Source organism: Rattus norvegicus, chromosome 15 (assembly GCF_036323735.1).
Source record: "Rattus norvegicus strain BN/NHsdMcwi chromosome 15, GRCr8, whole genome shotgun sequence".
In the NCBI taxonomy this organism is placed as follows: Eukaryota; Metazoa; Chordata; class Mammalia; order Rodentia; family Muridae; genus Rattus; species Rattus norvegicus.
In genome coordinates this window covers 66,913,339-66,985,427 of record NC_086033.1, presented here as the reverse complement: position 1 = coordinate 66,985,427, position 72,089 = coordinate 66,913,339, and positions in this window count along the sequence as shown.

The following is a 72,089-nucleotide window of genomic DNA, read 5'->3' as shown; positions in this document are numbered from 1 at the left end:
AACCAATTCCAAACCTTGTGCTCATCTTGTACATGCAAATATAGTTGGTAAAACTGCTTGCTTAGAAAAACTTTTCGCTCCTTGCAGCTGCAAAGCTATAAACCAGAATGTGGTTATGTGGTTTGTTTGGTGTGCGTGTGTGTGTGTGTGTGTGTGTGTGTGTGTGTGTGTGTGTGTGTGTGTGTGACTTTAAAGGCTTCTTGCGCTAAATACACAGGGATACACTCAGGTTAGTATACTCTTCTCAGTTTACCATGTAGTCCCTACTACCCTGCCTTAATCTCCTGGCCTGGCAGACTGTGCTACCGTCTTTGTCCAGGTTCCCTCAGATCCACAGATGAAACACACACACACACACACACACACACACACACACACACACACACACACACTCTAACTTATTTTTGATAAGCTTTTGCTCAATGAATGGGCTTTATAAAAAATTTTTATTTAATCTTATTTTTTAAACTTAAGACAATTTTATCATAGGTTAGTTAGTCTCATATACTTATGAATGTCAGCATGTCAGATAAAAATGTTTAAATACATATTTCTCATGACAAATAAAAAGGGAATCATAATTAAACAAAATAACTATACAGGCCGGCTCTTCAAAACCTTCCTTGGCTATTGTGTCTTTCTTTTTACTCCTAGATCAGCATCCTAAATCTGACTACAGCTGAGTTTGTCTCTAATATGCCACCTGCTACCCCAGGCCCAGTAAGGAAAGCAACCAATGGCCACTTCACATGGCTGGTGGTTCTTTATCCTTCAAAAACATAGGAAAACTTTTCCTCCTCCCCCGTGTCTGATAGACTGCCTGCAGGGAACACTGGAAGTCCCACCTCTTCCACTCAACCATTGGCAGCTAGCGTCTTTATTGACCTGTCAAGAACCAATTGGGGAACAGGACCTTTAGGATTCCAACATGTTGGAAATGCCAGAATAATTGAATACCTGTTCAATCTCCTATAACAGGAGAACTGTTAACAGTGTGTGAAAACAGCCCAAGAGAGATAAATGTACTGCAGTCAACAAAGGCGAAAAGAACTGGAGATGTAAAGAGCACTTTGACATCAGTAATTGGAATGCAGTAGTTAGAGTGGCCCAGCTGGAGTTTGGTCTTGCTTTGGTTTAGTACTTACTTACTGTGCTCCATTTTTTCCCTTTTACTACATAATTTGTGCCACTGTATATTGCAAAATATCTGATTTGTGTTTTGATTTTGATTTTAAGGGGTTTTATTTAAGAAACTGTCATGAGACTTAAAAGAGATTTTGAACTTCAGACTTACAGTGTTGAGACAATGATAGACCATAAGGTCTTTGAAGTTAGACTATATGTGTTTTGTATTATGATATAGCCACAAGCCTATTTGGCGGGGGGTGGGGGGAGCTAGTGAAATGTAGTGGTTTGAATAAAATTGGCCCAATAGGCTCATAAAATTGAGTGCTTGGTCATTGAGAAGTGAAGCTACTGGATATGGATTAGGAGGTATGGCTTTTTGGAGTAGGCATAGCTGTGTTGGTACATCTATGTCACTGAGGGTAGATATTGAGATTTCAAGAACCAAGCCAGGTACAGTGTCTCTCTCTTCCTACTGCTTTTGGACCAGGATATAGAACACAAAACTTCTCTATGGATTTATGCCTATATGCAGGTGAAGGCAGACACAAGATAAGGCAAGACCTGTGACTAGGCAGTTGAAAAGAAAATCAGGAGCAGAGTTTTGTAAGGCAGAAGATATAAAAAAGGAGAGGAATCAAGATGGAGAAAGAGAAGGGTGAACTAAATCTGTGTTGCTTTAAATTGCCATGGGTAGCTATGAGTATTTCATAAGGATGGACTTTTATAGGACAATTTGTCTTATCTAGGTGGGCAGTCTATATCAATATCAATTGGCATGAGTTTATTATGTGAACATTTTGTGGAGTGCGAATTTACTGATATAAATCTGATTGATAAATTACAAGATTCTAGAGTTTTGATTTTACCAGAATCTTGGGAATGTGAGCAGAGTTTACAGCTGAGAGTCATGAGATAGATAGCCACCGATAGGGCTAGCCATTGAGGTGGAGAGATTACCAGGAATAGAGAGTAACAGGAGGAAGTATGGTGTGGTGCCTTGTGCCCCACTTCATTTTCTAATATTTACTGCAACACTTCCCCATCATCATATCACCTATATGCCAAAATGTCCCCTGCTATGGTAATAATCACGTAAACCTCTAATAGTGTGAGCAAGCATCAACTAAATATAAAAAAATTCATAAATTATATATAAATGCATAAAAGTTGGCATGGTCATGTTATCTTTTCATATCAACAAAACACTGAGAAGATAGACATTTTTACTTATCTATGTACATTTCAAATATTTGTGAGCTTCTACTGGCTGTTAACTGCCCAAATAAGATAAAATTCTAAAGAAACAACTGCCTTCTAAAACCCTTGCAAATACGTTCTATAACAAAATTTGCCAGTATGAATATCAAACTAGAAAATAATCTAATTCTTCATAAAAAGAAATATTGAAGTCATGTATTCCTTCCATTTAAAACATATATTTCCATTTGCTGTGCATGAGTGTTTTTTTGTATGCTGTGGAGGCTAGAGGAGGTCATTGGATCCTTTTTTTTTGGGGGGGGGGAAATCAACTTTTATAAGAGAATCAGGCAACTTGTTCACTGAGAACAAGTATATGGTCAACAATGTGTAGACACGTCATTGCAATCCTGAAGACATAATTACATTATATACAAATATAGTTACTAATAACACTTCCTCCTAATCCAAGGGCAGGTTGGTTATGAACACAGACATACTGAAAGAAAGTGTGTGACTCTATGACTCTAGTGGTCACTGTCCCTCTGAGTATAGTACCTTACATGATTGGGCAGAAAACTTTGCCAGACTACAGTTTGGAATTGAAATTAAGTCCTCTGACAGCGCAGAGTTCTAGTACACTTTCTGTTGCTGGGAAGGATGCTGTAAGCAAAATGAGTTTGGGAGAGAAAGACTTTATTTCACTTCAATGACATGGTCAATCACAGAGAGAAGTCTGGCAGTAGAACCTGAAGGACAAACTGTGGACGCTGACTGCTAGCCTGTTCCCCCATACTCAGACTCCTTCAACTTCTTATATTTATCATATGTTCCCCCAAATCACCTCTTAATCTCTAAGTTTATTTTTATCTAACTAATGCATGTTTACTAGTAAAATCCATTGTGCTTACGTGCAAATGAGAAACTAGACTCACTATTTCTCTCCTGTAGGCCTTCCATAGTTTTCAATTATCCATGATAGCCAGGTTTTGTGGCTCTATTTCACTAATTTCTCTCATTACCATTAATATTAACGTCAGTTCCTTGCTAATATTACTGTAGACTCCTAACTACTTTGTTAGACTTAATTTCCCAGTTTTAAAAATCATATATTCAGTGTTTTGCTGAATTTGTTTCACTAAAATGAAAATTAAACAAGACATCAATGGACACGTGGGCTAGCTTTCATGGTTAGTGAGCTGTTGCTTAAGTAATATATCCTTACCCAATTTTCCAGACCTTAAAATAGAATACCTTTAGATCTTACCTATGATTATTACTTTACATTACATCTTTCTTGGTAGGATTAATTATTCCCCCAACAAATAGTTTGTCTCTTTCCTTTTATGGACTAACTATGGAATGCACCATAAAAAGACATGGTTTCCTTTCCCCTATAAAATGAAGTCAGATTTGTCCTTCTAAACCTAGCTCAAATATTCTGCCCTCTCTGCTTTTGTTTTCCTGTTATCCACTGCATCTATTCAATACAACATTTATGTGGTTTTAGAAGCCACCTTTTCCTTTGATATCTTATTGCATTCTGCTTTATCTAACTTGTAGTCTTCAATTTCCTTTAAATCTCCAACATATTCTATTGAGCTTTATATTTGTAGATGTAAGTAAGATACTGTTGCACATGTGGTAAAAACTCAATAAAAGGAAATTATTGAATCACTCAGTGAAGGAAAACATGAAAGAAGAAGGGAAAGATTCATGAGCCAATGGGTATGTCAATATTGGGAGACTATTGATGATTAGTAAGTAGCCAGATATCTGGGAATTCAATTAAATCAAACAACAAGGAAAGAAATCAAGCCAACCAGAAATCAAGCCAAATATTATATGTATATAATAGTGTTATTTATTGCCGAAAAATAAGGTAGTTAACTTTTCATTTCTGTGGTAAGTTACTTGAGTTGGGCACACTTAAAGGAGGAAATATATATTGTTGTCTCATTGTGTTTGAATTTAATAATAGTGTTTTAAAATTATGCTATATTCAAGAAAAGCATACGGTATAATTCAAAACACCAATTTATCCAAGAATGGCAGAATTTACTTCAATCACAGCATGCTGGAGGCAGAAGCAGAGGAATCTATTAACTCAGGGCTATACTGGGTGACACAGTAAGTTTCAGAACGGTCAGGTCCACATAGTGAGATGGTACCTCAACATAAATAAATAATAAGTTTATTAACATACTGTCAAAGTAGAACTTTTATTGTTGCACCTTGTTTAATAATATCAAAGCCGTTTTACAGAATATCTTAGGATTCTGTCTTTATTATTGCATAAAGTTTGTATGAAGGAGTTCTTTCTTTCTCACTGGGCAAGTGAGACAATAAGATAAGGTGGAAATAGAAGGAGATAGGAGATAAGAATAAAAGCAAGTATCTCCTTGGGAAATGCCGTGCACTGTGAATCGCACCTCTGTTTCATTGCAGAGCTGCCAGCTTTCCCTACTCTTTAGTCACGTTGCATAAGACTTCTGGGAAGCTCACTTGTTTAGCTTGTAGACTAGAAAGCATATTACATATTATTTGATTTTGTTTGCTTTTTTTTCTTCCTCACAGTAAACAAAACCCTAGAGTCCACATCAATCTAAAAGAATTCTGAAATGAAACTAAATGTCAGGATCCAAAATGGGGGGTTGGGTACTGGAAGACAGGCTATCATCCTGAGCGATGAATATTCATTAAGAAACTCAGAGCCTCCTGAAATTTCTTATGTATACGACCACATCCTATGACTGAAAGCTAGTATTGTATGCACCATTTAGTCACCTACTTCAGGAGCTCAAAGAGGGTGGTGGTTTAAGCAACACTTATGTCAAAGAGAAAAGTTAAGAGAAAACGTAATGTTAAATGTTCCTCAAGAATAAGCTTAACCTTAAATATTAATGTCTGTGCAAGTGAAAACCATGTTAAGAATGAAAAATATAATATGCAAAATGACCAAATTTAGTGGTCAGCTTATAGGTGGACAAAGGTGTGTGGATATTTCTTCATAAGCCTTGAACTGCTTTGAAATGCACTTGAGTTTTTCTTTTGTCAAGGAACTCAGCAGGAAGTAAAAGTACTCTGTATGCAAAGAGTGAAGGAGTCTCCCTCATCTCCATATTGCAAAAACATTGATTTTCTTTTTCTCTGTTGACTTTAGTTGATCTTAGTCTTTCCATGTACCATGTGTCTATCTGTTTGTCTGTCTCTCTTCCTCCCTCCCTCCCTCCCTTCTTCCTCCTCCTCATCCTTCCTCTTTTTCTACCCACCCTCCCTCTCTTTCATCTCTCTCAGCTTCTTTAAGATGGAGAAAGTCATAGTTTTGTTTTGGGGATTAAATGCCCATTATGAGTCTTTGAACTGTTACTATTTTAACTCTGCCAGTCACAGCATAATCAGCTAGATATCTTAGATTAATAGAATGGCATAGCTGTGTGAGGAGAGGAGAGGAGAGGAGAGGAGAGGAGAGGAGAGGAGAGGAGAGGAGAGGAGAGGAGAGGAGAGGAGAGGAGAGGAGAGGAGAGGTGGGGAATCAACCTGAGGACACAGATGGCTATCAGCAAAATAGGATAACAGTATCTTTCTTTAATGTCTTTCTAAATTATAAAATTAATTTTAATAAGACCAGTGTTTTTATTACTATTTGTAACCACATAGTATTTTGTCTTCAAAATACATATCCAGTTGCTTTTCATTTATTTCACACTTTATATATTTTATAACATAAATTGCAGCATATAACCTATACTAGTTGCTAGGAGTTTAATTCATTTATATTTTAATGTGGACATTTTAAGTCATGATATACTTTTTGAGTTCCAATCTATTAGGAAAGTCGTTTGGGACACTATAATAAACACTTAAAACACCACAAAAGGCATAATAATTTTATTCTAAAGTGATTTATTTCACTGAAAATATAATAACTAGGCAGAAAAACCACTGATACCACACATTCTTGACTGAGATGAAAGTTTCCTCCTTATCTCCGCACCTTTATGTAACATAAGTCTAAAGTAACTAAGGATATATTTTTGTTCTCTGTAATCTAGAACAACAGATGAGGAATGAAGAGGCAGTTAAATGAAATTAAGTATTAAAGAAATATTTATTTTCTTTAAAATAGAAATATTTGTCGTTGGTAAGCCCAAGTACAATTTTATTAACATTGAAGCAAACAATTGAAAGGTATTTTTTTTGTTTGTTTGTTTGTTTGTTTGTTTTTTCTTTTTTTCGGAGCTGGGGACCGAACCCAGGGCCTTGCACTTGCTAGGCAAGCGCTCTACCACTGAGCTAAATCCCCAACCCCTGAAAGGTAGAAGTTTTAAGGCTGCCCCCTAGACAAAAGTTTAGAGCAGAGGAAGGAAACTGGTCGGGCCCTGGAACTGAGATTTCACCAGCTGGTTTGACAACTCTCTCCCAGGAACTAGCTGACCATTAAGTTAGATTAAAATCTTAGAGAACAATCTTGAGAAGCAGGACACTTCTCCCAGGAACTGGCAGACCAGAAAGTTAAAAAATCTTGAGAAACAGGAAGCTTCTCCTTGTGATTTTTCACTGGTTTTCTCGACATTTTCCAATGACGCCATCCCTACCCCCTTAGGTGATAGTTTTTGTGGTTTCTTCCTTTAAATACCTCTTCTCCCAGCTACTCGTGGTTGAACTCCTCTGCCCCTGCATGGGATACACGTCTTGACCCCAGTGCACTGGTTCATATCAGTAAACCTTGTGTAAATTATAGCAAGGACGGTCTTACTTGAGTGAGTTCTTGGGGGGTTTGCGTCATCCTAAGACTTGAATGAGGGTCTCCCTGCTCCGGGGGTCTTTCACAATAAATCTCAATCAGAAAAGCTGTAAGGCATAGCAGATGCCCAGTGAAGGAGACTGAGAAGAAAAAAAGAACGGGCTGTGCCTGTTGAGTTGCACCCTGTTGGAGGTCAGCCATGGTGGGAGGGAAATCAACAGTAAAATGCCTGACATTCCCCAGAAGACCTAAGTCAGCTCTGGTCAGCAACTGAAAGAAGATAGAAGTGAGAGGACATTATTTTTTTTTGCTAAATAAGAACCAAGAAAAGTGGGTAGACCCTGCTGAAGCTCAAAGCAACTTGGAAGGATGGCACTCAGGAGGAGGAATTATGGGAAGGAAATGTATAGTTGTTCATAACGATAGGGCAGTAATCAAATCTAACAAAGCACTCTCATTTCTGTCTATCTGGTCTTTCCTTTTCCCTTTCTCTACTTCTACATCAGATGTTTAGGGACAAAGAACCGAACCAATTTGAAATGCAGAAAGGAAAAGTAAACTGGCAAAACTTATTCAAATAGCTAAATGTCAAAACTGGTATTTGAACTAAGATGGTTACTGTTAGTTCATCTCTTTAATGAATATGAAACATGGTGTACATTACAGCATCCTATTAAAGTGGTCAATAATTCTTCCACTTTTAAGTATTATTAAATACCTAGCTAAATATTTAAATATTTAATTACTTAAATATGTGCTCAAAGAAGAATTAAATTTATTTTAATTTTCTGATGTCCACATTAACTCACTTTATAATACTGTTTTACCTACATGTTCTTCCTCCTATGAATTTTTATCATAGTCACTATTTTGGTAGTTTTAAATTAATAAACATTTATTTTATAAATATAACTATGTGCCACGCCCAACCTCGACCAGCAAGGAAGACATGACCACAGGAGATCTTCAAGCAGTTTTCCTCAGGAACCTTGATACAATCTTCTGATCTCTATCTCTTCTGACTCTCTCCTCCTTCTGGCTATCTCTCCTCTGACTCTCTCTTTTCTGACTCTTTCTCTCTCTCTCTCTCTCTCTCTCTCTCTCTCTCTCTCTCTCTCTCTCTCTCTCTCTTTCTTCTCCCGGGGAACACCCTGCACCACACTTAAATAGCTAGCACTGGCCAGTCCTAGCAAGCCACGTGGGTCATGTAGATAGGCTGTCACTATGCGGAAGCTAGGGGGCCAGGCAGACATAGCCAAATAAGGACTTGTTTACTGCAAGGAGTACTCACCTTTGGGAGGGTGGAAGGCAGAAACCAGCGCCATCTTTGAGGCGCGGCACGTCATAGCTCTCTACAACTATGAATTGTCTTCAAAATAATACTAAAATTCTAAAACTTCTCTACACTTTATATAACCATCTAAGAATTTGTTCTGAGTTACCTACAATTTTCTTTCTTAGCATAGCATTTTATAACAAGTTGAAATATGTCTATTTCGACATTATGAGAATAATCTTATCATTTTGATTCATATTTGTTTCCCTCCGAATATAACACAGCAGCTCAATGAAATAGCACTGAATGAAGTTTTTTTAACAAACTTCATTTATTTCTTCTTTCAAAATATTCCATTCATTTTTATGATTTTTTTACTACTATGAAATCTATTATCTTTCATTTCTTATTTTGGTTGGATTTTACTAAGTAAATCAATATATTTGTAACAAATCTTATTATATATATATACATATATACATATGTATATATATATATATATATCTTTTAATGAGAGTTTTTATTTCTAACCCATTTTATAGTGTTGTTTCCATGTCATGAATAAGACTCTTCTCATAACAACTTATCATGTTTCTTTTTTCTGCCTTCCATGGTCTATTCCTTACTATATTCCTGTAAATATTTATATCTATAGATGAGTGATATTGCTTTATATTTTCTTTTTTCCCACATAGTACCTATATTTCCTAATTTCTCTCCTGAAATAAAGACACATAAACATTTTAGTTAATATCTAGTAAATTATCATTTAAGTATCCCATAAGATATTAAATACACATACACATGCTCTATTATAACAGGGGAGCTTTCTTACAGATGTGTTCAGATTTGACCCCCACATCCTGTTTTGTCATAATACTATTATATTTTGAGAAGGTAGACTTTGAATAGCCATAGAAACTTAAAGGTATAGTTTGATACATCTTCATACTAATTATGAAATGTATCATTCATGTAAATTTCTTTTTCTAGATCTAGTAAACACTATGCATTTCTCTATAACGACATAAGAAAATAAAAGCACATGGTGCAGCACTGTAGTCGAATACGTGACAATTTCATTAGAGGCTCTGAGTTTAGTCCCCATAAGGGAAAGAACAGAAAAGAGAAATGGAAGAAAAGTAGGGAAGTAGAATATGGTGAGATCGATGGAAATAAGAGAATGAAGAACGTGTAGCAGATTTCTAGCGTACACCTACTTTAAGACAAGCCTTTGGGAGCTGACGAGGCTTGTAACCCCCATAAGAACAACAATGCCAACCAACCAGAGCTTCCAGGGACTAAACCACTACCCAAAAACTGTACATCGACTGACCCTGGGCTCCAACTGCATATGTAGCAGAGGATGGCCTTGCTGGGCACAAATAGAAGAAGAAGCCCTTGGTTTTGCCAAGGTCAGTCCCCCAGTGTAGGGGAACATGGGGGGAGGGGAGGAAGGGGTGAATCGGGAGGGAAATACCCTTATAGAAGAAGGGGAGGGGGAAGTGATAGGGGGCTTAAGGACAGGAAACCAAGGAAGGGAATAATATTTGAAATGTAAATAAAGAAATATCCAATTTAAAAAAAACAAGCCTTTGGGCTTTAATGTATATCCCAAACTTTATCTTATATGTTCAGAATATATGTACCAAGATAAGCATAATTTCATATTAAGTTATCAACATTTGCTGAAAATTTTTTTCATCTAGTAATGGAATCATGTTGGAAAGTACTTTCTCTCTCTCTCTCTCTCTCTCTCTCTCTCTCTCTCTCTCTCCCCCTCCCTCTCTCTCTCCCTCCCTCCCTCTCTCTCTTTCTCTGTGCCTGTGTCTCACTGTGACAACTAATGAATTAAGAATGTTGCAGCTAAGTGAGCACAGGAACTCCAATGGAGGAGTTAGAGAAAACACTGAAGGAGCTGAAGGGGCTTACAACCCCATAAGAACAACAATGCCAACCAACCAGAGCTTCCAGGGACTAAACCATTACACAAAGACTGACTCATGACTCCAACTGCATATGTAGCAGAGGATGGCCTTGCTGGGCACCAGTGGAAGGAGAAACCCTTGGTCCTGCCAATCAGACCCCACCAGAGCTCCCAGGAACTAAACCACCAACCAATGAATACATGGAGGGACCCATGGCTCCAACTGCATTTGTAGCAGAGGATGGCATTGTCCAGCATCAATAGGATGAGAATCCTTTGGTCCTGTGAAGGCTCATTTTCCAAATGTAGAGTAATGCTAGGGCCTTGAGGTTAGAGTAGGAGTTGGGAGTGGGAACATCCTCATAGAAGCAGGGTGAGTGGGTATGGGAGAAGGTGGAAAGGGGAAAAACATTTGAAATGCAAATACATATAATATTCAGGAAAAATAAATTAAAAAAATGTTGCTTTGGCATTTCCAGCTAATTTTTTTTTTTACAGACAATGAATCACTGTTTGGGCATATGACTTGAGGGTTAATGGTTTAACGTGGGAATGGATTTCTATCTTTGTTTCACAATATCTATTTCCACTGTATCTGGGATAGATATCCTGAGGCTCCTGTGATTCATCCCTGGACAGGTTCTCAGCCAAGAGTGTATCTGTGTCCCCAAGAGTTCACATTCTCACACCAACCTTATCTTCAGTTAGCTTTTATCAACACTGTACACCATGATACCAAAGTAGAAAAACATTTGAGTCAAATAATGCTATTCATTTAGGTGAACAAAAAAAAATAGGTGGCTGGAGAAAACTAAACTCAGGACAGGAAGACTGCACTCTTCCATATTGTAGATGAGAAGCAATTAAAGAATTGTTAACCTTTTGTCTGTTTTTCCAAAACCGAGGTTTTATGTACAAGACAAAAGCAAGCTGCACTAGCTAGCTTACTTGCAAAATAATATGATGTAAATTCAGAGTTACTAAGCTCAAGGGATTTCATTCAAGTGTAGGTAATCAACAGCAGAACCTGGCATGGTCGCTGATCCAGATCCACTCCCATTGATGGGAATAAAACCCATACATCTGGCTCACAATGCAGCTGGTAAGGAAATGATCGGCAGCTGAGCTTCCAATACTGATGTAGACTTATGGAAGCTGTGGTTTTTACTTTTTTTTTTTTAATCTGTGATGATACACCCTCACACTTGTAAAGGTTATTAACATATACTGGTTATCATAATGGTAACATTATCTGTTATCCATTCAAGTAAATATTAAATTTACTTTTACATGGTCTGGGTAGAAACAGTACGAATAAAGCTGGCTTCACTAAAACGAGTGAATTATTCTCGTAGAATAAAGCCAGAGAACTTATATGTAAGATCAGTGTATTCAAAAAGGTAAATGTAGACTTAGAGCTGGTTATTTTTCTAGACCAATTTATAGACTACATTAAAAAATACATTATGGATCAGGGAGGTTGTTCCATGGTAAAAAGATTTTCTGTCAAGCCAGGAAACCTAAATTCAACTCCTTGCTGGAACTTACACTCTGGAGAAAAAAAAACAGAAAGCATTCTTCTGACCTTGATAAGTCCACTAGTAGAAACACATCCGCACAGACAGACAGACAGACAGACAGACAGACAGACACACACACACACACACACACACAGGCACACACACACACAGGTGGGGGTTGTGGGTAATGATTATACAATTACCATTTCTAAGAGATGACTAGGCTATTGTCCATATTAAGTTGATGCTTTTTTTTTTATTTAAACTACCCCCCCTTCATTTGTCTCTCTCAGTGTGTGCATTTGCATGACCATGTTATATTGTATTTATGTGTGCTTGGAAAGGGGAGTGAATATGCATCCATGTTACATCTTATAACTTCACATCAGAGGACAACCTTCTGCTATGCTTTGGAGACAGGACTTTTCGTTGTTAGCCATTGCTTGAGCCAAGTGTACCTGGCTGGAGAGCACAGAAGTCTTCTCTTGTCCACTCCCCGATGTGTAGGTATGCTAGCATTACAGATATCCTTCCATGCCTGGATTTACAGGGCTTCTAAAGACATGAGCTTAGTGCCAGTGATTCATCTTCCCATATACCAAGGAAATGGCTTCTTAAATCAGCATAAGTCCTGGCCACCAAAGGCATTTTTATGAACTTATTATGACATTTTTTATTTTAATAAGCAATTTGACTGAGATGCTGGCCATACTAAACTAAATTCCCATAATTGAGTGCGTATGAAAGAAACCAATAATCAGTTAAACATAAAATTGTTTTAAAAAATCACTTTGAAATTCTAAGCTCTAATTTATAACCACTTTAAAAGTATTTACAGTGTTTTAAATTTTATATTGTCTCGGGGCCTCATAAATGCTCCTCTAGAGAGTTAATATTGTTGTCCCAACTTCCTGATAAGTAAGCTGAGACCAGAAAGTGTAAACTGCAGAGCCTTGTAGCTGACAAATGACAGAACTGGGCTCAGATGCCAACCTGTATATCATCCATTGTTTTGACTTGCTGTCTACATTATGCTGAGAAATGATGAGACAATTGTCTCTGTCTTCTAAATGGAGGAAAAGTTCACAAAATCGATGCAGATCTAGAGAGGATCTAAACCTCTCTGTACATAATCACAGAAGAACAAGAAGAAGGACTGAAAAGCTTTCCTTTGCACAATCCAGAGAGTCACCTCCTGGCTTCCTGCTCCATCTCCATCACAGCCCATTTCACAATCAATCTCTGCTTCACCTCATCAGGGAAAATGACTCAGACTCTTAGGTCAGACACATTTACTTTTGGAGGAGCAATTTTCCAGTTATCACAGGCTCTGACAACCGGCAGGGTGTCTTCTCTTCATTTTCTTTCTTCTCTTTTCTTTTCTTTCTCCCTTTTTTTAACCAAACTTTCAACATTTCTAAGATATCACAAATTAAAAAAAGTAGGCAAGAGATTTTGCTTACATGTCTCAAACACTGATTTTCTTTTTTCTTTTTTCTTATCTGAGGTTCTGATTTTTAACATTTTGGAAAGTGTCAGACATGAACACTATGTATTTCATTTTTCCATTCCACATTTCCCACTTCTCCAACTCGTCCTATCTTTCCCCTACTACTTCACAAAGTTATGACTTCTGTGATCATTGTTATTCATACACACAGACACACACATGTACATGCATAAACACAAACACAGAATGAGTCCATTTAGTGCTGCCCATATGTGTTTTGGACTGACCATTTGTGATTGGACAGCCTATTTATGACAGGATTTTTCCATGAAGATTGATTCTGGTGACTTAACAGTCTGTATAAGCATATAGCTCTCAAGCTAGGAGTAGGCCCTGTGAAATGTTCCCCATTCACACTGGAAGCCTCACTGGTACAACTGTTTACGTCCTGCTTAGGTGACCATATTGTTAATATTTCATGGGTACAATTCCCTATCGTATACAAAACTTACAATAGAAACTTCTTAATCCATACCTCTTCTGAGATGTTCCCTGAGACTTAGAAGTAGAGATTATGTCGTGTTTATATCAATTAGGCATGAGCTCCTCATATTCAGTTCTTCTCTGTGCTTTCATTATTTCTCTGATGGTCTTGGTCTATTGAAAGAGAATGCTTCTTTAATGAGGGGTAAGAGATACACATAAATATAATCCACCCAGCACATATAATGTTATTTGTATGTATGGTTTTTGGCTGGCCACTTGGCATTAAACAACTGATTGATGTGCACTTTCCTGGGGAAGACTACTTCTCCAACTTCCCGCCTTTCTCAATTATACACACACACACACACACACACACACACACACACACACACATTACATTAGCTTACAAAGTAGCATGGTTTCCTCATGTCATTTTCATGACAATTCATTTTGGAAAAAAATCCTCCAGTCCTTCTCCCCTGCTCCCTGCCTGACACTTTTGAATTGTACTTTTTAATTTCCTCTATTACCCTTTCACTTTTATATCATTTATATTCAACTGTATCCTATACTAATGCTGTGAAACTTACTTTACCATCTCCTGGATGCTACTCTAGTTTATTATGTTTCCTATGTTTAGTCGCACTTACATGCACATATTTAGCAAGTTAGTCAAGGATCTCTGTATGAGAAACAACACACCATATTTTTTTAGCATGTATTACCTCACTTAATGCTATGCTTTCCAGTCCTATTGTATTTCCTGCAAAGGTCATCTCAGATTCTGATCTCTTAATGTTTTTAAGTGCTGTTTCCCACTAGCAGCCAAGTCTTCAGTGATCAGTACTTGCAGATTTTTCTATCTACCTGTGAAGAAATGAAACCAAATGCTCACCCACTCTATTTACAAAAAATAAATTAGCAATGAATTAATGATTTAAACATAAGACCACAACACTTTAAACTACTGAAGGAAAACATTGCTAAGGGGGTTATATAACATTCATTTTGATTATTTTTTTCTTGTTGTATATTCTTTGTTGTTTTAAAGATGAGATGCTATGAATGCAGGCAATAATAGTAAAAGTGGGGAAAATGGCATTCCGTCAAGGAAAAATAAACAAATCATCTTTACTGTTAAGAGACAATTTACAGAATGTGAAGAAATATTGCTGTCATATATCAGATAAGAAGTCAAAACCAAATATAGGAACTCAAATACATCAATAGTTGAATAACAAACCAATCTAAATCAGAGACCCAAATAAACATTTCCAAAAGAAGATATCCAAAGGAAAAAATATTGGAAGGTGTACTGGATGTACAAATCATTAAGAAAATGAAAAGTATAGTCATAATGAAAATGCCTATTATCATAAATCTGGAAAGTTACTTTAGAGGAGCATATAGATGAAGACATTTGCTGAAAATGAAAACTTACAGCCTACATGGAAAACAGTATTGGGATTGTGTTAGAGAAAAGAGACAAGATAGAAAGAAAGGGAAGGGTAGGGAAGGAAAGGAAAGGACAGGAAAGGGAAGGAAAGGAAAGGAAAGGAAAGGAAAGGAAAGGAAAGGAAAGGAAAGGAAAGGACTACAAAAGTGAACAGCTAGGTTCTGTATATTTGCAATGGAGATAGGAGACCATGTAACTAAGGAGGCATCAGTTTCTCCATGAAGACAGCAGTACAATTTACAATACAGTATTTATGGCATTAAACATCAATAATTAAATATACAAAGAAGCTTTAATATTTATACGTAATGGCTTCTTACTAAGGTTTAGCAAGAAGCTTTGCATTTTGCAACATTTAGAGAATTGGGAAACATTATGTTAAGCAAAATAAACCAGGTAAAAAATGCCAAATCGATTTATTATGATATACACATGCAATCTAATACAATTGGGAGCATAGATGCACAGAGTAGAGTGGTAGTTTTCACAGGGTCTTAGAGAGAGGAAGAATGGAGAGAGTGATGGCCAAATAGAGCAAAACCTTGACTAACAAGAAGAACGTTTATTTTCAACCTAACATTTTTATTGATTATACTAGAATTTCACATTTTCCACCAAGATCACATTCACTTTCCAGTCCTTTCATATTACCTCCCTACCCTTGAGACAACCCCCAAGAGAAAATTAAAAGTAGAAATACAAATAAAAACACAGAAGAACAAAAATAAAACAGAAGTCCAATTTGTGTTGTCTACAGACTACCTAGAGCGTATTATACTTTTAGTGGTCTGCTCCTTACATAGAACAGAATCTTTCCCTTCCTGCACCCCTGCCAGAAGACATCAGTGGTAAAGAGCGACATTTCAGCATCTCCATTACCCTTTTAAAGAGTTCTGTCTTAGGTGGGTAACAAGTATGCTGCTACTTTTTTGGTTGGGAGGTATTGTGTTTAGGATGAGGGCTGCCAGAGAAGCCTTTTATCTACTCATCTCTCAACTGTATATCTGCAGTCATCTATAGAATAGCAAAAGTGGTTTCCTTGCTTTTCACAGTCAGTGGGAGCAAAGATCATGAACCTCCACATGGTTGCTGGTGACAGCACAGACCACAAACATGGCTCTCAGCTCCAGTAGGACCATGGATCCAGACAAGGACCTTGGAGACAGCATTGATTGTGGAAATAGCATATCCTTAAGTTAAAGTACAGGATATGGATGTCTGTATGGCCCTTTGTGAAAACACAGACCACAAACAACACTATTGGCTATGCAGATTTTTTCTTTTATATCACTTTTATAATTGTCTTTATATAATGTATAATGTAATAATATATATCTAAAATTGGTATAAGGTAAATTTCACATACTAAAAGTACAAATAATAATAAATGTTTGATGTGATAAATTGCTAATTAACATGATTCGATTATTTTTCTATGTGCTCATGCATTCATATTTTGTCTTCTCTCTCCATATATATAATTTATAGATTTGCAATTGACACACTTTTCATTTTAGATCATTTGGATGATAATTTAGGAAGTACCAATTTTAAAAATAAAGAATGTATTAGCAAACAATATTCAGACTTCAACTCCTACTCAATTTTCTTTAAAAAGTTCAGACATCTTTTGCAGTAAAAGACCCAGAGTAATATCTACATTGGTATTATGTTAAAAACTAAATGATTTTTAAAGCAATACATTTTTAAATTGCAGCATACAAATGTGTTTAATAAATGCTATCTATTATTACTTATTTTAAAATAACTTTGTATATAAGGCTTATGAGGGGTCCTTTATAATTAAAAATATTAATTATAAGATGGGAGGATTCAGTGAAAAAATATTTGTCTAATTAACCTGCTTACTTCTATTTCACCTTAATTTGTCTGTTGATCCTTTTTACTGTCTTCTTAACATTTTGTCTCATATTAAATGTTTTCTGTTTATTTAACTATAATGCAATAGATTTCAAAGATTAAAGAAACAGTTCAAAATAGAAAAAATTGAATCCTATAATTTAAATTAATTATGTCATTCAAAAATAGGTATAAAATGAAATATTAATACTTGACAATATATTTAAATTAGCCATGAAAGTGTGATAAAATAATCTAAAAGCTGTTAATCTAAATAAATATGCTTTAATCATCAAGTGGCATTTAATTAACCTGCAATAAAAGGTTTATTAAATTTAAATTAGATCATTATGTAAGACTTTATTTAAACTATGCATGAATGTTCTATTTTCTACTTTTCAGATATCTAAAATTTTTCAGACTTACTGCAGCAAAGTTTGAAATGATTTTTAAGCTTAACCTACTAATAGAGTCTTACTCAAACTTTCTATACTTTATCACAAATTTAAGCATTATATAAATTATGAACAACCAATCAAGACTAAAAGAAATGGAAAATAACAATAACAATACCAAAAAAAATTGGCCCGAAATTTATGTTGAAAACTGATCAGTGTTTTTCTCAATGGGGCTAAATTTGCACATTTTCACCATATTAATAATGAACTTCAATCCCATTATGTTGCTTAAGCTGTTACTGTGCTTCATTCTGATTTTTTTTCTTACTGAGTTCTTACAATTTCTAGATTGTAAGAGACAAATGTGTCTTCAATGGCCTGCTTTTCAAATATTAGGGTCAAGCGCAAAATGTCAGCATATAATACCATGCACACATACAAATACACACAGACATATGCACATGCCTTCACACACACACACACACACACACACACACACACACACACACATCCCAACACATTCTTTTTGTGCAATAATGTACACACATACTGATATGTATTATAGCATACAGGTAAGCTTCCCTTCTCACACCCATCTTTCCTGCTTTCTGAGCCTTCTGGACCAAGAAAAGCTACTCCAAGTAGCCTGCTCTTCCAAGGGGACCTCCATTTCCTGCTGCCTCTCTGGCACCTCCATCAGATTCCTGAACCATAGAGGTTAGCTTTGCATCCTCCGTCTATCTTTTCTGCTGGATGAGTTGTGTTGTCTAAGTCACGCTGCCCTGAGCAGCCTGCCATCCCATGGGGACATCTATTCCCCCATCTCCTCTTGTTCACTTCTATCAGACACCTGAACCATATAGATACACTTCTCTTTCCATACCCATCTTTTTGGCTCTCTGAATCCTCTGGCCCAAGCCAAGCTACCCTGAGCAGGCTTCTATTCTGGGAGACTTCCAATCTCCTGCTGCCTCTCCATCCACCTTCATTAATCCTGAGGCAACTGAAACATAAACCTGCAGGTCCAGAACAATACAGTCACCAGAATCATCCAGGTTTACCTCACCCCAATACCTACTACAACAAAAACATGAAGGTACCAAAATCATCAAGATGGTTAAAGAACTTCCAAAGAATGATATCTACAAGATCTGGGACAATATGACACCCATAAAGCATAGCTACCCAACTACAGTAAACCCTGGATATCCTAAAACAACCAAAATACAAGAAAATAACTTTAATTCCAATCTTACAAAAATGATAGAGGCTTTTGAAGAGGAAATGAATAGATCTCTTAAAGAAATACAGGAAAATAGTATCAAGAAGATAGATTTCTTTAATGAGGAAACAAATCCCTTAAGGACATACAGGAAAATAAAATTAATCAGGCCAATGAAATAAATAAAACTGTGCAAGGCCTGAACATGGAAATAGAAGCAATAAAGAAAGCATGAACTGGGGAAATCCTGAAGATGGGGAACCTAGAGAAGAGAATAAAAATAAAAGATGCTAGCATAACCAATAGAATACAGGAGATCGAAGAGAAAACCCCAAGTAGAAGATACAATAGGAGAAATTGATACACTAGTCAAAGAAAATGCTCAATCTAAATAATTCCTGACACAAAATATCCAGGAAATCTGGGATACCATGCAAAGGCCTTACCTAGGAATAATAGGAATGGAAGACAGTGAAGAGTCCCAGCTCCAAGGCCCAGAAAATATTCTCAACCAAATCATAGAAGAATACATTCCAAACCTAAAGAAAGAGATGACTATAAACAGATAAAAAACATATAGAATACTAATTAGACTGGACCAGAAAAGACCCCCCCGGTATATAATAATCAAAACACAAAATCTATAGAACAAAGTAAGAATATTAAAGGCAGGAGGGGAAAAAGGCCAGGTAAAATGCAAAGACAGACCTATCAGAATTACACCTAACTTCTCAACAGAGACTATAAAAGCTAGTGTCTGGGTCTGGACAAATATCTTACAACCTTTAGAAAACCACAGGTGCTAGTCTAGACTACTATACCTAGTACTTTCAAACACCTAGATAGAGAAAACAAGGTATTTCAAGATAAATCCAAATTCAAACAATATCGATCCAAAAATCCTAGAAGAACTCTATCCTAAGAAGGATAACTGCATCCAAAAAAAAAAAAAAAAACCAAAAAGGAAGAAAGAAAGAGAGAAAGAAAGGCAGACAGACAGACAGACAGACAGACAGACAGGAAATAACTAATTCTATATCAGTAAAAACAAAGAAAGCACACACATACACACATACATACACACAACACACACACACACACACACACAGTAACATCACTAACATCAAAATAATAGAAAATAACAACCACCAGTCATTAATATCTCTCAGTATCAATGGACTCAGTTCCCCAAGAGAAGGATACCAGTTAACAAAATGATTATGACAAAATATCTATCATTCTGCTGCATACAAGAAACATACCTCAGCAATCAAGACATGACCTCAGTGTAAAGGAGTAGAAATTTTTTTCCAAGCAAATGGACACAAGAAACAAATTGGAATAGCCATTCTAATATCTAATAAAATTAAATTTCAAATTAAACAAAATTGAACAAAAGGAAGCATACCTCATATTTATCACAGAAAAAAAATACTAAGATGTTATTTCAATTCTGAAAATCTTTGCCATAAATGCAAGTGTACACACATTCCTACATTTGTGAAAGAATCATTTCTAAAGCTTAAACCACACATCAAACCACACACATTAGTAGTAGGAAACTCCAACACCCCACTCTCACTAAATGACAGGACATCAGACAAAAAATAAACAGAGAAATAATGAAATTAACAGACATTATGAATCAAATGGACCTAACAAAAAATCTCATGTACCTCATAGATCCTTCTTCAAAATTGACCACATTGTTGGTCACAAAGCAAGACTCAATGGATATAAAAAATTGAAATAACATCTTATATCTTATAAGACCACCATGGGTTAAAGCTGGACCTCAACTACAGAAACAATGAAAAGCCTACACACTCATGAAAATTAAATAACTCTCTACTTTACAATATCTGAGTCAGAGAATAAATAAAGAAAAAATTAAATACTTTGTAGAATTCAATGAAAAAGAAGGCATCACATATCCACAATTATAGGACAAAATGAAAGCAGTGCTAAAAGAAAAGTCCATAGCTCTAAGTGTCCCCATAAAGAACTTAGAAAGTTCTCGTGTCAACAATTTAAAAGTATTCCTGAAATCTCCAGAAAAAGAGAAGCAGACACACCAAAGATGAGTAGAAATCAGGAACTAATCAAAATCAGCGCTGAAATCAAAATCAGTTAGAAATAAAGAAAACAATACAAAGAATTGAAGTCAAGAGCTGGTTCTTTGAGAAAATCAACAAGATAGACAAACCAAGATAGATCAATTAACCAAGAGACAAAGAGATAGTGTCCACATAAACAAGACCAGCAAGGAAAAGGGAGGCATAAAAAATGACATTGAGGAAATTCAAAAAATTATTAGGTCTTACCTCAAAAACCTCTACTCAACAAAATTGGAAAATCTTACTAGATAGATGCTGCTTATCAAAGTTTAAATAAGATGAGGTAATCTATTGAAACAGCCGTAAATCCATAAAAATATAGAAGCAGTTGTTAAACATCTCCCTCCTCAAAAAGTTCTAAGGTCAGATTGTTTAAGTGCAGAATTCTATTGGGCTTTTGAGGAGCAAATTCCAATATTCCACAAAATATTTCATAAAATAGAAATGGAAAATAAAACCACTATGAAACTTATTCTATGAGGCCATAGTTACCCTGATTTCTAAACCACACAAAGACTTAACAAAGAAAGAGAATTTCAGAATAGTTTCTCTTATGAATATCAATGAAAAATACTAACATATGCACAAACCGAATCCAGGGATACATTGATACATTGAAGACATCATCCACCAAGATCAATTAAGCTTTATTCCAGGGATGCAGGGATGGTTCAATATATCCATCAATGTAATCTACCATATAAACAAACTCAGGAAACATGATTATCTCAGTAGATACTCAAAAAGTCTTTGATTTAAAAAAAAAAAAACAACACCACTTCATGTTAAAGGTATTAATGAAATCAAGAATACAAAGCACATTCCTAAACAGTCAAAGCAGTACACACAAGCCAATAACCAACATCAAACTTAATGGAAAGAAACGTAAAGCATTTTCATTAAAATCAAGGAAAAGACAAGGTTGCTCACTATCTCCCTATCCAACTTAGTAATTGATGCTCTAGCCAGAGCAATATAATACAACTAAAGAAGGCCAAGTAGATACAAATTGAAAAGAAAGAAGAAAAAGTATCACTATTTGCAGATGATATGATAGTATGGGCAAGTGACCCCAAAAAGTCTACTAGAGAACTTCTACAGCTGATAAACACCTTCAGCAAGGGTGGCTAGATACATGATTAATCCACACAAATAAGCATCCCTCAATAATACTAATGATAAACTAACCAAGAATAAAATGAAGAAAACAGCACCCTTTACAATAGCTGTGAATAATAATAAAATAAATTGGTGTGATTCTAACCAGCAAGTGAAATATCTGTTTGTCAAGAACTTGAAGTCCCTGAAGAAAGAAACTCAAGACTATATCAAAAGATGGAAAGATCTCCCAATCTCTTAGATAGATAGGATTAATATAGTGTATATGACTATCTTACCAAAAGCAATACCAGGTTTAGTGGAATCCCCATCAAAATTCTAGCACAATTTTTTATAGACCTTGAAAGAGCAATTCTCAACTTTATGTGAGAAGATCAGAAAACAAGGATAGACAAAACTATTTGGAACTATAAAAGAACTTCAGGACGAATTATCATCTTTAACCTCAAGCTGTATTACCACATAATATGCACTAAAAACTGCATAGCATTGATGAAGAAACAGACATGTTGATCAATGAAATTGAATTGAAGACCCACAGATATACCCACACATCTATGGAAACTTGGGACTTCATGAAACTGAAAAGCTTCTGTTAGGCAAAGGACACTGTCAATAGGACAGAATAGCAACCTACAGATTGGGAAAAGATCTTCATCAACACTACATCAGATAGAGGGCTGATAGCCAAAATATATAAAGAACTCAATATGTTAGACTCAAAAAACCCAAATAACCCAATTTTAAAATGGAGTACAGAGCTAAACAGAGAAATCTCAACAGAGAATAGCTAAGAAGCACTTAAAGAAATGTTCAAAGTTGTTGGTCACCAGAGAAATGCAAATCAAAACAGCTATGCAGTTCCATTTTATACCCATCAGAATAGCTAAGATCAAAAACTTGAGATAGCACATGCTGGCAAGAATATGGAGCAAGGAGAACACTTAGTTCTTCAGTGGGAGTGCAACTTGCAAAAACTCTTTGTAAGTCAATTTGGCACTTTCTCACAAACTAGGAATAGTTCTACCTCAAGATCCAGCTATACCACTCCTGGGCATATATACAAATGATGCTTCAACATTACACAAAGACAGTTGTGCAATTGTGTTCATAGCAGCTTTATTCATAATAGCCATAAACTGGAGACAACCTAGAAGTCTCTCAACTGAAGAATGGATAAAGGAAATGTGATACAGCTACACAATGGAATCCTATTCAGCTATTAAAAACCAAAATAGCCTGAATTTTTCAAGCAAATGGATGGAATTTGAGATATCAGGAGCCATATGGGACAAGCTAATAACTAGCAGGTGATCATCCTGAGATGGCCTGCCCCAGATTTTAATATAATCTATAACAGGTTCAATCTTATCTGGCAAGGTCATAGGAGAATTCATTTTAGGAAAACGTTCTGCTATTACAATGCTTTTTCTGTTATTATTAAACACATATAACAACCATTAAGTAATAGCACATCCCTTTGGAGCAGATCTCCGCAGATCTGCAGAGATATACTGTCTTGTAGTGATGCTATACAAATAGATGACTTCTTAAGTCTTAATATGATCCTATAAGAATTCAAAAAATTAGAACAGTGATTATTAAGCTCTTTTATAATGGGATAGCTATTAAGTACTTTTCTGATAGTCAAAACTGCAGTGAGAACTCTGTCAGCCTCCCAGTGTCACCAGTTAATTGCTCTTAGATGGTAGCCAGACTTTCTCCTACTCAGCGCACATTCCAAGAAGTTGTAAAAGAATTAGTCATAAAAAGGGAACTAACAATTTATTATAGGTGCTAGGACAGGGGATAAAAAGTTTGACTGGGTTTATCTATACAAAACTTTACTAATAACTTATAGTTTTAACCTTCAGTGAACCTGTGGAACTTGACAGGTGATGGATGATTAGCCAGATAATTACTCTGAATGGATATGTATGTAAACATTCTCTGTTGTAAATTCTGTTTCAATTTATGATTTGATTTTTTGTGTGAACTTGTGATGACCTTTGTAACATGCGATCATGTATTCTGAAAGATGTTTAAGTGCTGAGGACAAACAGAGGAGTAAGAACTGAGCTGAAGAGAACTACAGAGAACTGCAGTAAGGAGAACTGAACTTAGAAGATCTGGGCTGAGAAGAACTGGGCTGAGAGAGGAACTGAGCTGAGAAGTTTTTTGACAGAGAACACCTTTGAGACGGAACTGAACTCAAGAACTTAGAAGGATAAGCATAGCATTGGGAGAAAAGGAATTGAGATTAAGAGCATTATTGGGACATCAGAGCAGGATTAAAAGGAGAATGCAGAGTGGAATAACTTAGGTAAATTAGGGAGACTATAGGTAACTAAAATACTAAGAGATCAATGTGCAGAATGCAGAAAGAAAGAAGGAAAAAGAAGAAGCTGCAGAGATCAGAAGGAGAAGGCAGGCTTCTTCTTACCATGGGTCAGAACAGGTCCTTTGTTAATAACAAGGCAAGCTTAGTCTTATTAAATGGAACAAGCTTTTTTTCTTACAAACTTGGGTTTAATTCATTTAGCATTAAAAGGGTAGAAGCCTTTTCTTTATCTAGGCAATAAAGATTGGAGCTCATTTTTCATCCAGAATGAGTGAGTTCTTTCTGCACCAGTGCTTGGTCTTTTGCTCCATATGCATATGTATGTATGGATGTGTGTGTAAGTATGTAATTATGAGAATGTATGTATGTGTATGTGTAAGAATGTAATTGTGAGAAGGCATGTAAGTTGAACCCAACTGATATGAGTGGAATGTATAAATGCTCATTCATGAATCTGTATATGAACTTATATAAGTTTATGCATATTTGACTATGTAAACGTTTTTCCTTCTGTAAGCACTATTTGCTTCTCTTGGTTCAATGGAAGTTTATAGCTCCAAACTTCCCCCTAGCCTGACCAGCAAGAGTTATAGGGACAAGAGGGAAAAGGTTCTAACAATTAATCCTTTACTTTATCTCATGCTGTTTTAGAATGAAGGGTTAAGTGGCAGAGACCGCAGTTTCTGGCCTCAGAGAAACACAGAAGACAGGTCAGCTACAGTGGCAGAGTAGTTTAGACACAAATAAGTAAACTTTTTATTATTATACAGCAACCCTAAATATCTCGTAAGTCAGTCTTACCCCCAAATCTCCTAAGACAAAGTCTTACCCTCTGCCAATGCTCTTCCCACTCTGCTCCCTCAAGAAGAACCAACAAGAAGTAAGGACCACCACCCAGGCTGACACCAAGCATTGAGAATATCATCCTGAGTAAGATAACCCAGTCCTGAAAGGACATGCACATGCATGGTTTGTACTCGCTTGTAAGTGCATATTAGCTATAAAAAACAGATACCATGTATACTCCACAGGCCCACAGAAGCTAACCAAGAAAGAAGGTCCAACAGATGAAGCTTAGATCTCACTTTGAAGGGAGAATGAAATAATCATAATAGGCAGATGGAGGGAGAGAATTGGGAGTGTTGGGGGATCATGAGGTGAGTTGGCAATTCAGGCCAGACAGAAATCTCACTGGAGTGAGCAAGACACCATCCTACCCACAAAATTTTCAACCCAAAATTTATCCTGTCTTCAAAAAATGCAGACACATGGGATGTAGCAGAGAGTGAGGGAATGCCCAGACAATAACTGGCCCAACTTTCGATCCATCCGCTAAGCTAGCACCAACCCTTGACACTATTATTGATACTCTGTTACGCTTGCAGAAGGGAACATGTCCTCTGAGAGGCTCTGCCCAGCAGCTAACTCAGATAAATACAGACACCCACAGCCAAACTATGGATGAAGTTTGGGGATTCTTCTGGAAGAACAGGAGGAAGATTGTGCCCCTGAAGGGGATAAGAACTCTACAGGAAAACCAACAGAGCCAACTCACCTGGATTCTTGGGACTCTCAGTGACTAAACCACCAACAAATGAACACACACAGGTTGAACCTAGGCCTTTCTGCTCATATGTAGCAGAAGTGAAGCTTGGTTTTCATATGGGTCTTGAGCAACTGGAATGGGAACTATCCCAAAAGCTGTTGTCTGCTCCTGGGATATGTACTACTAGCTGTGCTATCTTGTCTGACCTCAGTGTTAGAGAAAGTGTGCAGCCTCGCAGACACTTGAAGTGCTAAGGTCAGGGAGGTGTGGTGGGGGTTGGAAAACTTAGGGGCCTCACCTCATCAGAGAAGGGGGGATAGGGGAAGGTTTGTAAGAGGGGATGACTGGCAGAGGGCAAGAAGCAAATGTAAAGGAAATAAGTAAAAACAAAATATAATTAAATACACAGAGACACACACACACACACACACTTTTCTCCTCAAGACAAACAAGAACAATAGCAATGCTCTTTAATGTTTTTGGAATTTCCTGACAACCCTGATCAACCTCTCAAAAGATTGTTTCTATTGCTTATTGTTGGATCTTTTTTGTAAAATGGTCTTTAGCTTTTGTAGGGAGCATTATGAGCCAAGATGGGAAATTTTCATATATATTTGACATGTAATGACAAGGCAGAATGTAGTGTGTGAGAGAGATTGGTGATATTTCCCTTGATCAGGACCAATGAGCATGATGGGAACCATTTGCTTGATAAATCACTTTTAAAGACTCACTCCTAGTAATATACTATCATCAGCTATAATTACTTTAAAAACAATTCTTATGTTAAGTGAAATTATAATACAGTTATATCCCTGCTCCCTTGTCATTCCTCAGTACTAAGCAAAGAACTAGAGCCAATTAAGAAATACTGATAGTGGAAACAAAAATAATCTTTCCCAAGGAAAGCATGCTAATTGGTGATCCAATACCAAAATATCATCCCTGAAAACGATCATGAAACATACTTGACTGATGTAATTGTTGTTGCAGAGGCTTACTGCGGCATAAGCTCACCCTTTCTCATTCTTTCTGAACTCTGGTTGGCTGGTTCAACTCAACTGTCCTGGCTCCAATCCTGAACCGAATGACTGATCCAATCTTTCCTCTTTCGGCTTCTCACTGAACTGCTTTGCATGGCTTCAAACTAACTCAGGCAGTTTGTTCTAATCTTTTTCTCTCTTCTTCTCTGGCTTCAACTGCCTCTGCTGACCTGCACTAAAGTGTTTCAACTCATAAACAAATTCATTTCTACTATACTGTACTTGATATACTGACTCTCAACTGAATGACCCAATTGACTAAACTGCCTTCATTCTCTCTGTGATGCTCTTAAGTAGGTTCTCCGGAGATAGGCAAATCCTATCTCTAGCTCATTCTGTCAAATCTTTTTTTGATTAATCACTTTGCTACTTTGACATTATATGTAACTTTTAAACATAGCTGCTACCTTCTATAAACTAAATTTTCTTTAATAGTGTATGCTAAGGTTGTATCTGTATTCCATCCAGAGCCATTAAAGGTATGTGGCATGCCAGTCCTAAGACTTTGGATGTGATCCCTTGACAGAGCAGCCATGGTTTGGGATTAAATGGTCCTCTACATTTTCCTTGTTTCTGTTTAAGCTAAAAATCATACACAGTTTAACTTTTACAACAGAAAGAAACTATCAATCCTGTAAATTTAACAGTCTGAATAGCCTTAAACTTAACACTGAGAATGCCCTTATAATGATCCATTGATGAGATGATACTTATTCCATAATTACAGTCCTGATCATCTGCCCTTCAACATATGTTCATTGAAGCATCAAGATTTTCAAACTGCCAGTCTAACGAAAGATCTGCACTTCTTCAGCTAGTTAGTTCAGCTGTTCATATGCCTTGGGCAAAGGGGGGGAGGTGTTAGCTTTCTGCAGCTTTCTGCATCTCTTATATCCATGAGTCATGCCTTTCATGTGAAAGCTTCCCTTACTCAGATCGGATCTTCATCAATTTAAATGGAACTCATAGTCTTTCATCACCTGTGGTAATATAAGCATTTCTGCTTCCCTAGCACAACATATTCCCTGACTTACATTCTCGTGTTAAAATATAAAATATACAGGTTGGTCTAATTCAGAAGGGTTTTTGTTAGTTTTTGTGTGTGTGTGTGTTTTTAACAATCTAGGGTCTTTCAATTTATTTTATTTCTCTTCTCTGTTCATGAAGGTACAACTAGAGTCTTAAGAACCCACACACAAACTAGAAACTTAAGCAAACAATTATCTCCACCTCTCCCTTGAATTCTTCATTTATAATTCTTGAATTTAAAATTAGTCCTTGAAATGTTAGGATAACATCTCCCTAAAACCGTTCTTGCTGTCTTTGAGACTAAAGGTCCACAAATCCAGTGGGCACTAGAATCCAAAAATGGAGTTATTAGAGATAGTGTATGTTTTTACTTATGGTTAATTCTAGAGCACTACTTTCCTCTGAAACATGCATTAGATCTCCAATACTGAATCTGGATGAGCTGTTCCAATGCTGACAGGGAATATCTGGCTCATGTTGGTTGTTGCTGGGGTATGCAATAACCCTCTGAAGGAGTTTCCCTTATTTACTGAAGTCACCTATCACTGATCTGCATTCATCAGTCCGATTCCTACCCTTACCACATTTTCTACCAACCATAGAAGAGAGTCATTTAGAGAAGTCTCTAGGAATGCATCGTCTATAATCCTGTTGCAAATGACCTTGTCTCCTACAGTCCTCCAGTCTTCTACAATGGACATATTGATGTGAAGGATTATTAGACGTTGCTTACCCAATTACACAGTCACTAAGGTCAATAGCAGTAGTTTTAATCCATTCATCCATGGGTGCTGATTGAGTCTTTGAAGGTCTAAGAATTATTTTACATTCTGCACTTGAATATTTGAAAGCTAAAGCTTCAATTAATACCTGTCTCACATTCAGATTTGATATTGGCATGTTTTTAGAGATTGTTAATCTGTGTAAAAAATCAGTAAAAGTCTCTATGGGGCTCTGCATAATGTTTGTAAATGACACAGACTTTTTTCCTTCTTTTTCCACCTTTTTCCAGGCTCTTAAAAGTATATTGTATAATAATAGAGTTATCAAATATATTGTATAATAAAAGTGTCGTCTACTGTCTTAAATCAGCAAATTGACCTTTACCTAACAATCAGTCTTTCACAAAATTAACACCTTTAGATCTATTACAATTTTCCATAATTACAGCTTACTCTCCCCACTATGTCAGCAATTGTAATTAAGAACCAGCTTCCAGTTCAGCTACTATTAAATATTTCCAGTCTTGGGGGACAAACCTGTTTTTGGTAGCCCAGGTATTTAATTAAGCTCTGTCTCATATAGGATGACTACTTTCCACAAGTTACTATTGATTATTTAAAATGATTAAGACCTTGTACTTTAATAGGATTCTACTTGTTCATTTTGTGAATTTTCACTAATTTTTGGCATTTGTTCCCAGGTAAATGACAAATCTGGTTGGAGTGGACTGCTTCCCTCAATTTCATTTAAAGGTAGCTGCATGGGTTCAATGGGCTGTCTATCTTGATTCTCAATTACATTAGGTACCAGAGGTTCACAACGAAACACAACCTGTTCTCTTACTTCCTCTGTCTTTTGTCTCTCAAGCCTCTATAATATCATAGCTACTTTTTCTTGTTCTACGAATATTTTTTTTTTCGGAGCTGGAGACCGAACCCAGGGCCGAATCCAAGCGCTCTACCACTGAGCTAAATCCCCAACCCAGGATATTTTTTTAAACTTGTTTGACAGAAAATATATAACTCAATTGCAATCTCTCTATGTTTGCACATTACATATAGCCTAAGTACATTGTATTTATGTATTTAGAAAGATATATTTATATATAAAACTTATATACGCTCATAATGACAATAATGAGCAAAAGACAAATTTGAGAATGAGAAAGGAAAGATATAAAGTGTTTGAAGGAGAAAAGGGAAAGAGAAACTATGTAATTAGAATATAATCTCAAAAAATAAAAATAAAATAATAAAATAATTATTTTTCAAAAAAATGATGAGTTTCTTAAGTCCGGTCAAAACAATTACCTCTTGACTTTAAATTATATTTCTCTACTGGAGTAGTTCAGAATAGTTGGGGAATTTTGTACGTGGGTGTGTGTATGTTTGTGTGTATGTGTGTGTGTGTGTGTGTGTGTGTGTGTGTGTATTTGTGTGTGTGTGGTGTATGTGTAGGGTATTCTTGAATTCACTCTACATAACCAATAACTTTTACATAAAAGTCATCCTAATACTTTCATGAATCCTTTCTACCATCACTTATCACTGACGAGCTTGCAGAAGACTGTGTGACGTTTGATTCTTAAAGAGTTAAGGGCCCAAGGAATGATTTTTATGTTGTGAATTTATGCATGATAATTGGAACATGAAATATAATTAATAAAATTTAATTTTAACATTATAATAAACTTCTTGCTAACATTACAAGATAACATTGTCATTTGATTTTCCATGTTATTGGCTCCATAGCTATGCATATGTAGTTGAAAGGAATCTGCTGAAGACTTCAACTTATATATTTGTTTCTCCATGCCTTCAGTTCTATTGGTATTAATTTATATTTTAATTAAATATATGATGGTACATGCATAAACAAATGACAGCATATGGAATATTTTGAATGTCAATCATAGTGGAAGTATGTTGTTTTGGCTCAGCTTAATCTTTAATGGAGCAAATAAAGAAAAACCCCTATACTCCTTATGTAAAGAAGAAAGACAAAGTATTTCTAAGTGTTCTTCATGTGTTAACTATTTACCAATATAGATTTTTTTATCTTTAATTATTTTATTCCCTCCAAAGTCTATCTCTTTTGGTAATTTAGACACTTTCATATTATGAGTTAGTTATGAGTTTATATGATACATTGTTACATTAGTTCATTCTTACTTGTATATACTGTCATATTGAAGTGAACTTCTTATAGACATCATAGAATTTACCTCAGTTTAAAATGTGTGTGGCCAGCTTCTTTGCCTTTATTTTTGGCATATATGAGGGAAATCAAAAGAAAAAATAAGTTCAACAATTCCATACCCCATACTCCAAGTACTTTACTTGTGTGCCCACTCATATCCAACATTCAAAGACCTTTAAATTAATTTATTTCTTTTAAATTTTCTTAAATATTATGGAGCAGATAGTGTCTGAGAAGATATTTTTGCTCCGTTTTTAAACTAGTAAAATAAAATGTTGATTTTTAAAAATGTTTATTGCAATAATGATTTTATTCTTACTTCTTTAAAATAATTATATCCAAAAGAATACATGCATTTCTCAGTATTAGGTTACAAATAGGCAAAAAGGACAACATGAACATATTTACTATTGGGTGTTATATATGATTAAGCAACACTGTGATTAGAGACTTTATAGAGTACAGAAGGAGCTTGTCTGTACTGCTTGCAGAGGATTTTTTTTGTTTTTGGTCAGCAAAAAGGCATTGGTCTATCAATAAAAATAAACTGAAATTGAGTGTAGTTTAAACTGTATAACAACTGAGTAAAAATGAGAGGTCAGATTTAAAATATTTCCTACTAGAACAATGTTGTCAGTACCCAGGCTCTACTTGACCCCTCCTCACTGAATTCCCTTCAGTAAAAGTCTATTCAGGCATTGCATTCCTGAAAATGAATTCTGGAAACCTGTTCCATGAATACATTGTTCTATGGGCCAAGATTGCTAGCTTAAAATCAATAAACTGTTGGAGAAAAACAAAGTTGGCTCCTTTGCATTTTCCTGATCAAATAATCATTGACATTTAAAATAGACTGAAATTGTATAGTTTCCTTTATTTGTATTATAATAATGAGATTTCCAATATTGTTCCTTACAAGCCCTTTCTATTACATTCTCTTATTAGATAATAATGGTCTTGGGATTTGGGTTTTATTATAATTACCAACCTTGAGGTGAAGAAATCAAGGATACCAAATAATTGATTTGCTTACTTTCAAGTCAGTGATAGAGTCACAAATAAGACATGGATATAAATATTTTCTACAACTCACTCAGTTGCTGAGAAGAGAGGTCTTTGAGCTGAGGTTTGCTCGATAATAACTGTAGGATGAACAGGGGATTCCAGTAGCTGACATTCAGTCACCATTTGATGAAGGCAAAATGGAGATTATCATTGTTATTACTATTACCATATTCATGAGTGCATTAGAACTCTATATCTGCAACTAACAATCACTTGATTGACTGGAAAGCTTTGGTTTCTATTTTTCTTTTCCAACAAATTCCTGGTTCCTCTACCTGTACACTGATGAGTTTCAAAGTCCTTTAGACTTTATTGTTTGGTTTAGTTATTCTCCCTCAGCATAGAATATGACTCTATTCCTAGTTCACCTATCATTACCACTCCTCTCCAACGTTATCTCCATTGTGAAATTTTAATTTTATCTTCAATCCAAGTCAGACGCTCTATTGTCACAGTTCTTGCCCACACATACTTTAACAAAAATATTGCATTATATTTTTCTATTTACTCCTCAATTTCCACACTCTAGAAAAAACTTTTTGAAAGTCTATGGCTTATTCTGGTCTGTATTTCTGATGTAGGGCAGGACACTAAAAACATGGTATTTTGTTATATGATGGTAGTTTGATCCATCACAAAATTGAGGTAATGTTAGTATATGATTTCTTCAGCTTTTTTGAAATATACAGGAATTCTTTGCAAATTTGAGTATCATCTTCTTCCTGATGACATCCCAATTTCCTTGGTATCATTTTTGTTTTCATGTATGCACTGCCAAGGCAAGCATAACACACATATGCTTTTCCAAAATATTGACTCAAAAATGACTTTCCTTGAATTTGGTCAATTTTACATTGTTTTTTTTTCTGTTTCAAGAATTGTAATTTTTTTCTTCTTTTGTCAGATGTTGCCCAAAATGCCATGATTTAGTATATATGTAAAATGTTACTTGCTAGAGTGATTTAGAATTTCCAAAATATCTTAACAGATTAAGAATGCATCTTCTATTAATAAAGATGGGGAAAAAAGAAAAGTACCTGAGCAGGGGGGGAAATGTATCTTCCAAGCTGTGGAACACTTTGAAAACTTCTATAACCTTGTGTGAGTGACTTGATCTCAAGTCAGCTCTCAGGTTTTACATGATTCAAACAGAACTCAATGCACCTCCATGGGAAGTAGGGTTCATGTTATGTTTTTTGACTTGAAATTGGGAAGGAACTATTTTTCACATATGCTATTCCTTTAAGAAAGTGTCAAACATGATCAACAATATTACAATAGGCCTGTTAATTTTTGCAGATATAGGAATTCAATAAGATTCTTTGCAATATCTAAAATATTGCTGTAATTTGACATGAAAATAATTCTGTAAATTAAAGTACACAGAATCTCCTTCACATACTCTCAGTATGTCTTGAACATGATATGAGAATAACTGTGTGCTATTTAATCACATAAATTTCTTAATGTTGTTTGCTGTTATCTCCATTCATGGTTGATGTATGTAATTATGGTCTAGATCTTTATCTCATACATAATTGATATCACATCTACTTGTTTGTTTGCCATGCATAAACTTTATACAAATATACTTTTATCACACTTATGTGTGAGGAGTTTAGCAGTATTAGAAATGCACAATGGGGGTTGGGGATTTAGCTCAGTGGTAGAGCGCTTGCCTAGCAAGCGCAAGAACCTGGGTTCGGTCCTCAGCTCTGAAAAAAAAAAGTGCACAATGACTCTGATGATATTAGAACATCGTGATTATATTAATAAATATAGTAAACACATTTTAATGATAACATCAAAGTTGCTAAAAACCAGCAAGGCTAGTCTAAAATCAAAAAAGGAAGCAACAAATACTCTAAACCAGGAAAATACCTCTAGATTCAATTGTTAGGAGTTTTAGAGAAACAAACCTGTGCTAATGTGCTATGAGGAGAAGGAAAATGTCCTTAGCTTTTTCAGTTTTTGTACACTGGCCAGGTTTTCAGTTTTCAACTCTAGAACCAGCTATCCAAGGGAACACTTAGGTAATTGACAGTCAATAAATAAATTGACTCATTTGTCATTTTTCTACTTTCCACATAAATGTTATATGGTAGAATTTCATACACTTCAAGAATTCATTTTTGGCATTGTATCTGCAGCAATATTTTATATGCTAAATACAAATTATCTTGAATGTACATTAATGGTAAATAATTTGTCATTACATTGCATATTCTTTTTATATGATCATGTCTTTGCAAAGCAAAAGTTAACATTCTCTTAATATTTAATATAATCAATTGTTTTCTGTTATCTTTAGCATCATGCCATAGCTAAGATAGAGATTATAATTTGTAGAATCTCAAAACTATCCTCCTCTACTTTTCAATATTTATAATTAGGATCTCATGTCTTAGATTATGGCGTATTTATGATATAATCTGTCTCTGTCTCTGTCTCCATGTCTCTCTCTGTCTCTATCTCTCTTTGTTTCTCTGTCTGTCTCACTCTGGGGGTGGGGCACATGCTGGGCTTAGCATATTACTCACACAACGATTTTACAAATAAGTTTTTACAGATTCAAAATTGACCGTTAGTGAAAAAGAGCACCCAAAACTTAAAAATAACAAATCTTGACACACAATAACAATGTGCTGAGAATGACAATAATTAAGCCTGAAACTAAGAAATGATAAAAGTAGACCAGAGTGATGAATCGGCCTGTAGCTTCATCCTGCACAAGCCTCGTGTCCTAAGTTTTAAGAAAATGATCAGGGATGGAGAGATAGCTCAGCACTTAAGGGCACTGACTGTTCTTCCAGAGGTCCTGAGTTCAATTCCCAGCAACCACATGGTGGCTCACAACCATATGTATTGGGATCCTATACCTTCTTCTGGTGTGTCTGAGTACAGTGTAATAAATAATTTAAAAAAAGAAAATGATCAACTTGGAGAAGTTGTCCTCTGAGATTCATGATAGTGACTCAGAACACACACTCTCTCTCTCTCTCTCTCTCTCTCTCTCTCTCTCCCTCTCTCCCTCTTTCTCTCTCTCTCTCTCTCTCTCTCTCTCTCTCTCTCTCTCACACACACACACACACACACACACACACACACATATACAACATGTGCCCATGGTAATAATAAAATAAGAGATTCTAAAAATCAAGGAATTAGGATTACTATAATAGGCTTAAAATTGGCACAGAACCTAGAAAGCAAAATTAGTATGTTAATAAATAAAAATGTTAAGAATTTTAAGAAAGTTTTATCAAGTTCAGCATCACCTGCTGGAATTTAATACTATCCTGGGAATAATACATTCTTCAACTTCAAAAGACAATGTCTATAGCTAATATGATTTTAGTGATGGAAGACTGGGTTCACTCCTTAAAGTATCAACAATAAACTATGAGCTACAGATAAATGTTTTTCTCCAATGCATAGAAATATCTGGACAATGAGACAGTGTGATTTTTAAAAAGTTCAGGTTAAAAGTTTTATTATTTGATGACAATATTTTTGTTATTATAGGAAATCTGTAGGAATATATGAAAGAACCTAAGTCTGATGATCAAATAAAAAGATTATAACTTATAAGCTTACTCCTAAAATTAAATTATTTTTTCAAATAACTGTGCCAAAATAATTCATGCGAGCAACAAAAAACAAAGGTAATATGAAATTTTAATGTAATTCCAAAATGCATTAAAACAGTACAGTGGACACAAATAAAATCAATAATAAAGATTAATCAATGTCCTCTGATCACGTTTCAATCCTATACAGTTTTTGATTTTACTTATGTTAATTTATAAATTCAAAGCAATTCCAGCGAAATTTTAATAAGTTCCATCGAATAATTGACAACATAAATTTAAAATGTATTTGAAAATTGCAAAAGCCCAGGGTAGTTGAAACAATTTTCCTAAGAAGCAATACATTGGGAATTCAGTTTCAGAGTTATTTAAAGCAGGGATAATTCAGACATCAAAATTTAGAGTACAGCATAGGATTTTAAGCTGTGCATTACTAGACAGAGGCACATACTCACGTAGAGTCAAAACGTTTCTTTTTTAAAAGAAGAGAAAGACATTGAAAACCAGTTAGAGGGCTGGAGAGGTGGCTCAGCGGTTATGAGCACTGATTGCTCTTCCAGAGGTCCTGAGTTCAATTCCCAGCAACCACATGGTGGCTCATAACCATCTCTAATGGGATCTGGTGCTCTCTTCTGATGTGTCTGAAGACAGCTACAATGTACTCATATATAATTAATAAAAAAATTAAAAAAAAAAGAAAACCAGTTAGAGGAGATATAAAACAACTGTTTGCATATATTGTTTCTGACCCCAACCAGTGGTCGTAAAATCGACATGGGTAGCCATTCCATAGTCTTGCAAAATTAAAATTATTTACAATAACACACTATAATATTACTCCTAATGTATTTACTACTCAAAGGAAAAAATAGTTACACGTTTACAGCAAAACTTATAGTAAGTGCCTTCATTCTAACATGAAAAGAGGGAAAACAGCTATTGATTCTGCCGTAATTTTCTTCCCACTGGAATATTTGGTGACTGATATCACTAACTCCTTGGTATTTCCATGTTTTCATTGTTTTCTTGAACGTGCCTCCCTGTTTTCCCAATCATCACCACACACTATGAACTGCTCCCCACATTTCCCACAGAATTTTTTATTTTTATGTCATCTATTACTGAATAATTTGTCTTAGGTAATTCTTGTTATACCTGACATTTAGGGAAATAGATATTTTTACCTTTAAACTTTTCACTGAGGTATTATATTTATTTCTTTGCTTGTTTGCTTGCTTGCTTCTTAAAAGTTTCTGTGGCCCAGCAGCCCATGACTCTTACTTTAGTTATTCCAAGCTTGCCTTGAAGTTGAGATCTTTTTAACTTGAGTTCCAGGCATATTGGTGTGCACCACTAACACAGGTGGAACTGTCACTTTTTATATGATGATAATTCAATAACAGTCATTTTCCTGGTACATAACAAATATTTATTAATATGCATTAAATGTTATCTATATGGTAAAATAAAACTTGAAAATGTTTTTCAGTCTTATTTTTCTACTTCTATTTTCCTTTCCTCTTAACTAATTTTAAGCTGATTTCCAAGTCTGTAAAGGATGTGTAAAGGTAGAAATACAATATAATATAAAAGCGTCTCTCAGGAGTATAAAAGCATCAGCAAATATTGTGAAACATTCGCTTCAGAATAATTAGGAAAACACAACAAACAAACAAAATTATGGGCCCAGTGCCATGGTTAAATGGATCAAATAAATTCTTGTGCAAGTTTAGCAATGTGAATTCTATCTCTGCATTGCAAACAGAAGAGGCTTGACTCCTTAAAGTTGCTCTCTGTACACACACACACACACACACACACACACACACATGTACACACACACGTACACACACACACACGTACACAAGCATATACACACAAAGACACAGAGACACTATCACAACTATCATCAATATCATCACTCACAGCTATATTAAGCAAGAAAGTAAATAAAATTGGGTTTCTACATCATTCATGAAACCTCAAAACGATAAGAAGGAAATCGCTACCCAAATGAAGAATTTTAAAATCTTCCATTGTTGCTCGATTTGCAAGCTGGTACAACCACTCTGGAAATCAATCTGGTGGTTCCTTAGAAAATTGGACATAGCACTACCTGTGGACCCAACTATACTAGTCCTGGGCAGGCATATACCCAAATGTTGCTCCAACATATAAGAAGGACTCATGCTCCACTATGTTCATAGCAGCCTTATCTCTAATAGCCAGAAGCTGGAAACAAATCAGATGTCCCTCAACAGAGAAATGGATACAGAAAATGTGTTACATTTACACAATGAACTCTACTCAGCTATTTAAAAAATAACTTCATAAAATTTGTAGGCAAATGGATGGAACTAGAAAAATATCATCTTGAGTGAGGTAACCCAGTCACAAAAGAACACACATGGTATGCACTCACTGATAAGCAGATATTAGGCAAAAAACCTTGGATTATCCACGATACAACTCACAGATCATATGAAGCTCAAGAAGAAGGAAGATCAAACTGTGGATGCTTGAGTCCTTAAGTTATTCACATGCTGACAACTTTCATCACATTTGTACTATGGCAATAGGAATGAGAACAATAAATGTGATATGTTCTCATCACAAAAAAAAAAAAGAAAGAAAAGAAAAAAGAAAAAGAGAATAAAAGAAAAAGTAAAAAGGAAGAACAAAACACTCCAAAATACTCAAAGGAAGTAGAAGGTGAGAGAAACTTGAAAGGAGGAAATAAGGAGAAGGGGAAAGGGGAGGCAGGGTCAGGTATGGGAGGAGATAGTGGTGATATACAGAGGATCAGGAAATTGAACAGAAGTATACAGCAATGGGGAACTGAAGGTAGCCACCAAAAAGTCCCAGATGCCAGGGAAGCAAGAGACTCCCAAGACCCAAAGGGAATGACATTAGCTGAAATGTCCAAAAGACATTTCAGAGAGAGAATCTAAAGAGACCATATGCAGAGGTTAGACAATGTCCCCTTTGGGGGAAGGGGCCACCCATTCATCTCTAAATCTTTAACTCAGAATTGCTCTTTTCTAAAGAAACTATGGGGACAGAGTATGGAGCAGAGACTGAAGGGAAGGCCATCCAAGGACTGCCCCACCTGGAGATCCATCTCATACACAGACCCCAAACCCAGGCACTATTGCAGATGTCAAGAAGTGCTTGCTGACAGGAGCCTGATATAGCTATCACCTGAGAGGCTATTTCAGAGTCTGAAAATTACAGATACAGACGCTAGTAGCCATATATTTGACTGATCGTGGGGACCACAATGGAGGAGTTAGGGAAAGGACTAAAGGAACTGAAAAGGTTTGTAACCCCATAGGAAGAACAACAATATCAACCAATTAGATGCCCCCCAGAGTTACCAGGGACTAAACAACCCACTAGAGTTTACATGGAGGGACTTATGGCTTCAACTGCATATGTTGCAGAGGATGGACTTATTTGGCATCAATGGGAGGAGAGGCCCTTGGTCCTATGAAGCCTGGATGCTCCATTGTAGGGGAATGCCAAGGTGATGAGGTAGGAGGGAGGAGGTGGGCGGGGGAGCACCCTCATAGCAGCAGGGGTAGCGGGGATGGGATGGGAGGCTGTGGAGGAGAAACCCATAAAGGGGATAACATTTAAATGTACATAAATAAAATATTCAAAAAATAAGAAAGTAACTGAAATAGTGTTGGAAACAAATCACGAAGAAGCCTTCAGGATAATCATGACTCTAGAACACTAAGTAGGATGGCAGTGTAGGTCATTTATTCATTCTCAAAAAGATTCTGACATTCCAAGAGGACCAGAGAAACACAAAATGTAGTAAATATAAAGTATATAATATCATATTTATCTATTCTACATATATTCATGGACACTTCAGCTGAGACAAATAGCTCTTCACCAAATCCTTTAAAATAAACCAATGTCCTAGAAAGATAAGCTCTTTAGTGTAAAACATCCTGAAACAGTTTTACCTTTGCACCAGCTTCACAGGATAGGACCTTAAAAAAGAAAATAAGCCAGTCTCTAGGTAATAAACTCATTTTGCACATATGATGTGGTATACTTCAAGTTAGAATAAGGTTAGATACATCTTTTCCTCAATGTGAACAGTTTGATGAGGCATGTCCAAGGATTATTTCTGAGTTTGAGGAGAATTATATTCATTCATCTAATGCTTCATAATTCTTGAAAGTAAACTTCACTCTATTTATTCTTCTTCTAGTATACATATATCACTTGTCCATTTTAATCATAGGATAACAGGAGACAAAAATGGGATATTTGCATAAGCTATAAGATCCTTTTAGAACCTCAGAAATGGCTTAGCAGTTAAAAGCACCATCCTGCTCTTTCAGAGAACCCAATTCTTATGCCCAGCATCCTAGTCAGGTGGCTCAAAACTGCCTGCAATTCCAGCTTTAGATCTGACATCCTTTTCTAAATTCTATCTTTATACCTGGACATAACCCTGCCAGGTTCAGTATGGCCTTGAGGGGGACAGAATGACATGATTTCAGCCCTTGCAACAGGGCTAGCAGATGTGGGCCACCGTAACTATAGATGGCTGCCATGAGCATAAGGGTTGTTTGCATAATAAAGTGCATATTTTTTGTTCTTCCCTTAAAAAATGTCCTCCATGGTTATGTTAATGACTCCATAATAATCAGATAGCAGTAGTGCAGAAGGCAAAGGTTTGGCTAATGTTTTAGCAAAATGGTAAATGCTGGGACCTTTAGGACAGCCCTTAAGGGTGTGAAAAAGGACTCTAATATCATGAGTTCAAAAATATATAATTTCTCTACTATGCAAATATAAAGATGCAATATGAATTATGAGAGGCTTCACAAAGAAGAGAGATAGCCACACTATGAGCCAGCTTATCAGAAAAATACAAAGGCAGTCAGATATAACGGCAGGCAAATTGATGAGTTCAAAGTCAGCCTGGGACACAGTAAATCCAGGCCCAAGTGCAACAGAAATATTAATTTCAGGATGGGTACCACCAAGTAGTTTATCCTCTATACTAAAGAGAGGCAAGTAGATTTCTGAATTCTTTTGTAATGTATGTTTGCTGTCTCCTAAAAATTAAGGGGATGAGGTTTCAGGATGCTGATGCTGATTCATAGGAAAATCAAAATGAACCCTGAAATAAATAACTGGATTGACATGTAAAATAAAATACTGGGCTTATCATCTACAGATGAGCTATCTAGAGAATTATTTGGAAAATCTTGTAGAACTATCTCAGGAAGAAAATAAAGAGGGGGAGGCTGTCTAGAATCTCTAGAGAAAGTAAATCAGAAAGAATGAAAACAGAACAGAGAGAAAACAGACTAGAAGGCTCTCTCCAACAGAACATAGGCCACAGCTTGGACCCACAATTTGACTCCCAATTACCATTTGTCTTAGAACCCCTCTCCAAACCAACGCTGATCCCTGGCATAACCCCACAAACACATACATGTACAGACATTAAAAATAAATTTAAAATTGATTTATGAGGCAACTGGTAAATGCTCTCAACACTGCTGACAAAGTTAATTGGGCATTGAATTAATTCAGAAAATAATTTTCTATCCTTTTCATATTTTTCTGTATGTTTTAGAAATAGTTAGAAAGTTTAACCAGTGTAATATGTGCTTTTCATCCATCTCTGTTTCTTTCTTTCTTTAATTTAATTTTATCTTTTTCCATATTTTTTTAAATTAGGTATTTCTTTTTACATTTCAAATGTTATTCCTTTTCCCAGTTTCTGGTCCATCACCCCCCTAACCCGTCCCCCTCCCCCTTCCCTTCTATATGAGTGTTTCCCTCCCCATCCATACTTCCTTACCATCACCACCTCTGCCACTCATCCTGGACAATCCCTCTACTGGGGGTCCAACCTGGGCAGGACCAAGGGCTTCCCCTTCCACTGGAGCCTAGCAAAGCCATCCTTTGCTACATATGCAGTTGGAGCCATGGGTCAGTGTTTGGGTAGAGATACAGTCCCTCGAAGCTCTGGTTGGTTGGCACTGTTGTTCTTATGGGGTTGCAATCCCCTTCAGCTCTTTCAGTCCTTTCTCTAATTCCTCTAACGGAGTTCCTGTACTCAGTTCAGTGGTTTGCTGCTAGCATTCGCCTCTGTACTTGACATATTCTGGCTGTCTCTCTCAGGAGAGATCTATATCTGGTTCCTGTCAGCATGCACTTCTTAGCTTCATCAAACTTATCAAGTTTTGGTGGCTATATATATATATATATATATATATATATATATATATATATATATATATATAGGCCACATGTGGGGCAGGCTCTGAATTGCTGTTTCTTCAGTCTCTGTTCTAAACGTTGCCTCCTTATCCCCTCCTATGGATATTTTTGTTCCCCTTTTTAAGGAGGGGTAGCATCTGCATTTTGGTCATCCTTCTTCAGTTTCATGTGGTCTGTGCATTGCATCTTGGGTAATTCGAGCTTTTGGGCTAATATTCACTTATCAGTGAGTGCATACCATGTGTGTTTTTCTGTGATTAGGTTACCTCACTCAGGATGACATTTTCTATTTCCATTCATTTGCCTATGAATTTCATGAAGTCATTGTTTTTGATAGCTGAGTAGTACTCCATTGTGTAGATGTACCATATTTTCTCTATCCATTCCTCTGTTAAGGGCATCTGGTGTCTTTCTAACTTCTGGCTATTATAAATAAGGCTTCTAAGAACATAGTGGAACATGTGTCTTTGTTGTATGTTGGAGTATCTTTTGGGTATATGCCCAGGAAAGGTATAGCTGGGTCCTCAGGTAGTGCAATGTCCAGTTTTCTGAGGAACCTCCAGAGTGATTTCCAGAGAGGTTGTACCAGCCTGAAATTCCACCAACAATGAAGGAGTGTTCCTCTTTCTCCACATCCTTGCCAGCATCTGCTGTCGCCTGAGTTTTTTATCTTAGCCATTATGACTGGTGTGAGGTAGAATCTCAGGTTGTTTCTTTCTCTGGCCTTGCTTCTTTCCTTCTGTCATTTATTTCTTCCACTGGGTTTTGGTTTGTTGGTTTTTTTATTCATTTTCTTTTGTTGTTTCATTTGGTTTGTTTGATCACTTGGTCCATACTAGTCTTAGAATCATTATTTAATAGAAGTAGGCAATGAGCTCCTTGTTTTTGCCTCCACCTCTCAAGTGATGTGATTGAAGGCATGTGACCATCACACTTACTTGAGAAATATATGTGTATGTTATTTGCCTATCTTGGAGTCACTGAATACATGGCTTTTTATCATCACTGCACTAATGAGTTGATAATATCAATTGACCTACAGTGGCAAGATCAATGATTAGAAGGTTTGAAAAACAATAGGGAACAAGCAAACATTATAATAGTAACTTAGTGGTGGATTGAGAGATTTTAGAAAGTTTCAAAGTGGTCAACAGAAGATGTAGTGTCTAGTAGTTTCATTCCTAACAATACTTGTCATTAAGACTGCCAGGAGTCCTAGAGTATATTATTAAACTCAATATTCAAGTATAGAAACGGGAGCATTATCAAAACAATATTTAGAGATATTTCACATCAGAATATCAAAAGTGAAAGGACATTGTCAAAAAAGAAAAGTCTGCAATGACCATCAAGATATTCCAATGGACAAAATGTTTTTCTCAAGAAAGATTAATGGATTGAGTTTGATCAAAGGAGGTGACGTGAAGGTAAGAAGAGAGAAGCAAGTCCCTGAAGTTGTCCCATGACAATCCCCCCTACACACTCACACACACACACACACACACACACACACACACACACACACACAGTGAACATGGAACCATTTGCATACATCATGCTTCAAGATACACAACACTAAGTCAAAATTTAAAAGGTTGAATAGAAAGGTTTATATATTCTTGTCTAGTGTGGCTGTTTATTTATACACTACAGCATCAGCAACAGTAAGTTACAAAACCACACTTCCCTTTGATGTATTTAGGTAATTCCCTGCTCATGCCCAATTTGCTGGAATTTTCTATATCTTTCACAAGTCCTGCTGCTTGGACAATATGTTCTCCTTTGTATGTAGCCAACTCTGTTTGGCAAGCAGTATCTCCAGCCATCTGTAATTGATGCATAGCTGGTTTTGTTAATCACTCCCAACGGCATTTACCACATTTTTTTTTCATTTTCAATTAATTGGTCCCAGGTCATTTCATCTTGCTGGGAGTTGCACTTACAGGTAGCTAGCACAGCTAAGGAGACTGACATAAGCTGCTGGGTGCCTGGCCAGTGAGAACATTCCAAGAATGATCATGGTCTATTAAAGAGTGTTGTGCTGAGCGAAAATGAAATTTCAAAGCATGGTCTTGCTTACTTTGTCCAACCAGCACAGAGAGAAAAAAAAATGCTGCCGTATCTCTACCATATTCACAGGTCTCTGTCTGCTTGACCCCAGACATCCATCGTCCTTGTCATCATCTGACTGTAATGGAATATGAGAAACGTGATAGAGAACAAGACAATGTATTGGTTTGGTTCAGACAACATTACACCAGAAATCGCTAGGTCTGTTTCAGATTTTTGTTATTGGTCTTTGACTTTCAGGGTGACATGGTCCTTAAGGGTGTTATTTTGTTTGTTTCCTCAGAGAACTTGATAACATTTTGTACTAAGGATTGGATAATAAATTTGTGGGAAAGTAAGATGTGAGGACATGGAAGGATGCAAAACAAAATTTCATGCCTTTCATGTTGTGAGGAAATGCTGCACATGGTATTGGCTCTTTGAGACAATAGAATCTTCATCATGGTAAAATTTCTTTAATGTGCCATTTTATAATTGTTATATTTAATTATTTGTATTTAAGAGTGGCATCTCTAAGATATTATGGCCAATAAGTGAAGGGACGAGGTAGATTAGCAGCCCTCATATCCAAAACTATGTAACATCATTTTGTACATATACAACATGTTTAATTTTTTAGTATTTAAAAATTCCATATAATATACATTTTGATCATAACATTTCTATTCCCCCAAAGTTATCCAGATCCTACCTTCCACATTCACACACTCGAGCAAACAAAACCAAATATATGAAGTCTAACCATTAGCCAAATACTCCTTAGCATGGGACTTGCCCTAGGGTGTGATTGACATACCCAGTGTCACTAAGTTGAAAAAACTGTTTGTTCCCTTTCAGCCATTATCTGTTGCAATCAGCATCTTGTCCCGGGTTGGGACTTTATGTCACTTACTTTTATCTTCTTCTTGATGAAACTGTCTGACTCGAGCTTGTACAGGTCTTGTGCATGTTGTCACAGTTGGTGTGACTATCTGTCCTATTCTGCCAAAGGTCTCTAGTCAAAACTGAAAGTGTCTATGATTACAAAATATTTTTTTGGGGGGGAAGCAAAAGTCTAATGTTTTCATCTTTCTTGCTTCATATTCTTCCATTTATTTCTTTTTGTAATCTTGTGAACTTTTAATAACTTAGACAAAAAAGCATAACAATATATATTTTGTGTGTGTGTGTGTTCGCGTGTACACACGTGTTCCCCCATTATTGGAAACAACATTTTTTCTGACATTATATATCCTGGCTACAACTTCCCCTTCCATTCTTTCTACTAGGTACTCCATACCTCAAATCTCAATGATTACACCCTTTCTCAATTCACTCAAATCTATCCCTTTCTTTTGCTCATTACAATATATAATATAATACAATAAGATAAAATAAAAATACCATGGTAGATATAAACAAAACAAACCTACAGAAGGAAAGGAAACCAAGAAACAGCATAAAAAGCAAATGGATATGCAGACACATTCATCCACACACTTAGGAATATCAAAGAAAAACAAAGCAAACAAACAAAAAAAGCCAAAAAAAAAAAAAAAACAAAAAAACAAAAACCCACTAAATTGGGAGCTATAATATACACCCAAAGAACTTTCTGCCTACTTTTCTAAAGAGTTTCCTTATTCCTGATGGGAGATATTGTATCAAGATATTTCACTTAATGTCTGTATGACAATTGCCCAAGATCATCTGGCTTTTAAAGTCTCTGTTGAGAAGTCTGGTGTGTAATTCTGATACGTCTGCCTTTAACTTTTTTTTCCTTAACACTTTTAATATTCTTTCTTTGTTCTGTGCATTTGGTGATTTGATTATTATGTGATGAGTGGAATTTACTTTCTGGGTCCAATATATTTGGCATTCTGTAGGCTACTTGTATTTTTATGGGCATCTCAAAGAGTAGAGCAGAGACTAAAGGAAAGGACATTCAGAGACCACACCACCTAGAGATCCCTCCCATCTGAAGACACCAAACCCAGACAATATTGCTAGTGCTAAGAAGTGCTTGCTGACAGGAGCCTGGTATAGCTGTCCCCTGCCTGAGAGGCTCTGCCAAATACAAATGTCCATGGTCACAGCCATGGACAAATGTCATGGTCATTGGTTGAGCACAGAGGACCTCAATGGAAGTGTTAGCAGAAGGACTGAAGGAGATATAGGGAATTGCAAGACCATAGGAAGAAAAACAGTATCAACTATCCAGACCCCCCAGAACTCCCAAGAACTAAAACATCAACCAAAGAGTACACTGGATTGCTCATATGTCATCAATGTGAAGAGAGGCCCTTATTTCTGTGGAGGCTCAATGCTCCAGTGTAGGGGGATGTTAGGGCAGTGAGGCAGGAATGGGTGGGCAGATGGGGGAACACCCTCATAGTGGTAGGGTGATGGGAGGGACTAGGCGGCTTGCAGAGGGGAGACCTGGAAGGTAGACAACATTTGAAATGTAATAACTAAAATAACCAATAAAAATATTTCATTTGGGAATGAATATCCCACAGTCCCTGAGTTTCTGCATAAAGTGTAGGTCTGGGTGTCTATACTTGTCCCATCTGCCAGCAGACAGTGATCTGTAAGTATAGGAGAAAGCTATTAAGAGGCACTTTTTAATTCTTATTTTTTCACAATAGCATTTATAGTAGCTTGTAAAATATCTGCCCATGCTCTTCTGGTTTTTCAGAGTCTTCATTGTAAGTCAGGTATTATATAATAGGTATGTCTATACTTAGTCTATTAGACTATTTTCAGGGCACTTTAAAAATATTTTTTTTCTTTCCTGTACAGATACTGTTTTGATTACTATGTTCCAAGGTGACTTTCTTTACTGATTTTATCTATTTTGTCTTCTGTATGCTTCCTTTTTTTCTAAATAGTCACGGACTTCCTTTGGTGAGGGAAACTTTCTTCTATGATTTTTTTAAAGGATCTCTTTTGTGCCTTTTCCTTAGGTTTCTTCATCTTTGTTTATTTCCATTATTTTCAGATTTAGTCTTTTCATAGTATACTGGATTTACTGGATGTTTTGTGCAAGGATGTTAAAAAATATGTATTCAACATATTATTTGACTATTTCTTCTATCTTGTCTTCAATGCCCAAGATTCTGTCTCCTGTCTCTTATATTATGTTGGCAAATGTTACCTCTGAAGATCTTGTTCAAGTTCTTAATTTCCATTTCCAGTTTTTTCATAGTTTGGGTTGTATTTATTGACTTTATTTCTACTTTCAGGTCTTGAACTATTTTATTTATTTATTTATTTATTTATTTATTTATTTATTTCTACTAAACTTTTTAAAGATTTTTAAAGGGATTTATTCATTTCCCGTTTAACAACCTTTATCATATTCATAAAGGCTATGTTAAAGTCTTTGTTATATGCTTCATCTGCATTGCATTTCTTTTTTTTTTTTTATTAACTTGAGTATTTCTTATATACATTTCGAGTGTTATTACCTTTCCCGGTTTCCGGGCAAACATCCCCCTCCCCCCTCCCCTTCCTTATGGGTGTTCCCCTCCCAACCCTCCCCCCATTGCCGCCCTCCCCCCATAGACTAGTTCACTGGGGGTTCAGTCTTAGCAGGACTCAGGGCTTCCCCTTCCACTGGTGCTCTTACTAGGATATTCATTGCTACCTATGGGGTCAGAGTCCAGGGTCAGTCCATGTATAGTCTTTAGGTAGTGGCTTAGTCCCTGGAAGCTCTGGTTGCTTGGCATTGTTGTACTTTTGGGGTCTCGAGCCCCTTCAAGCTCTTCCAGTTCTTTCTCTGATTCCTTCAACAGGGGACCTATTCTCAGTTCAGTGGTTTGCTGCTGGCATTCGCCTCTGTATTTGCTGTATTCTGGCTGTGTCTCTCAGGGGCGATCTACATCCGGCTCCTGTCGGCCTGCACTTCTTTGCTTCATCCATCTTGTCTAATTGGGTGGCTGTATATGTATGGGCCACATGTGGGGCAGGCTCTGAATGGGTGTTCCTTCAGTCTCTGTTTTAATCTTTGCCTTTCTCTTCCCTGCCAAGGGTATTCTTGTTCCCCTTTTAAAGAAGGAGTGAAGCATTCACATTTTGATCATCCGTCTTGAGTTTCATTTGTTCTAGGCATCTAGGGTAATTCAAGCATTTGGGCTAATAGCCACTTATCAGTGAGTGCATACCATGTATGTCTTTCTGTGTTTGGGTTAGCTCACTCAGGATGATATTTTCCAGTTCCAGCCATTTGCCTACGAATTTCATAAAGTCGTTGTTTTTGATAGCTGAGTAATATTCCATTGTGTAGATGTACCACATTTTCTGTATCCATTCCTCTGTTGAAGGGCATCTGGGTTCTTTCCAGCTTCTGGCTATTATAAATAAGGCTGCAATGAACATAGTGGAGCACGTGTCTTTTTTATATGTTGGGGCATCTTTTGGGTATATGCCCAAGAGAGGTATAGCTGGATCCTCAGGCAGTTCAATGTCCAATTTTCTGAGGAACCTCCAGACTGATTTCCAGAACGGTTGTACCAGTTTGCAATCCCACCAACAATGGAGGAGTGTTCCTCTTTCTCCACATCCTCGCCAGCATCTGTTGTCCCCTGAGTTTTTGATCTTAGCCATTCTCACTGGTGTGAGGTGAAATCTCAGGGTTGTTTTGATTTGCATTTCCCTTATGACTAAAGATGTTGAACATTTCTTTAGGTGTTTCTCCGCCATTCGGCATTCCTCAGCTGTGAATTCTTTGTTTAGCTCTGAGCCCCATTTTTTAATAGGGTTATTTGTTTCCCTGTGGTCTAATCTTATGTGTTACTGTGGTCGTTGCTAAGTTCTAGTAGAGATACAGTTTCCTCTCTATTACTGATTTTGTTTTTACATTTGCATCTAGGTATCCGGGTTTGGAGAGATTGTAATTCTAGGTGCTGATACCCTGTTTTTTCATAGTTGGTTGTGTATTCTGTGTCTAGATTTCTGTTGCTTTCTTTGGTCTTTAGGAGGGTATGGTGACTGTAGGTTGCTCGGTCAAAGCTTGTGTGATTCTGCTACGTGTGGGCACTGAGAGGGTCAAGCAAATGTTTTTCTAGGCATTGACAACTAATACTTAAAAATATGGATGGCTGGAGGAGGGATGTTGAGACGGTCAACAGGAAAAGGAAATTACACTGTGACATGAGGATCTGCTTAGTTCCCTGAGATTGCAGTCGTTCCCCAGCCTGAGTCTGGTTACACTCTTTGTGAATAGGCTGGCTCTAATTGGTCAAAGTGTCTACCTTTCCTTACTGATAATGTGTTTTTCTCCATGTTTGATTGCTATAACTCAGGGGCTATTTGGAATGAAGTTATTAGCAACTATTTCCATTCTTCTGATAACAATGTGACACATTTCACTGTTCCACCAAATCTGGGTAGAACTCTAAAGATTTCCCTGATCCAGTCTTACCCCATACTTGTATCAGTTCAAAAGAAAAATGTCACATTAGAAGATAGCAGACAGATATTGTTACGTTAGTGAAAAATTGAAACATATGCCTATATTTATTGGTTTTTTGATTAGATGTGGGGTAGAAAATGCTGATATTGAGTATTTACAATCCTGCAAAATAAAAAATCTGAGAATTTAGTTCATTTCTAAAATCAGGCTTTATAAATAGTAACTAACATTATGAGATTATGTTATTTTAGAAGCATAAGTTTAGTAGTGTATGAATTTAAAACTAATTTTTAGTTAGTTCAATGAAAATAAATGTGGTTAACCTATTTCCTTTATGCTGTACATGGCCTCTACTGATTGGAAGTTAAGCAGTTTTGATCACCCATTGGAGCTCTAGTGAGATCAGGTTTGTTAACATTCCTTTGTGAAGGGAAATAAAAGATAAGACGTTACCAAAATTCAGAAGGTTTTGGGGGTACAAAATACTCAAGATCCCTACTGCAGGGGCTAGAATGTCAGTTCAGTGGTTGAGCGCTCCCACTGATCTTCTAAAGAACCAGATTAAATGCCCAGAACCCACACAGCAGTTTAAAACTGTGTGTAATTCTAGTTCCAGAGAATTCAATGCCATCTTTAGAACTTCTTGGATGCCAGTTAAGTACACAGTGAACATACATACTTACAACAAGACACTCATACATATAATAAAATGCAAAAAATATAAAATAAAAAATTCTATAGCATTTACTTTGCAAGATTACAAAGCAAGTAAATGATCAAGCAAGCGAGAGTCTACTGGTGCAGTTCTTAGACATGTTGAGCTGTCTGTGATTCTGAAAGTAACTCCAGTGAACTTCTTAGTTGATTAAGCTGGCCTTGAAGAGGTACTATTAATTTTGGTTTGTAGTTGCTCTCTCTGTCTGGGGAAAATAGAAATTTCTTTGATTCTGACAAGGAAAAGTCATGCAATACAATTTAAAAAAAATCAGAAGTTACTGAATATGACACTGTTTTCCTGGAAATTAAAAACTATAGCATTCTATTCTTAAAACATTAGTTTTTAGAAATTGAGAATTTCATATGAATATTGTATTTTTAAAACCAAATAACCAAGCGCTATGTTTGTAAAGAAAAATGAAAGTTACCTGTAGTTTAATTAGGAGTTTTACAATCTTCATGCAATTATTGATAAAATATTGTTTGAAGGTCTGCTATGTGTCAGACACTTTGCTTGCTGTTGAAAGTGCAGAAGTTAATGAAATATGAGGATAGGCACACTAAGATCTCGGCATTCTAAGATCTTTGACAGGACTGTTTGGACAGAAACTGAACTGTGTTCTTTCTTCTGGCTAAGAAGAGACTTTTGTTTTTCACATGTACCATACATTTTTACATTGCTATATTCTGCAAGAATGTCTGCCGTGGATTTGTAAACTGTTTTCACAAACCTGCTTGTGTAGACTGAGCATGTTAAACCCTGTCTTACTTTCCTCCTGGTGACCTTTGCAAAACAGCCCTATGAGCAGAAATGTGATAATTTATGCTTTCAAACTTCCGTGTCAAAAATAACTCAGTTCTCTTGGGTGAAAAGGAAACCTCACCAGGAGCAACTTGCCTTTTAATCTTCATCAAGGGGAACTCTGAAACAACTTGAGATTTTTTAGTGCCAGTCTTTCCCTGTATTAATATAGTGTTTCTCAGAGTTTCTGCACTAACTATCTTTGGGTCTTCTCATAAGAGCCCTATAACAGTCATAAATACTCCTCCAGAGAGCAAGATAGAATCTGAAAGGCCTGTAATAGCTATCATAAATGAATAATAAAATGTTGAAAAGACAAGCCACCATGAAAATGGCAAATGAATATGATGACGTGTGTACTATACATGAAGTAATTATTTTAGTGCCATATTTACGGAAGTTCTGCAGAGCTTCTTGTGGAGTCTGCAAAATCTAGCAAAGCTTGAATACTTTGTAAAATTGGATGCATGGAAATAGGTTATTCAGTACTATAAATCTTAGAAAGTTTTTCTTTATAGATCTTTTCGAATTAGATCAAGAAAATCCATCTTGTTTTAATTCATCCAATTTTTTTTGTTTTCTATACTTTTTACTGTGGATTTTAATTGATTATATTTTCCATAAATGTGTCTTATCTTTTTTCATTTTACAGTACTATTTTTCTTGTCTGGCTGCTAGGTAATTGATAGATAGAGGTTAGACCTAGAGCTATCTAGACCTCTCTAGTTCTTTCTGAGGACTGGAAGGTAACAGGAAGGGAGATTCTTGCTGTCCTGGAAATGAATCAGATAGAAATTCGTGTTTTCCCTGTAGTAATGCTAACAACTTAGAAGTCATTGGTCCAGAAAGTGCATACCCAAACTTTTATGACACCGTCAACATCATTCAGCAAATGAGCCTTACAAAGTGTTCACTTTTACCGTCACAGGAACATACATGCTTTTAACATATTTCAGGATGCCTTTCACATGGCTCCTTTATGTCTGTTACAGAACAATATCAAAGTCATTATGTTCAACAACTTTCTCCAGGTCAGATCCATAATTGACATGTGGAGGAAGCACATCGAGTTTCTCCTTCAATTCATTCATGGCTTTGCCAAGGCCATAGAAGCAACAAAGAGTACATAAATGATGTTCTGGAAGACCAGTAATCATCATACTACAATATCCCAGAAAGGTCATTCATAGTCTTTTGGAAGACAGTTGAGATTCTCTTCACAATGTTAAAGTTGTAATTGGTAATTTCAACTAAAAGAGAATCAGGTTTAGATTCCAACATCAGCATCATCTAATTGTATTGTTCCTTCAAATTAAGCCGGGACTGCTTTGACTGTAACACTGAACTTCTAGTAACTGAAAATAGAGCTGAAATGGATGAAGGATGCTGGGAAAATCCACTTTAGCAGCCTGGAAACCAATCTACAGATTCACCACATAAAATGGCCACATTTGTTTATTCTAATCTTCACCATAAAAATTCTGTTTCAAGTAGGAGCATATATTAAAGATTTACAAAATGATGTTTTACTAATGTATACAGTGTTATAATAACAATAATTGACACAGTAACCCTACATTAATTGTATGTTAGAGTCTCAAGATTTGATCATCTACAAGTAGAAGCTTCGACTCTTTCATCAACATTTCCCTCTGAACACCTGAAAAACTTTCCATCTGAACATAAAAAAGTAACCATATGTCACATGATGGAGTCTTAATCTATCTTAAGAACTATTAATGAAACTGGTAGAGAATCTCAGCAACAGAGACAAAAATCATGATTCTCTGACTGTAAGATTAGAGAGTGTACACATCAAGAAATTTATAAACAACCAGAGCTTCCAGGGACTAAGCCACTACCTAAAGACTATACATGGACTGACCCTGGACTCTGACCTCATAGGTAGCAATGAATATCCTAGTAAGAGCACCAGTGGAAGGGGAAGCCCTGGGTCCTGCTAAGACTGAACCCCCAGTGAACTAGACTGTGGGTGGGAGGGCGGCAATGGGAGGAGGGTTGGGAGGGGAACACCCATAAGGAAGGGGAGGGGCGAGGGGGATGTTTGCCCGGAAATCGGGAAAGGGAATAACACTCGAAATGTATATAAGAAATACTCAAGTTAATAATAAAAAAAAAGAAATTTATAAACAAAGCAATAACAGTACTGTACCTGAATTTCAAAGAACTAAAGCGAGAGAAATGAAGCTAATATTACATTTGAACTTGCATAAAGAGGTCATTTTCAAAACCCTTGTGGACTTTAAGTGAGACATATTTTATGCAGCAGTAACTTGTAACATTATCTACCTAAATGAATTTTTAACCAATATTAGAAAAAAATCCTATGAGTCTTTCAAAGGCATCACTTAAAAACCAATTGTTTTGAACTCATACATTGACTGATATCTGCCACTTCTACAACAAGAGCTATAGTGTGTTGAGATTTTATGCGTCTGACTTGCAGTCACAAAGTTTTGAATGTGGGTAAGTCTTTTGTTTAAATCAGCAATTTGACATTGGTTTTGTGCTGTCTGTGGAGAACGAATCTTTTTTGTTTGTTTGTTTTGTCTTAATGACAAAACCATTGTTATAGAAGGCAAATTTGAAAGCTAGTTATGCTTTAGGGTGTGGTCTTTATAGGCAGTTTTCTTAGTCAGGAAATCTTATACCAATGAAAACAGTCTTTGACTTATAAAAGCCTGAAGTTATCCATCTTTGCTCTTTTGTTTGGGTTGATAGCCCATCATAGGTGCTCTTATATCTGAATGTTTTAAAGAACAATTTAATTTATATCTCTTCCATCATACAATCTAGAATAACATTCCTGGTACCCAAATTCCATAATGTAAACATATTTTTCATGTTCCTTATAACAATCTCACCATAAGTTATTTTCAGCCTGTTAAAAATCACACAACAGTCCAAAAACCAAATAATTTCTGCAGTGAACATAAATATACTTGGGTCTATACAGTATGGTATGTGTCCTGCACTTTTCCAATAGTATGATTTACTTCAAAAACTCCAGCCATTATAAATTTGTTGCTAATAGCCTAACCAAATTGTCATGAGAGGATGTCATTGAGTAACTGATAGCAGAATCAGAGACCTACAGCCAAACAATAGCTGGAGCAAAGGGAGCCATGCACAAGAGAGGATGGAAGGATGACAGGAATCAGAGTGTTCTAGGACACCACAAAACACTGCCCTCAGAATCAACTACTGGGCTCGTAGAGATTCACCGAAACTGAATTAACAAACATAGAGCCTATATGTCAGGACGGACTGCCGGACTGCTAGACTAGGCAAAGCTAGAGCCCTGCCCTGAGCAGATTCCTGAGAAGGGCTTGACCTTTTCAAAGAAAGAACAGGTTCCTGGAAGACTGTTGCCTCATTGTCTAAGGAAGAGTATCTCAGGGTTTAATGATTCACCTTAGTCCTTGGGCACTTCCCAGTACTTCCCCCGGCCCTAAGCTTCAGTTCCTGCTTCAATTCCTGCTTCAGAGCTTTAAATGCTGTACATTCCTCTCAGTAAACAGACCTTGACAAGGACACTGCTTGGTCTCGCTCCTCTTTCTCGCCGTTCTCCCGCAGGTAGGGGTCCCCGTCGACCCCCACGAATAACTGGGTCCCCGCTGGCGGGGGGCACCTATAGGTGCGATCAGGGTCCTCTGCATATATCTTAAGAATGTTCACGGGGTTGGGGATTTAGCTCAGTGGTAGAGCGCTTGCCTAGGAAGCGCAAGGCCCTGGGTTCGGTCCCCAGCTCCGAAAAAAAGAACCAAAAGAAAGAAGAATGTTCACTTTGTGTTTTTGTGAGACTTCTCACAATTAGAACAATGTTTTTCTCTGACTGCTTTGTTTGGGATATTTTTCTCATGGGTTGCCATATCAAACTGTGACATAAGCGTTTGTGACCAGTGTGATTTTATCTTGCTAGGCCATGGCTGGTGAATATCCCTGGGTGTTCTGCTCTTTTTTGGGAGGGGGAAACAAAGGAGATACTGATCTGGGGGAGAGACAATGTGAGAGAAGGGACTAGAAGTGGGAAATGAAACTGATATCAAGATGTAACATACAAGAGAAGAATAAAAGTTAAAAAAATTAATACAACTAAAAATTACTTTTATACACTGCTTTATTGTTTTCTTAAGTACCAGAATACCTCCGAGATTTTTGTTCAAGTATATTAATTTTGAAGTTGGTCTATAATAGAAGCAGACAAATGATTAAATTTTAAATCTGAAACTTGCCACATACCTCACTGTTTAGTTTATTCATGATGTGTGGAAGAGAACAGGATGCTCATTTTTTGTTAAGGATGTAATGATGTAAATAATTTAGCCTCTTAGTAATTCCCTTTATACAATAAATATCAAATTTCATATATACTCTACTAAAATGATTTTAATAAAATAGTGTAAAAGCAGTTGTCAAATTAATTTGTAAGGTATATAGAAGAGCAAGCTCTATGTACTGATACATAGGCTTATGCTCAATTTTGTTTTAATTTAACCTTTTATTCATTCTTTAAGAATTTCAAATAATGGATTTTGATCATAGCAATTCCTTATTCTATCCTCCTACAAGCTATAAGCTCCTTCCAGATCCAACGCAATGTCATCACATCCATTCCCCCCTTCTCTCTCTCTCTCCCTACCTACACACACACACACACACACACACATGTATATATATATATATTACATAAATGTATATACGAATATATGTATATTCATAATTCAATTATATGTATATAATGTATAAATAGAACACAACACACACACAAACATACACACAGATATACATATATATTATTTCCGTCTTCCTTAGTATTGCTCGCCCTTCATTCACACCAGCTAAGTCTCCCCCTATTTTTCCACCATAGTGCCTGTCCTGCTATTTCCCTCTCCAGAATTCTTTCTCCCCTCCTACTCCATTTTACTTCCCTGACTTCTGTATTTACTCACATCAAAAGGTTTGCAGCTAGATCCCCAATAAAAGAGGAAAAAAGACATTTGTGTTTCTTGATCTGTGTTATCTTTCCCATTATATTTTCTAGTTTAATCCATTTACTAACAAAATACATTATTTTATGTTTATAAATTTTACAAATGTATAGTGTCCAATTGTCTATATATAACACATAGTTATTATCCAGTCATAAGTTTAAGGATACTAAAGTAGCTTACATGTCTTAGCTAGTGTAAATAGAATTGCACTGTACATGGCTGGACATGATTATGTGAAATAATATGTCAGTTTTGGACAAATGTCAAGGAATGATATAGCTGAGTCATATGGTAGATCTATGTTTAGGCTTTGAGGATTCTCTATCCTGAATTCCAGTGTGCTACATGACTTTCTAATCACAACATTAGAGAATGACGTTTCCCTGACCTTTCCTTCACTTCCCCAAGAATAAAGAATAGCACTGAAGTGATTATTCCCAAATTCTTAAAATGCTTTTATACTAATTAATTGGTATGGGAACATTTATTTATCTTTTTTCTTTGCCTTTTGTTGTCAGCATTTAATGCACTTAGGTAGAAAATAAGTTATTACTAACTTACCTGTATATCAAAGTACATTTTAAATAAATAAAACTATTTAATTGGTATCAATTTATTCATTAAGTTCATTTCTAGAACTATTTTTAATATACAGTCAAAATACTAGATTCAGGTTAGCATGTCATTCGGTTTAATTATTTTCTTTTTAAGATTATGGTTATAATATATGAAACCTGCTTCAGGTAGAAGACAAACTAGTCAGAAGGCCATGTTAGTGAGACTCTGCCAGCTGATCTACCCCCTCCCTTGACTCAATTCCCAAAGATCCATTGTAAATCATTGACTGTCTCCAGCTGCTCAGGTGCTGACTGTACCAGGAAGAAGAACAAAGAACCCCTAGTGTACAAAAGGACAAGCAAGTTGCTAGAAGTAAAGTTACTAACTTTGTCAGAGCCTTCCTAGTTGATTTCAGGCTACCAGAAATCCAGGAAACAAGGCTGAGCAAGCCTAAAAGAAAACAAAAACCAAGAAATAAATAACCCGTCCAACAAAAAAAAAAAAAAACTCATAAATCAGCACACAGAACTAAAATCATCCCCAAACAGATGCCTAAATGTCAATGTAGGAACAAAATCAAAAATAGCCAGGGCAATATGGTACCACCGGAGCCCAACTATCCTGTGATAGCATGACCTGAGTATTTTAATGCAGCTGAAAGTGAAGGTTATAAAACATATAACCTTACAACCAACTTTATGAAGATGATAGAGCTCTTTAAAGAAAAGCAGAAAATTCCTTAATGTAATCATCAGCAAGGAGAAGAAGAAGAAGAAGAAGAAGAAGAAGAAGAAGAAGAAGAAGAAGAAGAAGAAGAAGAAGAAGAAGAAGAAGAAGAAGAAGAAGAAGGAGAAGGAGAAGGAGAAGGAGAAGGAGAAGGAGAAGGAGAAGGAGAAGGAGAAGGAGAAGAAGATGATGATGATGATCAATAAATCCCTTGAAAAATGCCAAGAAAGCCAAGCAAAAAAGCAAAACAAAACAACAAAAAAGCCAAGAAGACAAAAACAAAACAAAGAAAAAATCAACAAAAACACCAGGAACACCAACAACAAAAATACTCACTCAGAGAATATTATCAGTGAAAAATATTTAGGCAAGTAGATAGCAACTATACATTGAAGCATCACCAATAGAATACAAGAGATGGAAGAAAGAATCTCAGGCATTAAATTAAACAGAGAAAATAGATTCATCAGACAAAGAAAATGTTCAATTCAGAAAGTTCTTGACTCAAAACATGCAGAAATCTAAGACTTTTTGAAAGGACTAAACCTAACAATATTATGAATAGAAGCATAACATTTCCAGCTCAAAGGCCCAGAAAGTATTTTCAATAAAATTGTAGAAGAAAATTTATCTAACCTATGAAAAAGATACCTATAAATGTATATGAAACTTACAGAACAGCAAACATATTAGATCGGATAATAAAGTCCTCCCACCACATAAAAATCAAAACACTAAGTGTAAAGAACAAATAAAGAATATTAAAAGCTGTGAGGGGGAAAAGGCCTAGGAATATAAAAAGGCAGATCTACTAGAATTACAGCTGACATCTCAACATAGACTCTCAAAGCTAGAAGGGCCTGAAGAAATACCTTGAAGATTCCAATAGACCACACTATCATAAATGGAGACCAATCACCATTGATGGAGAAAACAAGGTATTTAGGACAAAACCTAATTTAAACACTATCTATCCACAAATCTGTTCTTCCCTAAGAAACTAAGAGGAAACTCCAATGCAATGAAGTTAATTACACACAAGAAAACAAAGGAAATAGATAATTCCACACCAGCAAAACCAAAAGAAGGAAAGTACACACACACAGACACACAGACACACAGACACACACAGATACACACACACACACACACACACACACACACACACTACCAACAATAATAAAATGAATTCACAATAATTTGTCATATTTGTTATTAACATCTCTTAGTATCAATGGACTCATTTCCTTAGTAAAAAGACACAGGTTAGCAGGATAAATGTGAAAATAGGATCTATTCTGCTGAATACATGAAATATACCTCAGTATCAATGAAAGAAAGATTTTTATCTCAGAGTAAAAGTCTAGAAAAGGTTTTGCCATGCAAATTGACCCAAGCTTATGTAACCATTCTAATGTGTAATAAGGTATACCTTTAACTAAAATTAATCAAAAGAGATGGGAAGGACAGGCTATACACATCAAAGGAAATATCCACTGAGATGATGTCCAAATTCCAAATGTCTACAGTTCTAATGCAGACACGCTTACTTACATTTACAAAAGAAATATTACTAAAGCTTAAATCACGCATTGAACCCCATACATCAATAGTGGGAGTTTTCAGCACTCCACTCTCACCAATGGACCTGTCATTCAGGCAGAAATAAACAGAAAAATAATGAAACAAACAGATACCAGGACCCAAATGGACCTAATAGTCTACAGAACATTTCACCCAAACACGAAAGAATGTTTCTTCTCAGCACCTCACAGAATGGTCTCCAAAATTAACCAGGTCCCAAAATGAGTCTCAACCAATATAAGAAAATTGCAGTGACCTCTATCTTATCAGACCACCATGGATTAATGCTGGACTTCAACAACAACAGAAACAATAGAAAACTTACAAAATAATGGAAACTGAACAACTCTCTACTCAATGACTACTGGATCGAGGAAGAAATAAAGAAATTAAAGAATTCCTAGAATTCCATGAAAAATAAAGAAATTAAAGAATTCCTAGAATTCCATGAAAATGAATGCAAACCATATCCAAACTTTTGAAACCCAATGAAAGAGTGCTAAAAGGAAAGTTCATAGCACTAAGTATTTTCATAAATAAATTAAAAAAAAAAACAAATCCCACACTAGTGACTTTAACAGCACCCTTAAAGCTCAAGCACAAAAAAAAAAAAAAAAAAAGCAAACCTTCTTGGAAGAAGTAGATGACAGGAAATAATCAAACTCAGGGATGAAATGAAATAAACAAAGAGAACCATACACAGAATTAATGAGAATAAAGAGTTGCTTCCTCAGTAGTCTTCTTAAAATAAAATAATAATCATGCTGGAAAAAAATCAGGGAAGCAACATTCTTCATAATAGCCATATATGATATGAAGCATCTTGGTGTAGCCAAACAAGAGAAAGGCACATATGATGTGAATATCAAGTCTTTGAAGAAAGAAATTGAAGAAGATATATCAAGAAGATGGAAAGACATGCCATACTACTCAGTAGGATTAACATAGCAAAAATGGCCATCTTACTGAAAGCAGTCTACAGAGTTAACATAATTTCCATCAAAATCCAACATTATTTTTTACAGATATTAAAAGGATGATAGTAAACTTCATATGAAAAATCAAACAAAAAAATCTATGATAGGTAAAATAAACCTATAGAAATAAAGAACTTCTGGAGGTATCAACATCTGTGATTGCAAACAGTACTATAAATGGATAATAGTAAAAACAACAGATTATTGGCTTACAAACAGGATAGTCAGTGGAATTAACATGTCAATGGTAAATTCACACCCCTATAGACACCTGTTTTATGATAGTGGTGTCAGAAAAAACAAAAACATCTTCCACAAACAGTTCTGGTCTAACTGCATGTCAGCCTGTACTCTAATGCAAATAGATCCATATTTATTATCCTGTGTAAAATTCAAGTCCCAGGGGGTCAAATACCTCAACATATATTCAGATACACTGAACCTAATAGAAGTTGGTGAATAATCTTCAATGTATTTTCATTAGGAGACAACATCCTGAAGAGAACACCAATCACATAGGCACTAAGATCAAGAATTAATAAATCAGACCTCATAAAACTGAAAATCATTTGTAAGGCAATGGACACTGTCAAAATAACAGCACTGCAGCCTACAGAATGGATAAAGATTTTCATCAATCCCACATATGACAGAGGGCTTGTATACAAAATATATAAAGTATTTAAGAAACTAGATATCTATAAACAACACAATTAAAAAATGAGGTCCAGATGCAAACAGAATTCTCAGCAGAGACATTTTTAATGGCTGAGAAGTACTTAAAGAATGCTAAACATCCTAAGGAATCAGGGAAATGCAAATCAAAATGACTCTAAGATTCCCTCTTACCACCTGACAGAATGACTAAGATCAAAGGCACAAGCTGACAGTTCATGCTGGCAAGGATGTGGAACAAGAGAAAGACTCCTCCATTGCTAGTGGGAATGCAATCTTGTACAGCCTCTTTGGAAATCAATATGGCAGTTTCTCAGAAAATGGAGGATCGATCTACCTCAAGACTATTCCTGAGCATATGCCCAAAGGATATACCATACCACCTGGCCACTTACTCAACTATGTTCATAGCAGTTTTATTTGTAATATCAGAAATTAGAAGCAACCAGATGTCCTTTAAAAGTACTGATTCTTTTAATTGTGGTACATTTCCACAATGGAATGTTACATAGCTATTAAAACAATGACATCATGGAATTTGTAGTCAAATGCATCAAACCAGAAAAGAGCATCTTGAGTGAGCTAACCTAGATCCAGAAAGACACTCATGGTATGTACTTGCTTACAAGTAGATATTAGCCTTCGAGTAATAAAAACCCATGATTCAAAGAAGCTAAGTAACAAAAAAAAAAAAAACAAAACAAAACAAACAAAACAAACAAACAAAAAAAGGCTCAGGGGACACCTATGAATCTCAGGGTAAAGGGAAAATGAAAACAGAATATACATCATGGGTTGACAGGGAGTCTGTATGTGTCAGGTTGTGTTGTGGAGATGGTTGGGGGAAAACAAAGGGAAAGTATACTGGAAACAATAACTAGAGTAAGGGTGCACCTCTGGGACAAGCTAGAAACCTAGGGTAATGGAAAGTTTGAGGAACCTATGTGCATGACCCTAGCTAAGACTCCTAGCCACAGGGAAAATGAAGGTTAAACTAGTCATCTCCTGTAGCCAGGCAAGACTTCCAGGGAAGGGATTGGAATACCAACCTAGTCACGAAGTCTTTGATCTACATTTTTTCTAGCTACAAGGCATCCTAGATAAAGGTGGCATAGAAATTGTAGGAGTAGTTAACCAACAACTGGTCCAGTCTGAGAACCATGTTGTGAGATGGTTCCCACTGGTATTACTGCCTGGAGGACCAGGAGTCAAGGACTTGATGGATCAGAGATGTAGGACAGAAGCAAACATGAATGGTCATGATTGACCAGGTTTGGTTAATGAAATGCTTCCTAATAGTGTGCTACTATACTCATAGGTTGGTGTCAAATAAAATTGTTATCAGAGAGCCTTCACCCAACAACTGCTGAAAACACATGCAGAGACCCACAACCAAGCATTAGGCAGAGTTTGAGGAGTCCTGCAAAAGATGGGAAGGAGGAAAGTAGAAGCCAGAATGGTCAAAGACACCACAAGAAAGCTAAAAGAAACTGGTCCACTCATGCTACACCTATGCACCTATTCATGTATGTTCCCTGTGTTTCTGGGGCCTGATGGTAATTCCACATAACACAGGGTCTACAAAAAAAAAAAAAAAAAAAAAAAAAAAAAAAAAAAAAAAGAAAGCTAAAAGAATCAACTAACCTGATCCCATGAGGGTTCACAGAGATTCAAGTACTAGCCAAGGAACCTGAATGGTGCTGACCCTATGTACAAATATTATAGTTGTGTAGCTTGATTTTTTTCAGGACTCTACCAGTGGAAGCAGGAACTCTCTTTGACTTTGTTACCTGCCTTTGAAACTGTCTCCTTCTACTGGGTTGTTTTGTCTACCCTTGATAGGAGAGAAAGTCTTATTGCACTTGATATGTTATAGCTGGTTGATACTTATAGGAAGCTTGCTCTTTTCTAAAGATAAATGGAAGAGTAAATGGGGGAGGTCAGAAAGGGAAAAGGTGAGAGGGGGAAAGGAAGGAACTGTGATGAGAAGAAGTATGGGGAAACTGTCGTCAGGATGTTAAATAAATAAATAAAACTATGAAAAGCCAGGAAAAATCACTTTATTAGGTTCTGAAATAAAATATAAACTTATTTTTGATGGAATGTTTACATAAACTATCAAAATATATCCAATAATGTGTACGACTTTTTATGGTATTTTAAAAGCATATATTGATACATATTATTGAATATTGTCGTGGTATGTTCTACAAAGGAGAGAGTAGCAAATTTTTTTGCATGAAACACATTCTTAGTAGGGCAGTGGTGGTGCATGTCTTTAATCCCAGCACACAGGAGGCCAAGGAAAGAGGATCTCTGAGTTTGAGGACAGAATGGTTTATAGAGCACGTTCAAGGCCAGCCAGAGCTACACAGAGAAGTGTCGTCTTGAAAATCCAAAAGCAAAGAAGAGCAAGACGAAACCAAACCTCAGTCTTCTCGGTTTTTATTAAATGAATTCTGTATTTAGAGTTATGTGAAAAGTTATACATAAGGGTCTTTCCTTAAACACATTTATGTTGTCTGATATTGTCATCAGTAGTAGCAAATTTGGAGATGATTCCAAGCATAAAAGCTATTACATTATCTTTTTTTTTAAATGAGAATTTATAAAATCACTCCTTACAAAGTCCCATATATTATTTGGGGCTTTCTGAATTCATAAAAAATATTAACAACATGCTTTAATTTGCCTTCTTAAAAATGTGTATATATATATAAAAGCATAAGCGTTGTATTATAATTACCTGGACTGAAAATATAAATTGTTCATTCATAATAGATTCCTGAGGTCATAGAAATTAATCATTTATTTTTGTTTCTCCAAAGCTTGACAAATTATTATTCTATAACCATATTTCTTAAAAGAAAAATAAATGTTCCTGTTGGTAAAAGTGAATGATATTTACTTCATATAATACAAGTCCCTAAGAAAATAAACTGTTAAAACCTTGCAGGTCAATTAAAATAGTATTAAATTCTACCGTTTTTTTTTTTCTTCACTGTCCCGTGGTTAATCGAAATAAAGAGGAATATGTTTGATCTTTGCTCTTTTTAAAATATTTGTTGCCATGACAATATGAATCATGATGACATGACAGGAGCTAAGTGTGGATGACAATTCAGTATAATTTACTGAGACCATTTCCTGTGTCTCTCCATTCCCTTTTGCATAGGCAGAATTGACTATGGTACATTTAAGCAAAGATTAGTTGATGCCTGGGGGTGAATATGCACAGATATTAGGCTTATGGTAATAATACACTTGACAGTACTTGGCAAGCCATGGATTTCAGTGTCATCATTTCACTCATTGCTCCAACAAGAATTGATTTTGTTGAAAACTGTATCATAGAGGAAGTCTGTCGCCCATTACCATTCGTCACACATCCAATGTGGTGCAGGCTGTCGTCTTTGTCCTTCAGTCAGGGGCTACCTCACTTCAGTGAGATCACTTGTTTCTTCATTCTGGCTGTCTGCAATGAGCAACATCTACTATAAAATATTTTAAGACTGAATTACAATTAAACATTACTTTACACTGCCAATTGTAACTGCAGAAGAATCGTAATCTAAATGAATAGACTCTTAATGTGATGTACTAGTCACCTTTCTCTGTATTAGAGATGCATTAGAGAGACTAAAAGCTTCAGTTGTGATCCTGAATTTACAGCACCTATGCGAGAACAAGCTGGCATCACACGATACTGACTACATCACACTACACATTCATATCAATTTTTTATAGTTTTATTGGGGTGAGGGCATGTGTGTGCTATAGCAGATTTATTATAATCTGGGAATGGGGTAGATCAGAAGACAACTATCAGAAATGGGTTCTCTCCTCCCATTGTGAGTTCCTGGGGTCAAAAGTGAGTCCTCAGGCTTGAGCAGCAAGTGCCCTTTCCCATCATCATCTTCCTAGCATCTCATTAGGAGTGTATTTCTGAATAGTTGTAGTCTCTGAGCAATGCTACCACAAAACGTGTATGTCACTGTATTTTATGAAGAAAGATTTAATTAAATTGACAATCAAAATCAGACAGTATTTTTTGCTGATGAATTCAAGCTACACTGCACTGTGCAATTTCATGGTAAGAGGGTACAAAAAGATAAAAACATGATCTTCATTTTAGTGTGTGTATGTGTGTGTGTGTGTGTGTGTGTGTGTGTGTGTGCGCGCGCGCACGCGCGCACACGCGTGCTTGTGTGTTCCACCGTACAGGTTCCCAGGATCAAAATCATGCTTTAAGCTTGGTGTCAAGTGTTTGTAGCCTCTGAACCCTCTCATCAACCCATGTTTGCTTTTGATGATACTGTTAGCTAGAAGTCAAAATATCTGCATATTTTATGTTACCTAAAAGAGTTAATTTGTCTTTTCTTAAATGTAGAACCCAGACATTTTTAAACATTAAATTGACTTGAAAATTTTATATAGATTTAGGCTAGATAAGAGATAAGAATATGGGTGGGGTTTTTTGCCTGCTTTATCTGAATGTTTGAATGTTATACTGTGCGTGTGTGTGAGTGTATGTGTGTGTGTGCAAGAGAGAGAGAGACAGAGACAGACAGACAGACACATACATGGAACAAACAGGAGGAAGGGAGACTGAGGATAAAAGAGAGGGAGGGAGGGAGAGAGGGAGAGAGGAATAAAAACACACCAGTGCACAAGAGGATAGCATTGGGAGTTCCTTAGGCACTATCTGCGATATTTTTCTATGTCTCTTACCGGCTCAGAGCTCGCCCAGTAAGCTGGGCTAGCTGGCCAGCATGCCCTGTGATCGATCCATCTAGCCTGCCGCCGCAGTGCTGGGACTGTAATCATGCCCCACAACACTTGGCTATCCCCACTGGATTCTAGGGCTGGAATTGAGGTTCCCCTCCTTCTAAGGAAAACACTTTCCTCTCAGAGTCTTCTCTCCAACACTGAACAGCATTCTTGATTAAATGAAATTTTAAAAGTGTGTATATGGTACATTCTCTATTTTAATCAGTTTTTGCCTAGACAAATATACTCGTCTACAGAACCGAGAATTCTTGCCAAGATGAAGTTATTGATAAACATGCATGTTTAGAATGTGTCATTTACTTATCATCTCTTCCCACTCACATATAACATTTTGAATGTTAGATGATATCAAATCTCTTGATAATATGACTAATGTATGAGATCATCTAGGTTTCTGACAACCTTCTAATTCATTGAAAATAGGCATTTCTGTATTTTGAAGTGATGCTGTGTTTCTATTTTTCCCACTGTGTGTTTATTCATTCAACCTGCAGTCATGTAATGAGGGTAATCCTGTTTGACTGTATCACCGGGATCCCTTGTTCCCTAGCTTCTAATTTGGAATGGATAGTAAAGACACAGATAGGAAATTGGAAGAAGAAAGAGCGGAATACTGGTATTTTTCTTTTCATTTGTATTAGTCTTAATCCTAGTTTAACCTTTGCTGTTTTTTTTTCTGCCTAAAACAGTAATTGTTGAAAAAAAAAAAAAACAACCCCTGTTTTCTACCTACAGTTTTCTCTGTGGGCTCTGACACAGGCCAGGACTGGTTGACCCTTCTCCTGTTACTACTTCATCATTTTTTCAGTCCCTTACAATTGGTTTACCAATTGTAAAGTGTCTCTGTGTTAAATTCTCTTCAGTCTCCCATTTGAATACACTATCTGTTTCTTGTCAGAACCTTGATTGACAAGGGAGGAGCGTCCCAGGCTTTCTGTGTCCACTATTTCTGCAGTGTATTTTCCTAAGTACTTTGTATGTTGAGGGATAACTTGGAGGCACTTAGTCTAAAGTATAAGAGTTTGGAATTTGTTTTTAACAAATTTTATAAGGTACTTCAAAAAATTCTATATCCAATTTTCTTTAGCTCCTTAAAAGAGTTCTGTAGCTTCTTTTGATTATCTTTGTAAGGAATTAGTGGAAAGTATATCTTCTTTCCTCAACCTTAGATTCTCAAAGATAGTTTGCCTGGCCAAGTTGGCAATATTTTGAGTTAATTTTTTTCTTTTTTATTGACTAGTTTATGTATTTACATTTCAAATGCTTTCCCCCAGTTCCTATACTCCTCCCCCTGTCTATGAGGATGCTCCCCCTCCAACCTACCCACATCCACCTCAACACCCTGGCATTCCCCTACAATGGGAAAATGTGCCTTCACAGGACCAAGGGCTTCTTTTCCTATTGATGCCAGACAATACCATCCTCTGCTAAAGCCATGTGTCCCTCCATGTGTATTGTTTGGTTGTTGGTGAAAAAATTTCCTGAACAGAACACCAATGGCTTATGCTCTGAGATCAAGAATCAACAAATGGGACCTCATAAAACTGCAAAGGTTCTGTAAGGCAAAGGACACTGTCATTAGGACAAAATGCCAAAAGACAGATTGGGAAAAGATATTTACCAATCTTACATCCGATAGAGGGCCAGTATACAAAAGAACTCAAGAAGGTAGACTCCAGAAAACCAGATAATCTTATTATAAAAAATGGCATAGAGCCTCGGGACCACAGGTAAGACCAACTTGTCTGCTGCAAGAGAGCTGCCTGGTGAGATCGGGACACACAGAGGCAGAGTTCATCTAGGACCGGGCAATTCCTGTGTTTGCCGGAGGTCCCACGCCCGCGGATCCCGGCCCACAGCAGCTCTCTGCTCCCAGACCCTGTGGGAAAGAGACCTCACCGCCTGGTCAGGTGGGCACTCCTGAGGCTGCAGAGCGGAAGAGACCACCAACACTGCCCACGCCTGCCCACATCCCTGGCCCAAGAGGAAACTGTATAAGGCCTCTGGGCTCCTGTGGGGGAGGGCCCAGGAGCGGGAGGACCCCTGCCTGAGACACCGCCGGAACCTGAGGGAAATAGACCGGATAAACAGTTCTCTGCACCCAAATCCCATGGGAGGGAGAGCTGAACCTTCAGAGAGGCAGACAAGCCTGGGAAACCAGAAGAGACTGCTCTCTGTACATACATCTCGGACGCCAGAGGAAAACACCAAAGGCCATCTGGAACCTGGTGCACTGAAGCTCCCGGAAGGAGCAGCACAGGTCTTCCTGGTTGCTGCCACCGCAGAGAGCCCTTGGGCAGCACCCCGCCTGGTGAACTAAAGACACAGGCCCACAGGAACAGCTGAAGACCCGTAGAGAGGAAAAACTACACACCTGAAAGCAGAACACTCTGTCCCCATAACTGACTGAAAGAGAGGAAAACAGGTCTACAGCACTCCTGACACACAGGCTTATAGGACAGTCTAGCCACTGTCAGAAATAGCAAAACAAAGTAACACTAGAGATAATCTGATGGCGAGAGGCAAGCGCAGGAACCCAAGCAACAGAAACCAAGACTACATGGCATCATCGGAGCCCAATTCTCTTACCAAAACAAACATGGAATGTCCAAACACACCAGAAAAGCAAGATCTAGTTTCAAAATCCTATTTGATCATGATGCTGGAGGACTTCAAGAAAGATGTGAAGAACTCCCTTAGAGAACAAGTAGAAGCCTACAGAGAGGAATCGCAAAAATCCCTGAAAGAATTCCAGGAAAACACAATCAAACAGTTGAAGGAATTAAAAATGGAAATAGAAGCAATCAAGAAAGAACACATGGAAACAACCCTGGATATAGAAAACCAAAGGAAGAGACAAGGAGCCGTAGATACAAGCATCACCAACAGAATACAAGAGATGGAAGAGAGAATCTCAGGAGCAGAAGATTCCATAGAAAATATTGACTCAACTGTCAAAGATAATGTAAAGCGGAAAAAGCTACTGGTCCAAAACATACAGGAAATCCAGGACTCAATGAGAAGATCAAACCTAAGGATAATAGATATAGAAGAGAGTGAAGACTCCCAGCTCAAAGGACCAGTAAATATCTTCAACAAAATCATAGAAGAAAACTTCCCTAACCTAAAAAAAGAGATACCCATAGGCATACAAGAAGCCTACAGAACTCCAAATAGATTGGACCAGAAAAGAAACACCTCCCGTCACATAATAGTCAAAACACCAAACGCACAAAATAAAGAAAGAATATTAAAAGCAGTAGGAGAAAAAGGTCAAGTAACATATAAAGGCAGACCTATCAGAATCACACCAGACTTCTCGCCAGAAACTATGAAGGCCAGAAGATCCTGGACTGATGTCATACAGACCCTAAGAGAACACAAATGCCAGCCCAGGTTACTGTATCCTGCAAAACTCTCAATTAACATAGATGGAGAAACCAAGATATTCCATGACAAAACCAAATTTACACAATATCTTTCTACAAATCCAGCACTACAAAGGATAATAAATGGTAAAGCCCAACATAAGGAGGCAAGCTATACCCTAGAAGAAGAAAGAAACTAATCGTCTTGGCAACAAAACAAAGAGAATGAAAGCACACAAACATAACCTCACATCCAAATATGAATATAATGGGAAGCAATAATCACTATTCCTTAATATCTCTAAACATCAATGGCCTTAACTCCCCAATAAAAAGACATAGATTAACAAACTGGATACGCAACGAGGACCCTGCATTCGGCTGCCTACAGGAAACACACCTCAGAGACAAAGACAGACATTACCTCAGAGTGAAAGGCTGGAAAACAATTTCCCAAGCAAATGGTCAGAAGAAGCAAGCTGGAGTAGCCATTCTAATATCAAATAAAATCAATTTTCAACTAAAAGTCATCAAAAAAGATAAGGAAGGACACTTCATATTCATCAAAGGAAAAATCCACCAAGATGAACTCTCAATCCTAAATATCTATGCCCCAAATACAAGGGCACCTACATATGTAAAAGAAACCTTACTAAAGCACAAAACACACATTGCACCTCACACAATAATAGTGGGAGCTTTCAACACCCCACTCTCATCAATGGACAGATCATGGAAACAGAAATTAAACAGAGATGTAGACAGACTAAGAGAAGTCAAGAGCCAAATGGACTTAACGGATATTTATAGAACATTCTATCCTAAAGCAAAAGGATATACCTTCTTCTCAGCTCCTCATGGTACTTTCTCCAAAATTGACCATATAATTGGTCAAAAAACGGGCCTCAACAGGTACAGAATGATAGAAATAATCCCATGCGTGCTATCGGACCACCACGGCCTAAAACTGGTCTTCAATAACAATAAGGGAAGAATGCCCACATATACGTGGAAATTGAACAATGCTCTACTCAATGATAACCTGGTCAAGGAAGAAATAAAGAAAGAAATTAAAGACTTTTTACAATTTATTGAAAATGAAGGTACAACATACCCAAACTTATGGGACACAAAGAAAGTTGTGCTAAGAGGAAAACTCATAGCGCTGAGTGCCTGCAGAAAGAAACAGGAAAGAGCATATGTCAGCAGCTTGACAGCACACCTAAAAGCTCTAGAGCAAAAAGAAGCAAATACACCCAGGAGGAGTAGAAGGCAGGAAATAATCAAACTCAGAGCTGAAATCAACCAAGTAGAAACAAAAAGGACCATAGAAAGAATCAACAGAACCAAAAGTTGGTTCTTTGAGAAAATCAACAAGATAGATAAACCCTTAGCCAGACTAACGAGAGGACACAGAGAGTGTGTCCAAATTAACAAAATCAGAAATGAAAAGGGAGACATAACAACAGATTCAGAGGAAATTCAAAAAATCATCAGATCTTACTATAAAAACCTATATTCAACAAAACTTGAAAATCTCCAGGAAATGGACAATTTCCTAGACAGATACCAGGTACCGAAGTTAAATCAGGAACAGATAAACCAGTTAAACAACCCCATAACTCCTAAGGAAATAGAAGCAGTCATTAAAGGTCTCCCAACCAAAAAGAGCCCAGGTCCAGACGGGTTTAGTGCAGAATTCTATCAAACCTTCATAGAAGACCTCATACCAATATTATCCAAACTATTCCACAAAATTGAAACAGATGGATCACTACCGAATACCTTCTATGAAGCCACAATTACTCTTATACCTAAACCACACAAAGACACAACAAAGAAAGAGAACTTCAGACCAATTTCTCTTATGAATATCGACGCAAAATACTCAACAAAATTCTGGCAAACCGAATCCAAGAGCACATCAAAACAATCATCCACCATGACCAATAGGCTTCATCCCAGGCATGCAGGGATGGTTTAATATATGGAAAAGCATCAACGTGATCCATTATATAAACAAACTGAAAGAACAAAACCACATGATCATTTCATTAGACGCTGAGAAAGCATTTGACAAAATTCAACACCCCTTCATGATAAAAGTCCTGGAAAGAATAGGAATTCAAGGCCCATACCTAAACATAGTAAAAGCCATATACAGCAAACCAGTTGCTAACATTAAACTAAATGGAGAGAAACTTGAAGCAATCCCACTAAAATCAGGGACTAGACAAGGCTGCCCACTCTCTCCCTACTTATTCAATATAGTTCTTGAAGTTCTAGCCAGAGCAATCAGACAACAAAAGGAGGTCAAGGGGATACAGATCGGAAAAGAAGAAGTCAAAATATCACTATTTGCAGATGATATGGTAGTATATTTAAGTGATCCCAAAAGTTCCACCAGAGAACTACTAAAGCTGATAAACAACTTCAGCAAAGTGGCTGGGTATAAAATTAACTCAAATAAATCAGTTGCCTTCCTCTATACAAAAGAGAAACAAGCCGAGAAAGAAATTAGGGAAACGACACCCTTCATAATAGACCCAAATAATATAAAGTACCTCGGTGTGACTTTAACAAAGCAAGTAAAAGATCTGTACAATAAGAACTTCAAGACACTGAGGAAAGAAATTGAAGAAGACCTCAGAAGATGGAAAGATCTCCCATGCTCATGGATTGGCAGGATTAATATAGTAAAAATGGCCATTTTACCAAAAGCAATCTACAGATTCAATGCAATCCCCATCAAAATACCAATCCAATTCTTCAAAGAGTTAGACAGAACAATTTGCAAATTCATCTGGAATAACAAAAAACCCAGGATAGCTAAAGCTATCCTCAACAATAAAAGGACTTCAGGGGTAATCACTATCCCTGAACTCAAGCAGTATTACAGAGCAATAGTGATAAAAACTGCATGGTATTGGTACAGAGACAGACAGATAGACCAATGGAATAGAATTGAAGACCCAGAAATGAACCCACACACCTATGGTCACTTGATTTTTGACAAAGGAGCCAAAACCATCAAATGGAAAAAAGATAGCATTTTCAGCAAATGGTGCTGGTTCAACTGGAGGTCAACATGTAGAAGAATGCAGATTGATCCATGCTTATCACCCTGTACAAAGCTTAAGTCCAAGTGGATCAAGGACCTTCACATCAAACCAGACACACTCAAACTAATAGAAGAAAAACTAGGGAAGCATCTGGAACACATGGGCACTGGAAAAAATTTCCTAAACAAAACACCAATGGCTTACGCTCTAAGATCAAGAATCGACAAATGGGATCTCATAAAACTGCAAAGCTTCTGTAAGGTAAAGGACACTGTGGTTAGGACAAAACGGCAACCAACAGATTGGGAAAAGATCTTTACCAATCCTACAACAGATAGAGGCCTTATATCCAAAATATACAAAGAACTCAAGAAGTCAGACCGCAGAGAAACAAATAACCCTATTAAAAAATGGGGTTCAGAGCTAAACAAAGAATTCACAGCTGAGGAATGCCAAATGGCTGAGAAACACCTGAAGAAATGTTCAACATCTTTAGTCATAAGGGAAATGCAAATCAAAACAACCCTGAGATTTCACCTCACACCAGTGAGAATGGCTATGATCAAAAACTCAGGGGACAACAGATGCTGGCGAGGATGTGGAGAAAGAGGAACACTCCTCCATTGTTGGTGGGATTGCAAACTGGTAC